The sequence below is a fragment of the Lactuca sativa genome, chromosome 2 (assembly GCF_002870075.4).
Source record: "Lactuca sativa cultivar Salinas chromosome 2, Lsat_Salinas_v11, whole genome shotgun sequence".
NCBI classification, from domain to species: domain Eukaryota; kingdom Viridiplantae; phylum Streptophyta; class Magnoliopsida; order Asterales; family Asteraceae; genus Lactuca; species Lactuca sativa.
In genome coordinates this window covers 3906881-3978969 of record NC_056624.2, presented here as the reverse complement: position 1 = coordinate 3978969, position 72089 = coordinate 3906881, and the positions used below count along the sequence as shown (strand labels likewise).

The following is a 72089-nucleotide window of genomic DNA, read 5'->3' as shown; positions in this document are numbered from 1 at the left end:
TTATCTATTTTATGTTGAGTTTATGCTATTGTAATTGCTATATGTTATGCGTAGGTACTTTTCTTGTGAGTTATGTACTTGCATTAGTTTTATTCGACTCGGGTGCGAGTCGGTCTTTCATATATATGACTTTTAGTCGGCACATTAGTATTCCGAGAGAGGCGTTGAGTCGACCTCTGCGGCTTTCCATAGCAGATGAGCGTGACGTATATGCTACCGAGGTGATACGTGGATGCGTGTTGGAGATCTTCGGGGTGGAGTTCCCGATTGATTTGATTCTGATTGCTATGGGGGATGTTTGTGTCATAGTAGGCATGGATTGGTTGAGCCGTTTTGGGGCTGTCATAGATTGCAAGCGTCAATTGGTGAAGATCCGAGATCCTAGTGGGGGAGCGTTGACGGTTTATGGCGAGGGGACTCGTGGTGGTTCTGTTTTCTGTTCGGCCGCTAGAGCGAGGCGAGTTTGCAGCAGGGCTGCAAGGGGTTTGTAGCCTATGTGATAGACGTACGAGAGGCCGCTGGGAGGCCAAGTTCAGTGGATGAGGTGCCGATAGTGCGTGAGTTTCCGGACGTGTTTCCCGAGGAGTTGCCGGGTGTGCCTCCCGAGAGGTAGGTGGAGTTTCGTATCGATTTGATTCCCGGGGCTGGGCCTATCGCTAAGGCGCCATATCGGCTAGCACCGCCAGAGATGCAGGAGTTATCCTCACAGCTGCAAGAGCTATTGGGGAAAGGGTTCATCCGTCCCAGTAGCTCTCCCTGGGGAGTGCCGATCCTTTTTGTCAAGAAAAAGGATGGTTCACACCGGATGTGCATTGATTACCGAGAGTTGAACAAGTTGACGGTCAAGAACCGTTATCCGTTACCGAGGATTGATGATCTATTCGATCAGTTGCAGGGGGCGTCTTGGTTCTCCAAGATTGACTTGAGGTCGGGATATCACCAGATGAGAGTTTGGGATGAGGATATCCAGAAGACGGCGTTTACGACTCGTTACGGGCATTACGAGTTTGTGAGGATGCCATTCGGGCTCACCAATGCACCAGCGGCGTTCATGGATCTCATGAACAGGGTGTGTAGGCTGATGTTGGATCGTTCGGTAATTGTGTTCATTGATGACATCCTGGTGTATTCGAGGACCAGAGAGCAGCATGCGGAACATTTGAGGGAGCTCCTCAGAATTCTGAGATCGGAGAGGCTCTTCGCCGAATTCTCCAAGTGCGATTTTTGGTTACGGGAGGTCCAGTTCTTAGGGAATCTCGTTAACCAGAATGGGATATTGGTTGACCCAGCCAAGATTGAGGCTGTGATGAGTTGGGAGGTGCCGAGGTCACCTACAGAGATCAGAATCTTCTTAGGGCTGGCAGGCTACTATCGGAGATTTATCAGAGATTTCTCCAAGATCGCCATGCCACTTACCAAGTTGACCCGGAAAGGTGTTACTTTCTCATGGGGTCCAGAGCAGCAGACCTCGTTTGAGACCCTTTGTCAGAGATTGTGCGAAGCTCCCGTGCTCGCACTATCGGAAGAGATGGAGGATTTCGTGGTATACTGTGATGCATCAATATTGGGGATGGGAGTGGTGTTGATGCAGAGAGGGCATGTGATCGTGTATGCTTCGAGGTAGTTGAAGCCTCATGAGACGAGATATCCCACCCACGATCTGGAGTTGGGGGCTGTAGTGTTTGCCTTCAAGATCTGGCGTCACTATCTGTATGGGGTTCGGTGTATGATATACACTGACCATAAGAGCTTAAAGTACTTGATGGATCAGCCAAACCTGAATATGCGCCAGAGGAGATGGTTGGATGTGGTGAAGGATTATGATTATGAGATCCTATACCACCCGGGCAAGGCTAATGTCGTAGCCGACGCTTTGAGTCGTAGGTCGGAGAGCGCCCCGATCCGAGGCATTTGTATGAGGTTAACGGTGATGACTCCAGTATTGGACACCATCCAAGGGGCCCAGGCTGAGGCTGCGAGACCAGAGAACCGAAAGCAGGAGCGGGTTGTTGGGCAGGTGTCGGAGTTCGTTACCGATAGTCGGGGACTTATGACGTTTCAGGGTCGGATTTGGATACCGTTTATGGGCGGGATGCGTACCATTTTGATGGAGGAGGCACATCGATCGAATTTCTCGATCCATCCCTGGGCTACTAAGATGTATTTGGACTTAAAGAAGGAATATTGGTGGCCCTGTATGAAGAGGGATGTTGCTTGGTTCGTCGAGAGGTGCCTAACTTGTCGCCAAGTTAAGGTCGAGCACCAGCGTCCGCATGGTAAGCTGCAACCACTGGAGGTTCCCGAGTGGAAGTGGGAACAGATTACCATGGATTTTATCACCAAATTGCCAAGGACTGCGAGAGGAGTCGATGCAATTTGGGTGATTGTGGACAGATTGACGAAGAGCACTCATTTTCTTGCTATCAGTGAGAGCTCTTTTGCTGAGAGGTTGGCAGAGTTGTATGTGAGGGAGGTGGTATCGCGGCATGGGGTTCCGATGTCGATTGTTTTAGATCGAGACATGCGATTTACTTCCAAATTTTGGAAGAAGTTTCACGAGAAGTTAGGTACGAGGCTGCATTTCAGTACCGCATACCACCCACAGACGGACAGACAGAGCGAGCGGACGATTCAGATGCTTGAGGATATGCTCCGAGCATGTGTTTTGGATTTTGGAGGGAGTTGGGACACCTATTTACCCTTAGCAGAGTTTTTGTACAACAAAAGCCATCATTCGAGCATTGGTATGCCACCTTTTGAGCTGTTGTATGGGAGGAGGTGTCGCACCCCCATCTGCTGGGGAGAGGTGGGGCAACGGGTAATGGGTAGCACAGAGATTGTACTCCAGACGACCGAGCAGATACAGCAGGTCAGGCAGAGATTGTTGACCGCGCAGAGTCGCCAGAAGAGTTATGCGGACAGGCGTCGGTCCGAGCTCGAGTTTCAGGTTGGTGACCTTGTGCTCCTAAAGGTCTCTCCTTGGAAAAGAGTGATACGATTCAGGAAGAGGGGCAAGTTGGGACCCCGATATATTGGACCCTTCAGGGTAATTGCTAGGGTAGGCAGGGTAGCCTACCAGTTGGATCTACCTGCTGAGTTGGGACAAATCCACGACACCTTTCATGTCTCTCAATTGAGGAAATGCATTGCCGACGAGTCGACAGTGGTTCCATTAGATGATATTCAGGTGGATGCAGGCCTGAACTATGTGGAGAGGCCAGTGGCGATCAGGGATCGAAAGGTTAAGGTTCTGAGGAACAAAGAAGTACCCTTGGTACAAGTGCAGTGGCAACATCGGAAGGGGTCCGAGCAGACATGGGAGTCCGAGGCTGAGATGCGGGATCAGTATCCGGAGTTGTTTTCGGTATGAGACTTCAGGGACGAAGTCTAGTTCTAGTGGGGGAGAATTGTAACAGCCCGAAAACCAAGTACCCTTCTATTTAGCCCCATCATCTTTGCTATGTTGTCATTTAGGGTTCGCATGTTAGGCGAGTACGCTGGGTGTACAAGGAGTACGATGTGCGTACTCGTGCGCTTCATTTGGACGCGTTCACCCTCAGGTACGCTGGGCGTACCTAAGGTTACGCGGGGCGTAACCGGTCCATACCTAAAAACCCTAATTCATTTGGAGGGCTATAAAAGGAATGTGTGGCTCGACTTCTCAACCACCATTCCTTAGAAAGAAACCCTAAAGAGAGTGTGCATCCGTTCTTAGGCCATTTGTGAGTATTCTAAGCTTGGTGGTGTCATTTCAAGGTAGCAAAGGAGAAGAGGAGCTCATTGGGAAGGCTAGAAGTGGTACTCAAGTGTAGATCTAAGCTTTGCAAAGGTTGAAGCTTCATTATAAGGTAAAAAGCTCGGATCTTGTCCTATAGTTCTTGTAATATGCTTCATGTACCATTTTCTAGGGTTTTAGTCCCAAAGGTGGAGACTTTTGAGCAAATGGTCTCCATAAGCTTAGATCCTTCGTATTTCTGGTCTATTTGAGTTGTAGACTCATAAAAATGTAATCTTGGTCGTGAATATTGCACCATGCATGAGATCTAGGTCCTTGAGTTGGAATAGAATGATGTTAAGAAGTGTTGGAGCCTTTACAGCCATGCCAAGGCTTAAAGGTCTCGACTTTATGGGTATAGACGCATAAACAGAGCCGGATCTAGAAGTTGGAGTAATGGCTTAACCGATTAAGACCAGAAATGATGTATGTTAAAGTCTGATGGTTACGCTGGGCGTAACTTCCAGTACGCGCAGCGTACCGGGTAGAGACCCCAATCCATGGGTTGGCGATGTACGCCCCGCGTACATCAAGCAGTACGCCCCGCGTACTCATAGGGTTGACTTTTGTTGACTTTTAGGGTTTTGGTCAACATGAAGACTTTGGGTCAAGGAAGGGTAAAATGGTCTTTTACCCTCTGAGGAATGATGATAAGGGGTAAAGTTTAGTTGTGGAAGTCTTGATTATTAAATGATATTTTTTATGATTAGGCGAGGTAGAGTCGCCGTTGGGTTTTGGAGATAGCGAGTACGCGAGATCTTAGACTTTCCACGAGGTGAGTCTTCTCACTATACGTTACCTTGAGTGGTATTCTAAGTTGACCAGAGGGTCTTATGTGCTATGTATGAGATTATGTGTTATATTTGAGATTACATGTTATGTGTTATTTGTATGTTGTATGACTATATAGACCGGACCGGAGGGTCCAACGATTCAGACCGGGCCAGAGGGCCCAATGAGCTATGCCTGGACCGAAGGGTCCGACGAGCTGCGGGACTGGAGGGTCCCGCTGAGACATCTTGACCAACTCACTAAGCATTATGCTTACAGTTGTTGTGTTTGATGTCTCAGGTACCAGCGAGGACCGTGGGAAGGCGATGGCTTGACTCGTACACACTCACACCGATGGAGTTCACATTTGAGAGATCTTGGGAATTTGTTTTGAAAACACTGTTGTTTCGGATTTGAAATTATGATATGATATACATTTTGTGGTTTTAAAAATTAAAAATTTAATTGGAAATTTTACGTTGTTACAATCGGGGTGCCTGACCTACCCATGTCAAGCATATTTGGGTGCTCGACCTACCCTGCTAGACATATCTGGGTCCCTACCTACCCTCCGGTGTATTTCAACCGGTTATGGGGACTATTTCACCCCCTCCGGTGTATTAGGGTTTCAATTTTGCCGGGCCTACTCGTCGAGTTGATGCTCTCAACTCGTCGAGTAGACTTCATAACCCGCGTCCAAATCCATCTCTACTCAACGAGTTTGGGGTCTCCAACTCGCCGAGTTCCTATACAAAACTGAATAACTTATAACTTTAAATACATACTAGGAATTGGGTGTTACATAATCACAAATCTTTAAGCTCTAAGCACAACTCCAAGTGGTTCACTTCTTCTTCACCTTCACAATGCACCAAAAATCACACTTTAAGGCTCAAACTCTTAAGATCTCACTTAGGGTTCGACTTTCTGGACTCAAAGGGATGGAGGCTGCCTAAACATGACCTAGTAAGGTTATCACAAGGTTTAAATAGGGTGCAACACCCTAAAATTAAGGTTTCGCTTATCCACATGTACGGCCCGCGTATATGTCCGAAGGTGCGATCATGCATCGGGCTAGTACGTTAAACATACCAGCCTGTACGCCCCGTGTACTAGCCTTGAGGACCATTTTGCAAACTTTTCCAATTAGGGATTATTTATGAAACTTACCATTTTCCATGTGTTACAACTAGGTAAGTAATGAAACCGGTAAACCCGGAAAAAGTTGTCAAATCGTCATTTTTATCGGTAATTCATGTTTTTTCGTAAACAAATTTTAGTTTGGGACTTTTTCTTAAGTTATGGTAAAATATTAGGACTTTTCTAGAGATTTCCATTTTTGAAAAATATAATGATAACTATACGTTGAAAATAATATGCAATTATTAAAAAAATGTAGCATTTTTATTTTTATTTATTATATATCTGGCCGTTTTTTATGATGCTTCCAGCCCGATATTATGGGCTGCCGTAGTGCTTTTCCTTTTTGCAAATGTTGATGGTGAGATGTCCATTTTTTTTGTATATTTAAAGGATAAATAATTTTTTAATCAATGTATTTGGTTTGGTTTATTAGCCATGTACTATACTATATTTCCAAAAGTAAAAAAAAAAATTCAAAGTTGCCAATAATGTTCTAAAGTTGCCATCATACTTTTAAATGTATTTATTTTCATTTATACTTGTTAACTACAATGCTCTTTTATACATTTTTTTAAAGTACAATAATTAAAACGTTCAAACCAAATACACTGATTAGGCTACTAGGAGTCGGCAACGCCCACTCCCGTTACCACCCTTAATAACGCCTAAAAACACCGCCCCTCTCCACCGCTATTACGCGTTATAGGTATTCCCGTTGCTTCCCATTACCACCACAACATCCAGTAACGGCGTTTCCTTTTATTTCTACTAATAACGTCTGTGGGCTTTGCCCACTCCTAACACTCTTAAAAATGTTACTCACTAATTAATTTTATATACTCACTCTGTTGGAAACGTTTGCAGGAGCTCGCACTATGACTTATCTCTCTTCATTTCCTGTAATTGTAAGCATCCATCTCCTATATTCTTTCATTCATATTCTTATTTGACGTAAATTAATTGTACCAAAAAAATGCAATAATTTTATTTGAAATTTTTAAGTTAAATAAGACCTTTAATATGTTGGGTAATGCTAAACTATAACAAAGTAGTAGCAACATTAGTTTTGGCCCATAACATTCGTCTGCGTCAAAGCCACAAAGGAATTGGAATATCTGACTGAATGTAATGGAATTCAATAATCAAAATTGACTAACTTCTAAAAAATATACTATTTTCACTATTATATAATTGAGGATATTTTAGTCTTTTAACAAAAAAGGAAGGGCGGAATTAAATTCCTTCATTAAACATGGAATTTAAAGGAATTCTAAAAAATCGAATGGCATCCAAAAATGCCATGGAATTGGATTCTGAATTCCAATTCGAACAAATGAACCAAACACACCTTAGTAATGATACAATGACAAACTTTCCCACAAATTCCTACAAATTCTAAGATTAAAAAAAAAAAAAAAAAAAGCAATAGTGTAAAAAGTTATTATAAAATTGGGAATTGAAGAGGAATAACAAAGCATTAAAAGTTGTTAAAGATTTTGTTAGCGGTTGGAATATAGCTTCAAGCAATTGTAACTCAATGGCGGTTGAACTTCAAGAACGACAATCTGTGACACAAGGGATACCCGTTGTGGAACTCTCTAACAGACACTTCTGCTAATAACGTCTGTGGGCTTTGCCCACTCCTAGACTTATTATATATCTTATTCAACTCACCCTCTTTCAGGTACATATTCTTTCATATCCTTTTAATAACAACTTGCTTTCATTTTATCTTACAATATTATACTTTCAAAAATCTACCTAATCATACCAATTTCCACTCCTATAATTGGGTAGATTTTTAAGACTATATCGCCTTAATAAGAAAAAAGATTTAACTAAGTACCATGTTGTAATAGAAAGAAATGAAAGTAAGATGCTACATTTTATCAACAAAGAATATAACATCATACTTTGATTTCTTCATATTACGGTATTATACTTTGAAAAATCTACCGAAATTATACCCAAATACAAGTACGATGATATAATCGAGTAGCTTTATCAGCATACAATGACTTAGTAAAAAAAAGATTGGAAGTAAAATGTTGTAACTTGTAATAGAAAGAAGTGAAAGCATGATGCTATAACAAACAAATAAATGGAAATACGTTGCCATTTCTTGCATTTAGCCTTTTGCTTAAAGGGATAATGACTTGAAAGGGTAACAAACTTTCTACTTTGTTCACATTTAGTCACTAAACTTTTTTTCGTTATCTATTTAATACAGAACTATTGAAACTGTTCACATTTTACCCTTATGACCGGTTGTTACCGGTCATAAGGGTAAAATGTGAACAATTTCGATAGTTCAGTGGCAAATAGATAAAGAAAAAAATTTAGTGACTAAATGTGAACAAAATTGAAAGTTCGTTTCCCTCTAAAAAAGTTCAATGGCTAAATGTGAACAAACTTCCTATTGTATTATGTTTTAGCAAATTATTTATTTTTGTTAAATTCTAGCAACATTTGTTGATGAAGAAATCTATGAAATAAAAAAAAAAAAAAAAAAAAAAAAAAAAAAAAAAAAACCTCGAAAATATATTAAAAAAAACGAAAAACCGAAAACGAAATAAAAATCCAATGGGTTGGCATTTTCAAAAATAAAAAATTAAAATTTCCAAACTGATTTTGGTTTTCCAAAAAAAATGAACCATTCTTACTGATGTGAATTATGACAATTAGTTTGGCATGCGGAATTAAAGAACACGGTGATTTGGGTGTTTAAAAAATGAATTCGATTATGAAAGGTGTTTACAAAAAAGGATATAGATCTAAATCTACATAATTAACACACACTAACACTCTCAATGTTATATCTCTCAAGCACACCTCTATATGTGGTATGAACCCACCTTATATAGAGCTGTTTACATGTGTCTCTCTCTCTCTCTTTCTCTCTCTCATATCACAAGGGGGAGTTTTGGATAGAAAAATCCGAATTGAGAGCTTTCTCATTCTCTTTTTGGTTTTATAATCATTTTTCGATTATAAAAAGGGAGAGAGATTTAGATATGGAAATCCGAAAGCTGAATTTTTGTAAAACCAAAATTAGATTGGAAAATTGTGATTTTTTATTTTGGAAAATACCAAACCATTGGTTTTTTATTTCGGTTTTGGTTTTTTGTTTTTTTAATATATTTTTCGGGGTTTTGTTTTTTTTTTTTTTTAATTTCATAGATTTCTTCATCAACAAATGTTGCTACAATTTAGCAGAAATAAATAATTAGCTAAAACATAATATAAGAGGAATTTTGTTCACATTTAGTTATTGAACTTTTTTAGAAGGAAACGAACTTTCGATTTTGTTCACATTTAGTCACTAAACTTTTTTTGTTATCTATTTGCCACTGAACTATTGAAACTGTTCACATTTTATCCTTATGACCGGTTGACAAATAGATAATGAAAAAAAGTTTAGTGACTAAATGTGAACAAAATCGAAAGTTTGATTCCCTTTTAAGTCATTATCCCTTGCTTAAATGAAAAGGACAAAAGTTGCTAAAGTGAGACTGTTTCCTTAGTTTTGTTGCAAAAAAACCAATATGAAAGTTCTATATTGCTCACTCTAGCATACTTTATTATTATTTCTTTTAAAATAAAATCATGATTAATAAATGCAAATAAGTGATTTATTTGTTTTATTTATTTATTTGCAGAATTCATTTGAGTCAACACATTTCTTTTGGATATGGGTAATTATTTTTAATCATTCCAACACCTGTTCATTAAGTTTCCTTTTTTAATGCTACTTAAGATATCCTTTTATCTGATGCAGTATGAATTTGGCCTTGATAGTTGCTTTTACGAAAATCCTTTTCTTCAATATGGTAGAGTCATTATAGGGTAAGTTTGAAACCAATTTCTTAATTTGTTTCTTTAAATTAGATTATTAATTATTATAAAATTTGTGTTGATATTTCACTATTATTTTGACAAAGTTCTCGTGCAAGGCTTATGCGGTTACAACATACTTGCACTCTATGCCCTTATTACTCAGGTACTTGTTATATTCCATATGATACAAGTTTGAGGTTTAATCGTAGACTTATTATTCCATATGATAGAAATAGCATCATAATTTCATTTTTTTTATTAGAGCATCTAGGTTTCATTTCTTTCTATTACGACATTCTACCTTTGTTTTTTTTTTCTTATCAAGACATTTTACTTAGAAAAATTTATTTAATTATAACATTCTACTAAAAAAGATAATTTTCATCAAGATTTTGTACTTTCAAAAATCTCCCAAATTATATCAATAGAAATTAGATGAAATTGATATAATAAGGTAGATTTTTCAAAATACAAAATTTTGCAATAGGAAGAAAAAATGAAAGTACATTGTTATTTCTTTGATTTAAGCATCTAAACAAAATATGTTTATTATGACAAATTCAGATGGGTTCAACAACGAAGAGGTCTATATTCAATGATCACACATCGAAACATCTAATGAATTGGCATGAGCATATTAAAAAGGACAAAGGACACGGGAAATCAAAGAGTACAAGCGAACCACCTATAGATGCTCAAGTCAAAGTCAAACCAAGTGACATAGGAAAGTCAACAACTCCAAGACAATCTGCCAACATTGTTGCAAGTGTTGACATACCCGATGATAAAACCTGATAATTGTTACAAAAATGTTGGTAATTTATTTGTTTTACAAACACAAAATATGGCTTTTGAATTATGAAGGAGTTATATACAGGTTGTTTCAAGTCTTGTATTTTGCTTACGTAGTATATTTACATGTCATTAAGTACAATTAATATTGTAACGACTTTTATATTGTATAATAAAAGTGTATATCGTTTGAATTCGTCGTTCTGTAATATAAAATCTGTCTAACCTTCTATTTTGCTCGTGGATATTTATGGGTTTTTTAGTTTCTCTTGTTTTAGGTGACAATCTTTGGTGTTGATGGTGAAATATGTAATTTATAGCCAAGGGAATGATCGCCACGTCACCATTGTCTATTTATTCTAAGTTCAGAGTGGGTGAGACGATGAAGACAAAAAAGATATTGGATCTTATTCAAAAGGAGAGAGTAAGATGCGAAGTTGGTCCCAGTCGTTTCCAACTTAAAATGCATTTTGGTCTAGTCATGGGCATTATTATAGGTGAGCAAAAACCACACCGCAGCTAAAAGTAACCGAAAAACCCTATTATACCGCAACCGATAAACCGTAACCGCAATCAAAACCAATACTAAGGTTTTCTGTTTTTTCAAAAACCGCAAATTTGCGGTGCGGTGCGGTTATTAGTTTTCAAAAACCACAAAAAAACCGCACCGCACCGTATATATTATATATAATTTTTTATTACTTATTAATATATTAAATATCAAAAATAAGACAAGTTTCATAGATGAAATAATGATAAAATTCTAGAAGACAAAAGTGTTTTTTTATGTCTATCTTTAGAAAATGGTGAAATTTGACATTTTAAAGATATTTATTGTTAACTAGGTTATAACCCGTGTCCTACACGGGTGGTTGATAAAGTAAAACATATAAAAATCATAATCTATTAATAATGCATTCTCAAATCAAATGGTAACTATTAAGTGAATTATGATGGTTATTGCTTATTTTATGGTAAAATAAGTAAACTATTGTATCATAATTTTATTTATTTATGCTATAAAATCTTATATTTCAATTTTGGTCTTATGTATGATTATCTAAAATACATATTTGTTGGACCGGATCACCAATGGTCTATTTAAAATGTTAACAAACAAATTAATAGCTTTTTTTCTATAGTTTTACAGCATGTTAAATAAAAAATATGATGTAACATGCTATTACCGGGATATCAATGGTATAATAGAATAAAAATAAATTTGTTCAATTGAGCATAATTTTCATTGACCTAGGTAAATTTATGTTATTGGTTGCCATTTTAGATCATTTTGCTTATCTTTTATAGTTAATATTACTATTATAAAGTAGCTCGATCCATGCAGGCACAAACAAATTCTGATAAAATGACCATTTTACCCTCGTTTATTAAATTACCAACCATAAGAAAAGACTATGACCCAATCAAATAGTGGTTGGATCCTTGCCAATTGCCATCACACAAATCTAGAATTCAAACATAAAAAATGAGGAAAAATACAAATTTGGCACCTGATTCTTAACAAGAGAGATAACTCGCAGGCATCAACAAGCACATGGTGGTCGGAAATGGTGGTGGTTGTAGGCAGCATTATGAAACCGAAACCAGTCAGACTAATATACATACCACCACATTCGATGAAACATCCCCAAAATATGACACAAAAATTTTGTTTTCAGATCATTATTAAAATCATAAACTATCCAAAGTTATAAGAAAATTCATAAATCATGTAGCATAAAACATCATAGTATCTGTCTCAAATCAAAATCTCATAACAAAACATCAGAGTAAACTCCCAGGCTATGACTGTGGTGTGTGACATTCGATCATCCCGAGCGCTTCCCTTTGCTAGTGGAAGTACGTGAAACCAAAACTGAAAACTGTAAGCACGAAGCTTAGTGAGCTCCCCCAAACTACCACATACCATACAATGACACATATACCACATACTGGGCCTTGCCCACTGCATCCGGCCCCGCCCGGCATCGGACCGAAGTCTAGCATAAATTGGGCCCCGCCCGGCATCAGACCGAAGTCCGGAATAACTGAACATAACATAAACATGAACATATAACACATAGCATAAACATGCATGAATCACAAAGATATCAAGCATAAATAACTACTTCTCGGGACAACCCCGGCATCGGGCTTACCCCGGCATACTGCAACTACATAAACAGGCCAGCATTGGTGCCTTAGACGCGTTCCTACTGGAGGAAAAACTAACCTCTCAAACTGACTGTTGAATAACCCGTGCAAAGGTGACACCGTCGGCTGCTCCAACTACTCCCCGACTATAATGACCAAATAAACATTTAGTCAAAAAATGATGACTCTCCCATGGGTAAAATGACTATTTTACCCCTTTGATCTATTTTGGATCATGAGCTATGCCCAATCCTTTCTAGTCCTCACTAAGGCCCATTAAGTCCCCAAATGGCCCAATTTTCTAAATCGGGCCCAACTCTTCAAATGTGCTTTCCTACCAAGCCTACTAATCCTGAGGCCCTTAACTGACTCCTAAAGGCCCATCACAACCCATTACTACTATATCTAGGACTTGGTCCAAACCAAGGCCAAATAACAAAATTCCACTGTATGAGCGTATGTTGGGCGTACCTCTATACACGTTGGGCGTACTGCTGAAAAGGCTTGTACACTGCACGTACTGGCATGTACGCCAAGCGTACTCTCCTGTTAAGCACTTTTCTCCAAAAACGACTTAATCCCTTAAGACCCTATGTCCAAACTACAGATCTGAGTCCCATGCTTCGTCCTAACCCTTAAAGTTGATCACTTGGTAGCTTGCAACCCACCAAATGAGCCCAACACTAAGAATAACAATGAACTCCGATAAAAATGGCTAGATCTCTTTCATGGCTTCATAAAAGCCTCAAATCTTGCAACTTTATGACTAAAGGAACTCATTGAGCTTCAAGGGTGGCAACCCTAAGCTCAAAATCAAATTTGCAAGGTCAAGATCAAATCTTTGGACCTAAAAGGTCCAAATCTTCAAAACCCTAGATCTAGATTTTGAGGTGGAAATGTAGGAGCTTTATACCTCCTCTTGGTGCCAAATGGTGAGCTTGTTCCAGATCCTTGAGCTCAAGGTACTCTAGGGCTTCTTCTCCAACCTTTCCTTTCTTCTTCCACGTCCTTCTTTGCCAAAAATAAGCTCAAAATGTCAAACACACACACAAGGAAGAGTATAAACGAGTTATGGTTTCTCTGAGGGTGATGGACAGGTAAGGAGACCAAAAGGGGAGGCTATAATGATGTATTTATAGGTCCTTAAACCTAAAATTAGGGTTTAGCATCTGCCCGCGTACGCTGGGCGTACCTCTTGGTACGTCAGGTGTACGTACCTGCATCCCTCGATTCCAATGGCCATTACGCCCCACGCACGCCAGCTTACGCCCGACGTACGGTTATGGGCGGCCCATCTTCTCGGCCCACTTCCTAAGTCCACTCCAAATGAATCCATTGTCCAAGTGATAGTCCAAAACAATTATTAACTCAAAACAATTAAGTAATACCTCGAGGAACGGGTGTTACAATTCACCCCCACTTGAATCAGACTTCGTCCTCGAAGTCTGCTGTTGCTGCTACCGCATCCGGGAACAACTCCGGTTAATGCTCCCTCATCTCCTCCTCGGACTCCTACGTCCACTCCGAACCCTTGCAGTGCAGCCACTACACCTTCACTAGCATGACCCTTTTGTTCCTCAGCTCCTTAGTCTTGCGATCAAGAATCATCACCGGTCTCTCTATGTAATTCAGGCTGTCGTCAACCTGAATATCCTCAAATGGTACCACTGGTGAATCATCCACCAAGCACTTCCGCAGCTGGGAAATGTGGAAAGTGTTGTGGATTTGGCTAAGCTCTGCTGGAAGATCTAACCGATAAGCAACCCAAACCACCCGACCCAAAACCCTAAACGAACCAATGAACCTGGGGCCCCGCTTGCCTCGCTTCCGAAACCTGATAACACCCTTCCAGAGTGACACTTTCAGGAGGACCATATCGCCCACCTGAAACTCCAAGTTCGAACGCCGCTTGTCGGCGTAACTCTTCTGCCGGCTCTGAGCAGTCTGGAGCCTGCTCCGGACCTACTGAATCCGCTTTGTGGTCTTGAGTACTACCTTTGTACTCCCCATGACCCTCTAACTGACCTCACCCCAAAAAATTGGGGTCCTACACTTCCTCTCATAGAGCATCTCAAAGGGAGGTCGGTCGATGTTGTCATGGTAACTGTTGTTATACGAAAATTCCGCTAACGGAAGATATGTATCCCAACTGCCACCGAAATCTAACATGCATGTGCGAAGCATGTCCTCAAGAGTCTGAATCATCGTCTCGCTCTGACCGTCCGTCTGAGGATGGAAAGTGGTGCTGAAATGGAGACGAGTACCCATCTCATCGTGAAACCGCTTCTAAAACATGGAAGTAAAACGGACATCTCGGTCCGACACCACTAAGACAGGCACTCCATGACGTGCCACTATCTCTCGCACATAAATCTCGGCCAATTTCTCGGCCGAGATGCTCTCTTGGATCGGTATAAAATGAGTGCTCTTGGTCAACCGATCCACGATGACCCATATCGAATCGACCCTACGTGCGGTCGTAGGAAGCTTAGTAATGAAATCCATAGTGATATCCTCCCATTTCCACACAGGAATGTCTAACGGCTGCATCTTTCCGTGAGGCCTCTAGTGTTCTGCCTTGACCTTCCTACAGGTTAGGCATCTCTCCACGTACCAAGCTACGTCCCACTTTATGCTGGGCCACCAGTAATCGGGTCGAAGATCTCTGTACATCTTTGTCGTCCCTGGATGGATGGAGAACCGGGACGTGTGGGCCTCATCCATCGATAATTGTAATAATTAAACGAAGCTACTCGCCCCAGTACGATGCCCAGACCCTCCCATGCAGGTTTAACAATCCTTGGCTATCGTAATCAAACGAAGCTACTCGTCCCACAATCCTCTCGCACTTTTGGCACTCCTCCTTCAGGCCCTCAACCTGCGCCTCCTTAATCTACTCCAGCAGTGGAGTAATCAATGTCATCCGCACACAGATATCTTGTATTTGGGCCTCCACCGCCTTGCGGCTCAGGGCATCAACCACTATATTGGTCTTACCCGGGTGGTAAAGGATCTCATAATCGTAATACTTCACCCCGTCTATCCACCGACGCTGCCTCATGTTCAGATTCGGATGATCCATGAGGTACCTCAAACTCTAATGGTCCATGTAAATGGTACACCAGACCCCGTAGAGGTAATGCCGCCAAATCTTGAGGTCGAACACCATAGCCCCCAACTCCAAATCATGCATCAGATAGTTAGCCTCGTGAGGCTTCAGTTGCCTCGAAGCGTAAGCTATCACATGACCTCGCTGCATCAATACTGCTCACATACCTGTGATCGAAGCATCATAGTAGACTACAAAGTCATCTACTCCCTCTGGTAGGGTGAGAATCGGCGCCTCACACAATCGATGTTTGAGCGTCTCAAACGCTGCCTATTGCTCTGAACCCCAATGAAATACCACCGACATCTTGGTCAGTCGGGTCAACGGAACTGCTATCTTGGAGAAATCCTGGATAAACCTCCTGTAATACCCTGCCAGACCCAAGAAACTCCGAATCTCAGATGGAGACCTCGGAATCTCCCACTGCATCATGGCCTCTATCTTCGCCGGATTTACCAAAATACCCTTCTGGTTGACAAGGTGCCCAAGAAACTGCACCTCGCGCAACTAGAACTCACACTTAGAGAACTTCGCAAAAAGTCTTTCCCTCCTCAGTGTCTCTAGCACCTCCCTCAGGTGCTCCTCATGTTGCTCTTGATTCTTTGAGTAAACCAAGATGTCGTCAATGAATACTATTAAAGACCAATCCAACATCGGTCTACACACGTGGTTCATGAGGTCCAGGAACGCGGCTGGAGCATTGGTTAGCCCAAACGGCATCACCACAAACTCATAATGACCATAGCGGGTCCTAAAAGCGGTCTTCTACACGTCGTCATCTCCGCCTGCATCTGGTGATAACCGGACTGTAGATCAATCTTGGAGAACCAAGATGCTCCTTGAAGCTAGTCGAACAAATCGTCTATCCTCGGGAATGGGGAACGGTGCTTCACCATTACCTTGTTCAGCTCCCGGTAATCTATGCACATCCGGTGCGACCCGTCCTTCTTCTTTACAAACACTATCGGGGCTCCCCATGGTGAACTGCTCGGCCTGATAAAACCCTTGTCTAGCAGCTCCTGCAGCTGCGTTGACAACTCCTGCATCTCGGGAGGAGCCAACTGTCATAACTAGGAATTTTGATGCTTTGTAAGAACAACAATGATAACATTTGTCAACCAAGAATGTGAAAGCATGTAAGATGCTTATTCAATAACAACAAAACTTCCACTAAACACTTTATACAAGCACTGCAAATAGTCAACTAAGAATTGGAAACCCTAGAAACCCCGGTTTAAGTCCATTTTGGATTAGGATTTTCTTATTTGGGCCTAATGGACCAATAAGCTTCCAATTTGACTATTTTGGGCTTAGAACTCCTATATAGACTCTAATTGGACCCACTTTCATTTATTTTAACATTTTGGGCCATAATGGGCCTAGAATGAAATAAAATACCCTAATGGGCCATAACAAATCTAATTAACTTAAAACGGCCATAAGACTCATACTTTGATGTAAATTGGGCCCATATCTTGGACTTAAGCACTCAAGGCCCAAACTCTCTCCTCTCTTCTCTATCTCTCAGCCCAACTACAAAAATGGGGGGGGAAAGAGTTGACTTTTACATGCCACCTCATATTTATCCATTGGAAACCCATGCAAAATCCCATATTTCCATGCATGTCAACTCAATTATGTCTCTTCTCCCTCTCCTTTCTACTCTCGGCCGAAGACACCTAACACACACACCCATTTCATTCATCTTTTGCAAACAAAACTCTCTATAGAAAAGTTCTTTCTTCTTCATCAAAAATTTCGAGATCTATGAGCTTTCAAGTAGGATTCTCCCTAAGATTCATCATCTAAGGTAAGTTGATGCTTAAATCCATGATGTAGCTACTTCATTTCATCAAAAATCTCCTCTTAATCTATTAAAACTCGTGATCTTGCCTCTTAGAGCACATCTAAGCCAAAGATCCTCCAAGAAGCTTGCTAGGCCGAGAATAGCATCAAACTTCTTTCATTCTTCTTCAAAACCGAACCCACAAACTCAAGGTGAGTTCATACCCCTCTCTTTTCGGTTTTCATATGTTTTATGGGGGAGAATACAAGTAAAATGTGTAGATCTGTGTGTATATGTATGTTATGTGTGATTTCATGTGTTTTATGTGGTAAATGTGTAACAAAAAGAATAGAAACTCAAGATCTATGGCTCTAAGAGGAAGATAAACATGATCTAAGATGTAATACACTAAAACAAGTCAAGAAAAATTACCCTCTAAAATTAAAGTATACATATTGCAACATAAAACTCACTTTTGGGCTAAAATTGTCAAACAAACAAAAGTTGGGTTGAAAAATTGCTATTCACAGTTTTCTCAAGGATTAAAAGGGTCAAAACAGTAAAAATAATTGTTTTTATGAATATCATACTCTTTTGAAGGTTAGAAATGAAATTATGGCTTAATTGGCCAAATTTTGGGCTTTTCGGCACAATGAGCCAAAATTGCGAAAAACCAAACTTCAAAGGGACTAAATGATAAATTTCACAAAACAGGAGGTAAAAAGTGTAAAAAAAAACCAATTCAGGGGTTAAAATGCGTTTCTTTTCCAAAAAGGATCAAAAATGTAAAGTTTTTGGAAATTGGGCCAAAAATGTAAAAGTTGCGAAAAGATTGGGTTTTAACTGAAAATTCTGTATTGGAGGGGTGAAACTATCAAAGAGTAAATTTTGAGCTAAAAACATCACTTAAACAAATTTATGGATCAAAAAGGTGAAGAAAATGATTTAAGGGCCTAAAATGTCTTTTTTTTATATAAGGGACTAAAATTGTCATTTTTATTAAAGTAGGGCTGAAAAAGGGTCAAACCAACATTTTGAACCAATTATTTTATATTTTTTTAGATAATTGAATCAAAAATATGAAGAACTACAATCCATGAAAATAAAAAGGTGAATATACGTATAAATCCAAATATCGATATAAACAAATCAACCGGTCTCGTGTTGATACAAAAATAACAATCATTCAATCAAACCTTCCAACAATTATACAATAACTAAACAAGTAAACATTCAAAACTTTGGGCTTGAAAGTTACAATCATGCTTGTTGGGCCTTTGTGATCCATTAACATGATTTTTGGGCCTAAGGGATAATAATAATAAATGTTATTGGGCCTTCTATGACCCAATTTCATGTTTAAGGGACCCTCAATGGCTTTTAAGTGCTATTGGGCCTTAGTGGCCCATTAGCATTGCTAGTAAGGTCCAAGTAAATCAAATGCAAAATGGGCCAACGTGTCCTTCGTATACCCAACAGCCTATAATAACTCACGAAAGTAGCAGGACTTTGTATTCCTCTTCTCCTCGTTTGTTAGGATTATGTGTAATCAAAGTAAACAAATTCACGTCGTTAATCAATAGTAATCAATGTTGTTTGGATTAAGTGAGTAATAACGGGCGACACCTCTAAGGGTCGTTCGTAGTCTGTAGTTATAATCAAAGTCTCCTAGAACGAGAGCGAGAGTTTGTGTATAGATCTATACGGGGGTGACTCCCCCACACCTCAGCTGTTCGCTACAGTTAGACTCGGATAGTCTAGGGTGACAAAATTTTAAGATCAATCCCGGTGTACATTAGGATGCCAAGACAGACGAACTAGTCATTATTATGCATGGTTATAACGACTCACATAATTAATTAAATCCAATACCATCCGAGTAATCAAGGAGGAGTAATCAAAATCATTCGTTGTGGCGGTATATCAATTTGAAAACAATTATATTTTATGTTATCGGAAAACATCAGGTTTTTCGAGGAAATCAGCACCACTCACTTGTATCTTTCTATAACTATAATACAAAATTCCCTTTTATACACGTTTTGAAATCATTCATGCATCAACTTATGGATCTTCACACTTTGGTAAACAATTGTCTTTTCAGAAAATATCGGATTTTTTGGGTTTTATAAACTATACAAATCATTTTTATCACAACCCTGCTTATGAACTCACCAACATTTCATATGTTGACGTTTTTTTTTCAAAATAACTTCTATTCTCAGGTAACAGGTAAGCTGGAGGGTAATATCAAGTATGTTAGGAAGCTATGTTTTGCAAACTCTTAAACAATTTATGTTATGGATGTGTACTATTTAAAACAATGTACTGGATGTGAACAATATCAGTTGTAATGTATTGATGCATGGTGATGTTTATGTTATGATTCATGTATATTCATTGTGATGATATTTAATTTAAGTCACGCGAGCCCTAAGACGTTTCCTCCTTCTGGTTTCGGGGGTGTGACACCAACCGATATGGTGCCTTAGCTATAGGAGCCGCACCATGGACCAGGTCAATCCAGAACTCCATCTGTCTCTCCGGAGGTATCCCAGGCAAATCTTCCGGGTACTCTCGCACCACTGGTACATCATCGAATGTCGCTTTCCCCCTATCCTAGGTATCCATGACATAGGTGACGCATCCTGTGCAACCCTGCTGAAAATAGCGCCTCACCCTCGCCGATGAACAAAGAATTGGTTCGCGTTGTGGTCTCTCGCCCTGTATCACTAACTCTCCCCCACTAGGAGTACAAACCCTCACTAGCTGTTGTTCGCAGTTGATCACCACCCCATTGGGGCTCAAACCAATCCATACCCACGATAACCTTATTCTCTCGCAGGGGAATAGGAACCAAATCCACTGAGAACTGCTCATCAAATAACTGAAGTGTGCATCCTCTATGAACTCTCACGACCCTGACGGTCCTATCATCCACTATCTCTACGTCGAGTGGGCAATCCATCTCCCCCAGAGCTCTGCTATATCGCTTGCTAAGTGCAAGCGACACAAATGATCGGGTAGCCCCTAAATCAAACAATATCATAGCTGAAATGTCGTTCACTAGGAACGACCCTATAAACAAACACATAAACATGAGTAATAATCAAAAGTAATAAAGAGACGATGGAGAAAATACATACCAGTAACCATATTAGGAGTCGCCCGTGCCTCCTCTGCTATTAACTGGAAGGCTTTGCTCTTCGCCACTGGCGCCTCAGCCCGACCCTGACGGCCGTCTGTAATCCTCAATGTGGTAGGAGCGGGTGCCACCACCTGTCCTACTGATGCTAGACTCGGACACTGGGACTTCTTGTGTCCCCTTTGATTGCAATGGAAGCAAATTAGATCAGATGGTGTGGTGGTGGTAGTGGTAGTAGCTGTACAATCCCTATTCATATGCCCAGTCCGGCTGCACTTGAAGCAGCCGGAACTCCCCGCCTTGCACACCCCATCGTGCAACCTGCCACACTTGCCACAACGACTGTGGCTCTGCTAACCCCTAGACATGTGATCAGTCACCTTGGGCTTTTTTCCCGAATCCACTACACCAGACGCCACCTCTGGCTTTCTCTTTCTCTCCATCTTTAGATCAATCTCCCTCTCACGGGCCCTCGCAATCATGTCCTCCAGCGTCTTGCAACTGGAGCAGCTCACAAAATGGAGGATATCAATCCACAACATGTCATGATATCGGGCCTTTTTCATCTCCTCGTCCGCCACATACTACGGAACGAGAAGGGCCTTCTCCTTAAACATGGCGGTAATTTCCGCCACAGTCTCTGTCGTCTGCTGGAGGTCCAGAAACTCTCTAGCAAGCTGCTGCACCTCAATAACAGGTGCGAACTCAGCCCTAAACCTGGTCGTGAAATCACTCCAGATCATTGCATCCAATACTGTATCATCACCAATGGCTCTCCCAACCTCCTCCCACCAGTCATGTGCCCTGTCCTTCAGAATACAGGACACAAGCCTAACCTTGTCCCCCTCAGGACATCTGCTGGTGCGGAAAGCGATGGCAACATCCGCCAACTATCTGGTACTCGCAATGGGGTACTGAGCCCCATGGTAGTCGGGATCTCCACAAGCTCTGAACTCCCTGAAAGTTAATGTGCGTGATCCCATCATAGCCGCTATCTCAGTACGGAAAGAGCTCAGCTTCTCAACCAGAAGCTCTAAGATACCCTCCTTGACCGATCCAAAAATCACAGGAGTCTGGTCTAGTATGATGCACGTAATCTCCGAGGAGATGAACTCCTTGGTCTGCTCATCTAACTGCTCGGCTCCAGAGCCTGAGCCCGATCCCTCTCCGGCACCTGAACTACCAATTGCTGGTCGAGGGTGTAAAACCACCATTATGAAAACACATCATAATAAACGTCAGAATACTAATATAACTTGAGGGATCACATACACTACAAGTTTCCTGGTCTTATCTCAGCCTTCCTTGATTCGAGTACGAATCCTCTGCTTTCAGTAGTACGGGCCTATACTACCTTCCACATCTATCCGTACTTTCCTCAAGAACTGCCTCGACTCCACCAAGTCCCTTCTACTACTACTACTACTGCTGATCTCATACTAAACTCTTCCTAGGATTTCCCTAGGGTAATCACCAACCCACTCTCTGCTATCAGCTGTATAAGAAGTCCCCGCTACCTCCCCCTAACTAGCTTGTGAATACTATTACATATCACTAAGACTAGATAATTCTTCGAATGAGAGATCCTACCCTACAATGGTTGGACTCAAACAAGCGTTGCGCAATAGAGCTAGACCTAACCTTCTGAAATTATTTAATCCTCGCAATATGCAACATAACATATTCATTTACTGGTTAGTAAAAGATAAGTATGACTCCTAAAAGCACAAAGCAAGCAGCATTCGAGCATCGAGTACACATAATCAAGCATATACTACTCTGGCTATCATACTGACTAATCTGTACTAGCATGCAGTTCTCAAAAAGTTGATACATATAACATGCACATAAGGCATCCTTCCTAGATCCTTAGTCCTAATCTAGCATGTTGTTCTAATAAAGCTGATAATCATAACATAGCATAAACTTGTATTGATAATTTGGGAGTACTTACTTGAGCTCGGCTGATTGCATGCACCACACCCTTTTCTCTTTTCAAAGTTCTTTACTATTTTCAAAATCCTTTTTGTAAAATTGATTTTCTTATGAAAATTTCATACCACTTCCTTAGTTTGAGTTCACACACACCCAAAAGTGTGCCCGAATCCCTCAAACCAAGGCTCTGATACCAACTTGAAACATCCCAAAAATATGACCCAAAAATTTTGTTTTCAAAACATTATTAAAATCATAAACTATCCAAAGTTATAAGAAAAATCATAAATCATGTAGCATAAAACATCATAGTATCTGTCTCAAATCAAAATCTCATAACAAAACATCAGAGTCAACTCCCAGGTTGTGACTATGGTATGTGTCATGCGATCATCCCGAGCCCTTCCCTTTGCTAGTGGAAGTACGTGAAACCAAAACTGAAAACTGTAAGCACGAAGCTTAGTGAGCTCCCCCAAACTACCACATACCATACAATGACACATATACCACATACTGGGCCTTGCCCACTGCATCGGGCCCCGGTCGGCATCGGACCAAAGTCCGACATAAATTGGGCCCCGCCCACTACATCGGGCCCTGCTCGGCATCGGACCGAAGTCCGAAATAATTGAACATAACATAAACATGAACATATAACACATAGCATAAACATGCATGAATCACAAAGACATCAATCATAAATAACTACTTCTCGGGACCACCCCGGCATCAGGCTTACCCCGGCATACTGCAACTACATAAACAGGTCAGCATTGGTTCCTTAGACCCGTTCCTACTGGAGGAAAAACTAACCTCTCAAACTGACTGCTGAATAACCCGTGCAAAGGTGACACCGTCGGCTGCTCCAACTACTCCCCGACTATAATGACCAAATAAACATTTAGTCAAAAATTGATGACTCTCCCATGGGTAAAATGACTATTTTACCGCTCTGATCTATTTTGGGTCATGACTTAGGCCCAATCCTTTCTAGTCCTCACTAAGGCCCATTAAGTCCTCAAATGGCACAATTTTCTAAATTGGGCCCAACTCTTCAAATGGGCTTTCCTACCAAGCCCACTAATCCTGAGGCCCTTAACTGACTCCTAAAGGCCCATCGCAGCCCATTACTACTATATCCAGGACTTGGCCCAAACCAAGGCCCAATAACAAAAGTCCACTTTTTGAGTGTACGCTGGGCGTACCTCTATGTACGCTGCGCGTACTGCTGAAAAGGCTTGTACGTTGCGCATAGCGGCGTGTACGCCAAGCATACTCTCCTGTTAAGCACTTTTCTCCAAAACGACTTAATCCCTTAAGACCCTACGTCCAAACTACAGATCTGAGTCCCATGCTTCGTCCTAACCTTTAAAGTTGATCACTTGGTGGATTGCAACCCACCAAATGAGCCCAACACTAAGAATAACAATGAACTTCCATAAAAATGGTTAGGTCTCTTGTATGGCTTCATAAAAGCCTCAAAGCTTGCAACTTTATGACTAAAGGAACTCATTGAGCTTCAAGGGTGGCAACCCTAAGCTCAAAATCGAATTTCCAAGGTCAAGATCAAATCTTTGGACCTAAAAGTTCCAAATCTTTAAAACCCTAGATCTAGACTTTGAGGAGGAAAGGTAGGAACTTTATACCTCCTCTTGGTGCCAAATGGTGAGCTTGTTCCAGATCCTTGAGCTCAAGGTACTCAAGGGCTTCTTCTCCAACCTTTCCTTTCTTCTTCCAAGTCCTTCTTTGCCAAAAATAAGCTCAAAATTTCAAACACACACACACACAAGGAAGAGTATAAACAAGTTAGGGTTTCTCTGAGGGTGATGGACAGGTGAGGAGGCCAAAAGGGGAGGCTATAATGATGTATTTATAGGTCCTTAACCCTAAAATTAGGGTTTAGCATCTGCCCGTGTACGCTCGGCGTACCTCTTGGTACGCCGGTCGTACGTACCCGCGTCCCTCGAATCCAATGGCCATTACGCCCCGCATACGCCAGGTTATGCCCAGCGTACGGCTTATGGGCGGCCCATCTTCTTGGCCCACTTCCTAAGTCCACTCCAAATGAATCCATTGTCCAAGTGATAGTCCAAAACAATTAAGTAATACCTCGAGGAATGGGTGTTACAATTCACCCCCACTTGAATCAGACTTCGTCCTTGAAGTCTGCTACAATAACCGCATCAAACAGTTTTGAAAATGGATTAACCGCATTTACGGTTAGTGATGAGGTTTTGACCAATAACCGCACCGAACCGCACCACGTTAATCCCCTACCCGTTATCTAAAAAATTGGACTGGCGCGTTTTTATAAACCACAGGAACCATTTCTGCAATTTTTTTCTTAAATCAACTATAACACAATTGCCCCACCATTGGCGACGAGTCCACCACCGTTTACGTCTGCTTCTGCCGATCGGCGCACAGACAACCTTGTCCTCAACAACAATGAAAGAATCAGGGAAATACGATAGATAACAACAAAATCCTAACACTGGAGCCCGCATGCCACTCTGATTTCAGTAATTGTTTGAAAAAGAAACACTTCGTGTGTGCAATATCCCTTTTCGATTCCGCAGTTCCTTAAAACAGCAAACCATTAAAGGCAGTGGATCTTCTTTTGAAGCTCGTAAGGGGTCGGCGCCAGCAATAACCAACCCTCCAAGGATGTTTGATTTTCGAACTTCTGTAAACATTTATGCCATTGCTTGCAAAAATTTATCCGAACCATGTCCTAAAGTGGGTCCTATTAGCTGTTATATGGAGCTTCAGTTGGCGTTGGAAAATTGTATCTCAAAGCTCTCATATAAAGATGGAAATGTGAGATTTTTACTTCGTCTGATAGCGGCAGTGCTACAGAATATTTCAGCTGCTGCTACTGTGCTACAATATGCTTATTGTCGGATTTCCTAAATTTTCATTTCCATTCCAAACATAACTTATTACAAAAAGGTGTTCTCAAATGCTCTCTTTCACCAATTGATCGTAGCAATACCATATCAAGATCAGGAAACACGAGTTCTTGCACATCAGGTATTCTCCATTGTGCTTAAGCCATCATTAATTTAGCCTCCTTCAGGCAATAAAGCTGGCAAATATAAAATCCAAGACGAAAGGGGAATGGGTGACAATAAACTCCAACTGTATGACAAAATGATTCAACAGCAGAACTGCACCCCTACTGAAAAATCTCTTAATTTGGATACTTTTTGTGATGCTAGATAACCAAATTGACGAATATGAGTTCCTTCATACGCTGGAGGTTTTTGTAAAGAAAAGGGTATTTTGCCTGGTGTAAAATCCTTGAATTTGATTTTGGAAACCCATTGTAATTTGTAAGGGAGGTGGTGTGAACAAGACTGGGGGATTGATTGCAAAGATGGAAACCGAAAACAATGGAGTTTATAGCAAGAAGATAGAGTGGTGAAACAGATTATTGAGAAAATGTATGAGTTGTCAGTGAAGCTATTGCTGGTTGGAGCACCAAAGAAGTCAACGCTAAGCTAGCTTCCTTTTGGGAAAGCCAATGTGGAAGGTGGGGTTGAGTTGAAACTGGCAAGAATGTGTGGAATCAGATTTCCAATCACAGATAAGAATGGTGTCCCACTTGGTGGAAACTGGAAAGGAACTTCAGTTTTCATTGAAATCATTTGACATTGATGAGACACTCATAGTGACCAGCTGTACATATAGGTGATTTGAGAACATGATTGAAGTTGTACAACGAAAAGCAAATTGCAAGAGGCACAAAAGAGTGGTGAATCTTTTGGGATGAGGTATTGCTACACATCCATCTCAATCTCGCATGATTGGAAGGGAATATCAGCAAATAAAGAGCATCTTTGGTAGTGGAAGGGCAGTTTGGGTATTTTTAGCTTTTAATTCTGCTAGATAAGGGTAATCTAATAATTTTGTATCAAGTAGCAAAAAAGAGACTGTCCATGTCAAAAGCCTCACACGATAGGTCGGTTTTCGGTTCAGTTATATCCTCACTCCCTATTAAGAGTAAAAGAGGTGGTGTGGGGTGTGGGATCTTTTGTTATATTTTCTAAATGTAAAATATTAAAATTAAGTTTTAAAAAAAAATTATTAAATAAATTAAAGGGATATAATAGTCATTTTAAGTTTGATAGAGATTAAACCACAACAAATCCAAGTTGGAAACTTTTTTTACTTTTCCTATTAAAAATTATAAACCACAGGACCATTTTGCAGTTTGCTCTTTTCATAAATATCCCAATATTCAAGACTTTACTACACTACAGCTATCCCATTTGGATTTCCTGTTTTGAAATTTTAGACAATATTATAAACCACAAGGAACATATTTGCAGTTAACTTTTTTCATAAATATCCCAACATTTAAACCTTTACCAGATACAGCTGTCCCATTTAGATTTCCTGTTTTGAAATTTTAAAGAATAATTCTCAGTTGTTAGTCTATATATATAGTCTATAGCCACACATCTTTCTCTTATCTTCTGTCTCTTACTATCAGGTTTCCCTGGACCGAGTTAAAAACCCTTGAGGTAATTCTTATTATTAATTGTTAATATTTGTTAGTTTTAATTATCAATATCTGATATTTTTCATGGTTATTTCTATCTATTGTTATTTTATTAGTTTTAAGAGTTAAGTATTTGGGTTTTTTTTTTTTTTTTTTAATTATATGGAAACGCAGAGGCAAACACGAAAGATTATTTTTCTATTTAATTGTTATTTATTAGTTTTAAATTGTTAATTGGTTAATTTTAATTGCTAGTTTACATTTTATATTAACCGTGATTGTTAGTTTGATTGTTACTTGTTAATAACTTGATTATTTAACTAACTACAAAATGGAAAGATTTTTGAAGAAAACATATCAACATTTTATATTTTATTTTATATTTTATTTTATATTTATGTTGAGTATATTATGGACCCTGTTATACTTTTTTCTGTGGATTCGCCACGGCATATGTATGTTGATGGTTAGGAATTTTAGTGGTGAGCTGAGCTCATCTAAATATCTAATATTGTTAGGTCTGAAAGTGAACACCTGGTAAGCTATGAAACAATATCTGGTGTTGAGTAGAATGTGCATGAAAAGAGTCCATGTCAATTTCTACATGACAATTGATGTAAAGTTCTTTAATGTTGGTTGATATACGTAAGAAGTGTTGAATGCAATAAATAGCAACGCAGTATCATTCATGTATGTAATATAACATGCATCTTACTTTTATTTTTCTATATTACAAAGTTGTATTTTCAGTTTTCAATTTTCAATTTCCATATTAATGCATTGTACTTTAAGAAAATTTCATAATATTGCATTTTACTCTGACAAATGCATCCATTATAGCATTATAGTTTCATTTTTTATTTGTCAGGAGTTAGGACATTACTTTGCAAAATCTGCCCAACTAAAACTATGAAAATATTGTATCTGGATAACATTGCTGGTAGACTTAAACATGGAGATGGTCATTAACATGGGTCGTTTTCATTTTAACCTAGATGATGAGAGAGATGTTAAGTGCAAATTTCACCAATTTGGTTGTCCTTGTGGACTGAACTTATCACAACATCATATTTTTATTTTTTGTTTATCATTACATTTATATAATAACAATTAAATATTTTAATATTCATCTCCTTCTAATTATTCAAACTTCATATATGTTTTTGATTATTCTTTTTAAAACAGAAAAAATAATCCCTAAAAAGTTGACCATACTAAAAAGCCATTTTGTTGATTCTATTAATATCATTTTGTATAAAATTATCAAAGCTTTAGCTGTAGATTATGAGATCCACACTTTCTACCGGTTAAAAAATAAAATTATCAGTCTAGGATACATGTAATTGCTCGATTATAGATTTCCATCGAATTCCCGTTGCTAACACAACTGAGAATTGCCAGCAATGGAGATTGTTAGTGAAATAGTGAGAGGAGTTGTTCAGGTCCTCATTGTTCCAGTTAAAAAACAACTGGATTACCTAATTTCCTACAAAAAGTATGTTGGGGATATGCGCACCAGAAAGGCGGATCTGGATGCTGCAAGAGTTGGCATGGAATCCCAGAAGAAGCAAAACAGAGAAAGACGTCTTGAGGTTCCTGCCCAAGTCGACCCTTGGTTGATAGAAGCAGAACAGATGAATAAAAAGGTGGAAGAATTTCCAAGTGAAGTCCTCAGTTGTCTCGATCTCAAGAGTAGACACAAGCTTGGAAGGAAAGCCTTCAAGATATTTAAGGAGATCGAGGGTGTTCTGGGACGATGCCCTGAGATCCGGGGGACTGAATTGCAAATTCCTGTGGGGAGAATTGATTCCACCATTGCATGCACATCTACATCATCAAGTGATCGAAATGACTTCCAATCAAGAGAGCATACTTTTAGGGAAGCACTGGAATCACTCGGACCCAACAACAGCTCCCACATGGTAGCCTTATGTGGGATGGGTGGAGTGGGAAAGACGACAATGATGAAGAAGTTGAAAGAGGTTGTGGTTGAAAAGAAAATGTTTAATCATTATGTGGAGGCGGTTATAGGGGAGAAGACGGACCCCATTGCTATTCAGCAAGCCGTTGCAGAGTACCTTGGTATAATTCTAACAGAAACCACTAAGGCAGCAAGAACTGATAAGCTACGCGCATGGTTTTCTGACAATTCAGATGGAGGAAGAAAGAGGTTCCTGGTAATCCTGGATGATGTATGGCATCCAGTTGATATGGAAGATATTGGTTTAAGTCGTTTTCCAAATCAAGGTGTCGACTTCAAGGTCTTGATTACATCAAGGGACCAAGCTGTTTGCACTGAGATGGGAGTTCAAACTGATTCAGTTATCAAGGTGAGTGTCCTAGAGGAAGCTGAAGCACAAAGCTTATTCTGCCAACTTTGGGAACCTTCTGATGATGTCGATCCTGAGCTCCATAAGATTGGAGAAGAAATTGTAAGGAAGTGTTGTGGTTTACCCATTGCAATAAAAACCATGGCCTGCACCCTTAGAAGTAAAAGCAAGGATACTTGGAAGAATGCACTTTCTCGTTTACAACACCATGACATTAACACAGTCGCGCCTACTGTTTTTCAAACCAGCTATGACAATCTCCAAGACGAGGTGACTGGAGATACTTTTTTGCTCTGTGGTTTGTTTCCGGAGGACTTTGATATTCCTACTGAAGACTTACTGAAGTATGGATGGGGCTTAAAATTATTCAAGGGAGTGGATTCTGTAAGAGAAGCAAGATACCAGTTGAAGGCCTGCATTGAGCGGCTCGTGCATACCAATTTGTTGATTGAAAGTGATGTTGTTGGGTGCGTCAAGTTGCACGATCTGGTGCGTGCTTTTATTTTGGATATGTTTTGTAAAGTGGAGCATGCTTCGATTGTCAACCATGGTAGTAGTAAGCCTGGGTGGCCTGAAACTGAAAATGATGTGATCAGGACCTCCTGCAAAAGAATCTCATTAACATGCAAGGGTATGATTGAGTTTCCTAGTGACCTCAAGTTTCCAAATGTCTTGATTTTAAAACTTATGCATGGAGATAAGTCACTGAGGTTTCCTCGTAATTTTTATGAACAAATGGGAAACCTTCAGGTTATATCATATGATTATATGGAGCATCCATTGCTTTCCTCATCACTTGAATGCTGCACCAACCTTCGAGTGCTTTGTCTACAACATTGCTCATTGGCGTTTGATTTCTCTTCTATTGGAAACTTGTTGAATCTGGAAGTGCTCAACTTTTCTAAATCTAGAATTAAATCTCTACCTTCCACAATAGGAAATTTGAAGAAGTTAAGGGTACTGGATGTGACAGGTTGTGGCGGTCTTCGTATGGACAATGGTGTCTTTAAAAATTTAGTCAGACTTGAAGAGCTTTATGCATGCTCTTTAAGCTATCATGAAGAGACCATTAGCTTTACAGGTGATAACTGCAATGAAGTGGCAGAACGTTGGAAAAACCTTTCTGCATTGGAATTTGAGTTCTTTGAAAACAATGCTCAATGGAAGAATCTATCATTTAAGAATCTTGAACGATTCAAGATCTCAGTGGGACGCTCTTTAAAAGGAGAATATTTAATGGAGAGCAAACATTCATTCGAAAACACACTAAAGTTGGTAATGAAGAAAGGTGAAGTATCGGGATCTAGAATTAACGAGTTGGTTGAGAAAACGGTGGTGCTTTGTTTAAGTGTGGATGATATGAATGATCTTGAAAGTGTTGTGGTGAAGCCCTCACTTCATCCTCAGTCCTCTTCATTCCCTGATTTAAGAATCCTTGTTGTTTCAAGGTGTGCAGAGTTGAAATATCTTTTCACACTCAGTGTTGCAAAAGCTCTATCAAATCTTGAGCATCTTAAGGTTTCTTATTGCCCTGTTATGAAAGAACTAATACATAACGAGGATAGAAGAGAAGAGACAATTACACTTCGTCCTCAGTCATCTTCGTTCCGTGATTTAAAAATCCTTGTTGTTTTGAGGTGTGCAGATTTGAAATACCTTTTCACACTCAGTGTTGCAAAAGCTCTGTCAAATCTTGAATATCTCAAGGTTTGTGATTGCCCTGTTATGAAAGAACTCATACATAACGAGGATAGAGGCGAAGAGACAATTACATTTCCCAAGTTGAAGCTTCTATTGTTGAGTGGGCTACGGGAGCTATTGAGTTTGGGCCAGAATGTCAACGTAATTGCGCTACCACAACTTGTGGATTTAGAAATTGGAGGCATTCCAAATATCACAAGCATTTATTCCAAGAATAAACTGGCAATATCTTTCTTGTCAAACGAAGAGGTAAAGATGTTTTATGTTAATACTGTTCAACCAGTCTTTATGATTAAATGTTTCAAAAAAATGTTACATTCACATTGTGTTTGATGTTTAATAATCAGTGAAATACTGAAATATATGAAAAATTATTTGAAAGTTGACTGTATGATGTATAGTTTGTAAGGGGCTATAAACAGAACTTCATTATTTTTCAGGTTTTGATTCCTAAGCTGGAGCATCTGTGCATTTGGGGTATAAAGAATTTGAAGGAGATATGGCCTCGTGACTTTAGTACGAGTGAGGAAGTTAAGTTGAGAAAGATTGAAGTGCGCCATTGTGAGAATCTTGTGAGTATATTTCCTTGCAATCCCATCCCATTGTTACGTCATCTTGAACAACTTGAAGTCAGGGATTGTGGTTCCATTGAAGCATTATTCAACATTGACTTGGATTATGTTGATGAGACTGGAGAAGGCAGCAGCTTGAGAAGCATTGGAATATATCAATTAGAGAATCTAAGAGAGGTGTGGAGAATAAAAGGTGGTGAAAATAACTCTGGTCTCCCTATCCGTGGCTTTCAAGCTGTTGAAAGCATAAGTATTTATGAATGTAAGAGGTTTAGTTATTTGTTAACACCTACCACCACCAATTTTGATCTGGGGGCACTTACCTCTATGGTTATACTTAATTCGGGAGAAATTGGGAGAAAATATGGATTGGTGGAAAGTAGCCAAGGGCACGAGGTATGTATGGTTTAATGAATTTTGGTTTGTATTTAACTAACTACCATTGCTTATCAAAACTAATTACCAACTCCTACTCTCTTTTAAAATATTTCACATTTTCTTTAATAGATTCCCAAAAAAAATTTGTGGGTAGGAACTAATGCTGCTTTTCATGATTTATTATTCAAATAACAAAAAGTTCACTATTTTAAGGACAAAGGTAGGAATGTTCTTCACATTGTTGACTATTTCCATAGTTTCCAAATATTTCTTGAAAGAATACTTAAAATCAAAATAATCCTTCTCAAATATAATTTTTTTAAGAAAAGGACTTGTGAAGGGATATGCAGTTACAAATGGTTGAGGTAATTCGACTTTAGCTTAACTGTTACAGTTACTAATACATTTCTTGTTGTGATATATGTGCAGAATACTCTGTTCCCAGCCTATCTCATACATTCGATTCATAACCTCGGTAAACTTGAATTGGTGAAATATAAAGGAGTGGAGGTGATATTTGAGATCAAGAGTACTCCTAGAAATCAGGATAATCAACACCAAATACTTCCCTACCTTGAGAATTTGTATATAAATGATTTGGAGAGGCTGAGTCACGTGTGGAAGTGCAACTGGAACGAGTTCCTACTTCTTCACAGAAAACAGTCAGAATCCCCATTCCACAACCTCACAACCATAGAAATGAGAAATTGTCATAGTATCAAGTACTTGTTTTCACCTCTCATGGCAAAACTTCTTTCCAACCTAAAGAAAGTCAAGATAAAATGGTGTGATGGTATGCAAGAAGTTGTTTCTAACAGAGACGATGACGAAGAAGAAGAAAAAATAACTTCAAGCACCGCTCTGTTCCCTCTTCTTGATTCTCTCACTTTAAAAAGCCTGCAAAATCTCAAGTGTATTGGCGGTGGTGAGGCCAAGGCTGGGAACAATAAAATATCTTCCAACAGTACCACTACTACTACCTCCTTTCTTGATAATTCTAAGGTATGTTTTCAACATATTCAGCTACGTATTCAACTTCCTTTTAAAAATCCATTATTTCTTTGGAAATATTCTCCAATTACTAGTAATATTCTAGAAAATTCAACAAATCACTTACAAGTTATTGAAAAAGTTAGCTGCTATACAAATCCAATGATGAGATTAGGAGACATAAAAATTGCAAGAGAATGAAATTTTTACAGCTTGTAATTGGATTCCGAGTTATTCATGTATGTGTATATGTATTTCCAACAATATGAAACTCAAATTTCTATTATGCAACACATGTTAATATATTTCTTCAAATTAATTTATGGCTAACATTAGTGTTTTTTTTTTTAATTTATACATGATAGTCAACAACTAATGATATATATATATATATATATATATATATATATATATGACCCCTCCTATTATATATCTTATAAGAAAACATCTCATCATTAACCAAAGTATTACAAAATCATTGGCCAGGTCGTTCCTCATTTCTAGTAAAAAATATAAACTTCTAGTGTATTTTAACCTGGTTAATCTTGATCTTAACATATGCTCTCTTAACGTGGCTAATCTTGCATTTCAAAAATTTAGCCCCATATATAGCTTTTATGTTTCAACGTCGTGGGCATTGAGTCAATTCATTACAAAGAACCAAATGTTTAATTAAATTACATTTATAAACAAGTGCATGGGTGGGGAACAAAAAATTAAACTTTGTTAATAATCAAACAATAATTTACATCAACTTTTTGTCCTTTACTGCAGTTTTCTCAAGTGGATGGTAATTCTTGGAGCTTATGCCAATACCCTAGAGAGATAAGCATAAATAATTGCAATGCATTGTCAAGTGTGATTCCATGGTATGCAGCAGGACAGATGAAAAAGCTTCAAGTGCTGAAAGTAAAGTCATGCGACGGGATGAAGGAGGTGTTTGAAACTCAATGGATCAACAAAAGTCTTACTATGCTTGAACTGAAAAACCTCAAAAAATTGGAAATCTATAGCTGTGACCTTTTGGAACATATATTCACATTTTCCACACTTGAAAGCCTCGAGCAACTTGAAGAGTTAATGATAAAGAATTGCAAGGCAATGAAAGTGATTGTGGTGAAGGAGGAAGATGATGGAGAGCAAAAAACAAAGGCATCTTTTTCTAAGGCTGTGGTTTTTCCTCTTTTAAAGCTTATTGAACTAGTTGATCTACCAGAGCTGGTGGGTTTCTTTTTAGGGACGAATCATGAGTTCCAGTGGCCTTCATTGGACGATCTTGTGATTAAGGATTGCCCAGAGATGAAGGTGTTCACAGCTGGTGGGTCGACAGCTCCACAGCTCAAGCATGAGCAAACAAGCTCAGGCAAACAGCCAAACATAGTCCTGAATGCTGGTTTAACTAGCATGTAACAACCACTACTACTGGGAAGCTTCAGGAGGTATAATTGTTTATATAATTTTCATGTGCATATATCATTTGATTATTAAGAAAAATCATGATGCCAAGTAAAAGCATTATTAAGCACATTACAAGTTTACATAATCCATTTTTTCCATATCTAACTAAAACAAAAACCCGAATGGAACTTGTTTTAGTTACTGTTAGACGTATTATGGGGGTGTTTGGGATTTGCTTATTTAAAACAACCTATGTTTTTTTGTAAAAGTGCTTATTAACTGATAAGTTGATAAGTTGTTTATTAGTTTATAGCAGTTTGTGCTTATTTGTATAAAATGATCGAAAAGGACATGTAACATATTACAATGTATTTTACTCCTCCCAATCTTCTGGCTTTCCTTTAGACTATGGATAACCGACTGTATGTGTGAAATTACAGTTTGATCAGCTGATTGTTGTTGATATGTTTATGATTTTTTAAAGAAAACAATTCTATGAAATTTTTAGAAACGCTCAGTTTTCAAGTAAACTAAAACATGTACTCCATGCTCTGTTTAAATTAGATGTTATTATTATTATTATTAATGGGTTAAAGGTGTTATGATTTTATCAAAAGGGTTTATATGTAATCAATGTTTTGAGATGCAGGTGGTTTGATAGCTCACTGTAAGAGGAATGCATGTATATTACATGAGAGGAATCAATATATTATAAATACTAACCAACCAATAATTTATCCAATAATCAAGAATCAATATAATATTAATTTTTTACATTACTGTAGCACAAGGTTAGAATTACAAACATAAATTTGAAGAAAAGGAGGGTAACATTGTCTGTGATGTTCGTGAACGAAGAAAGTCACGAAAAAATAAAAAGTCGTCGATGTACAAGGAGTATTTTAAGGTAAATTAGGGGTAAATGAGTAATTAGGTATTATATCTTAATAATGAGTTTCAAATAACTAAGGAGAAACCAACTTATTAAAAACTTCTTATTTGATCAAATAAGTGCTTATAATTTGTACCTATCCAAACACTAAAATTTGCTTATTACCGGTACCAAAACGGTATAAGCAAATAAGAATCTTAAATAAGCAATCCCAAACACCCCCATATGTAATTGTTGTATTGTTTATATTGTTTGTTATTAGCCCACTTTATTATTTAGCCTTGTTACAACATTAGCACATGTAATTATTGGTAGTCCATTTCGTATCTTTGTGTACATATATTGTTGGAAAGGCTATATGTCTGTTATGGGAAATATACAATCAACATGGTATCAGGCTAATTTCTCCTAACCCTAGTCAACCGTGCTTCTTCTTCTCGACATTCTCATCTGTCAACCATATTTTCCATTTTTTTTTCTTCTTCACAATTATATCTTCTTCTATGGCCACCGCATTCATAAGATTTACGGGATTACCAACATTAAATCCTAAGTACCTCTTATTTTAGACATGATACAAGTTCAAGGTTAAATATTAGATGAACGAAATAGCAACATATTTCATTTCTTTTTGTTGCAATGTACCTGTTCTTATCAAGACATTGTAATTAGAAAAATCTATTTAATTATAACATTTTGCTTACAAAAATCAAGACATTACACTTGGAAAAATCTACCAAATTATAGAAATAGACATTGTATGACATTGTTATAACCGGGTAGATTTTCAAAATATAACTGTTGTAATAAGAAAATAAATGAAATTACATTGATATTTATTTGATTAACCATATAAGTAAAGTATCTTTAATGTGGAAAATTTAGATGGGTTTAATGATGAAGAAGTCTATTTTCGATGATCACACATAAAAAATTCTCAAGAATTGGTATAAACATATTAAAAGGACAGAGGAAACGATAAACGTGAGATCAGAAAGTTTAACCAATCAACTAATAGATGCTCAAGTCAAAGTCAAACCGAGTAACATAGGGAAGTCAACAACACAAAGACAATCTGCCAACATTGTTGCAAGTGTTGACATACCTAATGATAAGACTGCATAATTGTTACAAATGTTGGTCATATATTTTGTTTTATAAAAAGGTTGTTCTTAACGCACACAATGTAGGTTTTGAATAGGTTATTCAAGTCTTGCATTTTTAAAATAGTTTAGTTATATGTTGTTAAGTACAATCGATCATATTGTAGTGAATCTTATATTGTATAATAAAACTGTATATCGTTTGAATTGATCGTTTTTTACTATAAAATTTCTCCAAGCTTTTGTTTAACCTCATAGACATTTATGGGTTAATTTAATTTCTATTATTTCTTATCCCTTTGTTAAAACATCTAAATGCCAAAAAAAATTTTGTGGAGTAAAAATGTAACACCCGTTTCCCAAAACCGATTTGTTAAAGAATTATTAGAGCCTAAGCTATGGTTTTGGGGAAAACCATGCCACGACGTGGAGGATTGATGGCCACAACGTGGCATAACAACTTAATAAGGATCACATCTGGCTTGGTTACCACGAAGTGGCAAATAGATGGCCACAACGTAGCAGCTGTTGCAACCTAAGCCCATAATTTGTAGGGTTCCATTCATATTTAAAGGCTCTAACTCTTGGTTTAGGGCATATCCTCTAGCCTCCACCTCTCCATTACGAAACCCAGATTCCATGGAATATTAAGATCTTGTTTACTTGGTTTCAAGGTTGTTCTTCTTAATCTGGTGAGGCTTGTGAAGAAAGTAATTCCTTGGCACAAAGAAGCATACAGTAAGACTAGATCCACCATCTTCTTCAAGTTTATGGACCTTAAGAGGTAAAAAGCTTGCACCTTGATCTTGTTCTTTTCATACCCATGTTGTTGGTCATTATTGGTTGGTTTTGGTCCGATTCTTGGATGTTTTGGAGGTTGAGGAACTCCAAAGCTTAATATGACATTCTTAGTGTAACACTCGTGTTTCTAGCCTAGGAATTTATATTGAGTTGATAGTCTAGGTTAACCTTTGTAACTCATTTTGAAGAAATGAAAAGGAATTATGTGAATATTATGTGAATTATGTGTTTTATGCTTAATTATTAGGGCTTAATTAATTAAGAATAAAAATAAGCGTCAAAATTAAAGTGTGAGATAAGCCTGATATCTTTACATAAAGTTGTAGTGGTCGAAACAAGGATTTCGGGGATATAAAGAATACCAAAATCCGAGTTATAACGAAGAAGTTATGACCTGTCGAAGTTTCGCGACAAAACCGGCACGGTGCTGAATGTCGTAAAGAGTGAGTTTTTCATAAACTACTCTTTATCCTTAGTAATCTAAACGAAAGTCGTAGTATTCGTTAAACCGAGAAGTTCGATAAAAAGAACGCCCAAATCTGACTTCGTATGAGGAAGTTATGATTTTTCGAAGTTCCAGCTTAGCAGTAGACAACTAAAAACTCGAATTTTAGATCGAGCGATTTTTAGCCGACACAACCTAAACGAGAATCGAAGGTCTCGTCATTAGGAGCACAACGGTAAAAAGTCTGACAAAAACGGACGTCGGATGAAGAAGTTATGAATTTTTAACGGATTTCCTGTCCCGGTCTGTTAAAAATAATAATATAAAATTTAAAGTCAAAATTAGCTGACGAAGTCTAAACGGAAGTTGTAGAGCGTAATTTTAGCTACGCGTGAATATAAAGAACGTCAAAAACGGAGCTTGTATGCGAAAGTTATGGATTTTAGAAGTTTTGGCACGAAAATCGAGAAAATTCGCATAGTCACGAGTTGCCACGTCACCCTCGCTGAAAAAGTGCCACGTGTCCTGCTGAGTCACCAAGCTGCTGAGTCACCGAAGCTGCTGAGTCATACGGAGCCACGTGTCAGATCCTGATTCGACCGAGGAGGAGGCCCAATCCAAAGCAGCCAGCTCTCCGGCCGAAGCTTCGCCCTGTTGCCGCATGTTCCGAGCCTCGCATAGCCTAGCTCCGAGCCTCGCATGTGCACCAGTAGGCCATGGTCCAATCAGAAGCTGCCAACGAGCCCTCGTAGGTGCGACCCATGTGCGAGCCATGCGCAGCCTCGTGCGAGCCACCCCCCTGCGAAGCCTCTCAGCCGTCGGATCAGAAGACTCTTAGCCCTTGGATCAGAAGCTTCACCCTATAAATAGAAGGCTGCGACCCTTCTCGGATATTTTTAAGAAATTGCCATATTTAGCCCCTTTCTTCATATTTTCTTCACCTTAACCTTCCGCGAAGCCCTGGTATCGATTGTAAAGCCCGGAATACTCCACGAAGTGCTCGAGAAGCCCGGAAAATTTATATTTTCGGTTTAGAAGCCCGACTTTTACAGAGCCCGGTTTCTCAATAAAACTCCCGATTTTATTAGAAACGATCGTTTTAGGAAACGAATTGCTGCCCGATTTTCATCGAAACATGTGAGTGTGTAGTTACTTTCAATTTACACATAGATATGAAGTATTTACCTTGAAATACGTGTTATGTGTAAATATGTTCATTGTTTATTCGAGGTGACTATTGAATTGATGTTTTATACAAGTTTTAAATTGTATATGCTTTTATCTACAAAATATGTTGGGTAGAACATGGGTAGATGAAATAGTTGATGTGTGTTAAAAAAGGTGAGAGGCCTCGATGTTGTTGTTGTTGTTGTAGTCATCTAGCGGAGTATAGATGACGACCACGGACTTTCTAGACAGTCCAATGGAACACTAGCAGGTTCGCAACTTGTAGGTGTTGATGAATTAAATGTTCATTAGCGTACTCCATCCCCCTCATGGTTGCCTTAAGGACATGTATGGCTGAGGAAACCCCTTAGCAGTAGTGTCCATCCCGATGATATTCCTTAGGCTAGGTCCCTTGTGATAGGTGTTTAGGGACGTAAAGTGAGGACAACGGAAATGGGTAATCAGGGTTATTGTTGATTGGTGAACTTAATAAGTATATTATTAATGTGGGTTGAAAACCCTATATGCTCACCAGGCTCCCAAGCCTGAACCACTCAGTTTTATGATTACAGGTAGTGGACCCCGAGCATAGTTGGAGGACGATGAGAGATTTTTGGATTATAGGCCAGTAGTTGTAAATAACTGTTGAAAGGCTTATAATGTCTTGTTTATGCTTTTGATCTGTATCGGAACATGACATCCCGAGGTTTTGATATGAAATGAAACTATACATTTCTTAAAGAAGGTTTTGATAAACTTTTATCATGTTTTGTTTTGGGAACAAATTCCGCAACATCTTTTAAAAAGATTTCTCTGATTTTATTTTAAAAAGCATAAATTAAATCGGTCTTTTCTGGCCGAGAAATTAGGGGATGTCACACTTATGATATTTTTATAATTTCTTGGATGTTTTGGAGTTTGAGGAACTACAAATGTTTTGGAGTTTGAGGAACTACAAATATCTTGGACCATTAAAGGAAAAATATAACTAAAAATGTTAAAATATAACTAAAATTGTTACCTCAAACTCCAAGACATTCTTATGATATTTTTTCTTATAGGTTTTTCTAATACAATGTTTTAAACTTTGCTTATAATTTTTTTAAACTTTTTTTTTTATAATTTCATATAATTTTAATACAAGTGTTTTTAAACCAAATATTTTATAAATGTTTTGAAATTTTCTTATAATTTTTAACTTTTTTTTTTTACATTTTCATACAATTTTTTTATAACTTTCATACATTTATTTCTAAACTTTCTTTTACAATATTTTTAAAGTGTTTCACGAATTTTATATGACAATTTAATATATTTTTTATAACATTTTAAAATATTTTCGTTATATACTAGTTTAAAACGTTCTATTAAAAAAATTAAAATTTTATAAACTTCTAATTAAAAATTATTAAAAGTTGGAATAATTTTAAAACATTTATGTTATATAGATTTTTTTGTTTTTTATTTGCTAAGTAATATTTTCTTTTATTTTTTTTAAAAATCCTCCATACTTATTATAACATATTTAATTTTATTGTTAAATACTATTTATTTTAAAAATATTGTATATGGTTAAAAACAAAAGAAAAAAAATTATAAGAGGCTATATAAAATATTTCACAAAACAAAAACATATTTATTAATTAAAAGGTAAAATTTAAAATTGATCAATATTTAGGAAATTATAGATATTTTAAAAATAACGTTTGAAAAAAAATAATACAAACAAACATGAAAAATAAATCGCTATTAAAAATGGGAAAAATAACTTATGAGAGTAATTAGTTTTTCGTTTTGTTCACATTTAGAATTTTTTTTTACATATTTTAACTATTTAACTTGTTAATTTAGACAATCGAACAAATATAACAAATTAAATGGTCAAATATATATATAAAAAATAAATTATAAAAATATTTCAAATGATTTCCCCGCAAGTAATTTTCTCGCAGGTAGTAAAATCCAATTCGTTTTCCACACTCAACTTCACTTTATCCTTTTAAAAATGCTTCAAAATTGGAGGGATTATGATGTGAATTTGGTACAAGTAAAGTGGATAGCCTTACACGATTTGGGTTCTTGTCTTTTTAACGTGGCCATGGCTTCTTTGCAGAAAATAACTTTTCAAAGTCCTCTGATTTCCTCGAAACCCATAAATGAACCTCACGAATTTCATCAAAATCAAGCATTTTTTCCGTTACCCATTTCAAGAAGATCTGCAATTTTGATATCTGTTCTTCCATTTGCCCTAATTTCTAACCCTCTAGAATCTGCGGCTAGAGAAAGGCGCAACAGAAAGGTCATCCCTCTTGAAGATTACCTCACCAGCTGTTAGTAAATTACTACTCTCGTATATATTATTGTTAATGAAACTCCATGAGTGGCTGGTTTTTGTGTAATGAAACTCCATTTGGCAATGTAAGATGAAAGGAATGTGATGTATGCTAATGGAATTCATTTGGACTTTCATAGTCAAAATCGTCTTCTTTGGAATAAAAAATTGACATGATTTGATTCTTATCACATAAAATTCTAATCTTGTTACTGTTAAAAACTTTTTCTGTAATGTGAAATTATGTCATGTATTCCCTCTTAAAGTGAACAATATCAGATCAATTATGTTGCATTCCCTCTTAAAGTGAATATTTGAAGAGAAATGTCTAACGAAAAGCTATAGCTGTTTAGATTTTTTGAAATCTAATAATTGTTGCATTGTACTTTTTTTTCCTTTTAGTATATAATAATTTGAAAAATCTTTCCAATTATAGCAATGAATTTTGCTTTATATTTGAATCACATTGCTATAATTGGGTATTTATTTCTTGCATTAAACTTTAAAAACAAGAAGGAAATTCTTGTATTGAAAGTTTTCTTGAATTTGAAGCAGCTGATGGACTGAAATACTATGATATTGCTGAAGGAAAGGGCCCCACTGCTGAAAAGGGATCATTCGTTCAAGTTCACTTTGATTGTGTTTATAACAAAATCACAGCAGTTTCAAGCAGAGAGTCTAAAATTTTAGCTGGAAATCGTACAATTGCACAGGTTTGTTTCTACAGTTTGTGTTTATTCATGCAACAAAGCTATTACCTTTTACCAATTTATGAAGTGAAGTGGATTTTCTTTTACCAATTTAAGCATCTGTGTTTCAATTTTCTTATCAACTTTCTATCAATTAATATGCAGCTATGTTTCAGTTAGTTCCCAATTCTTATTTCTACAAATTCATTCAACAAAGAGGATTTCTTACTAATTTATGCAGTCATGTTAATATTAGTTAATAATTGATTACATTAATGATGCATAAATTCGTAAAAAGAAAATTGAAACATGACTGCATAACTTGGTAACAAATCGACTTTGTGCATAATTTGGTAAAGGGTTAAATGCAAAAACTAGCAACACACTTTCATTTCTTCATATTAAAACGTTGTACTTTAAAATATCTACCCAATTATACCATTGTCAATTTTTCATCCCACATACAAAGCAGTTTTCGTGCTATAATTGCGTAGAATTTTCAAAATATAATGTGCTAATAATAAACAAAAGGGTAGACTTTTGATTTTTCAAAGTACAATGTGTTAAAAAAAAAGAACGGAAGTACAATGCTATCATAGAAAGAATGGATAGTAAGATGCTATAATACATTAACACACCAATAAATAAAATAAAACTTTGTTGCTAAATCTTGCATTTAGCCCATTGGTAAAATAAGGTATAACTTGGCTGGAAAGTAAGTGTTTTACATTTTTACCCCTTTTAAAGGATCGAAATTTTTATCCTTTTGACATATTCCTTTGATGGCCTTAAGTAGCCTTACGAGTTCAAGGTTGGAGCTCCTCCGGGAAGGGAAAGAAAGCGCGATTTTGTGGACAATCCCAACGGTTTATTTTCTGCACAAGCGGCACCAAAACCTCCCCCCGCCATGTACACCGTGGTTGAGGGGATGAAAGTTGGTGGAAAGGTGGTCACTTAAATTTACCATCATTTTTTGGGTCACAGATTCCAACGGAATTGGAATTCAGAATTCCATTCCATGGCGTGTGTGGTTGCCAAATGAACGGAATTCAAATTCCGTTGGAATCTCTCAAATTTTTCGGTGGAAAGAATCATTTCCATTTGTATATCTTAAATACATAAAATAAAAAAATTCAGTTACATATATGATATATCGATAAACAAAAAGTATTTATATATAAATAAATTTTCAAAAATTATTAATTTTTTTTTTATTGAGATCATCCCGTTTCTTGCCAATCAAACACGCCTCCTAAATAACATTCTTCCGTATTCCAAATACGTTTTACAGCTTCCATTCATTCTAATACCATTCTACAAACAAAATGCCTTATAAATAATTTCCTGTATTTAAATCCTTTTTTTTATTATTATTTTGTTACAGAGGAGAGTGATTGTTCCCCCGGAGGCTGGGTATGGAAAAAGGGGCATGAATGAAATTCCGGTGAGCATTTCGTTTGATTTTTTATAATCTTTGTTTTCAAACCATATTTTGTTGCTTAAAAGTGGAAAAGGTTGTGATTTTTAAAGTTGCTATTAGTTTTTCTCAAAATCTAATAATTTCATGTGATTTGTAGGTTGAAAATTAGACAAGGATAGTGAAAACTAAAATTTCAACCTAATTGTTTCATCCTAATACGAATAATTACAAAACAATTGCAATATAAAAATATATATATTTTAGATTTTTGTACAATTCGAATATCTGAAAATTTAGTAAAATATGATCCTAATCTGTATCTAAAAATTTTATGGTTTGGTTGTGAAGCCTGGAGCGACCTTTGAGATGAATCTTGAGCTATTGCAAGTGATTCGACCTGAAGGGAAGTAGTTTGTTTCCAGGGACTGTGGGTATCTTAATCTTGTTTATTAGCAGGATCTGAATGAGTTTGCAGGGGTAGTTTGGGTATAAAGAGCAAATTTTACTACCATGCCATTTTATGAGATATGTATAAAGCTTTGTAATATGAAGTTGTACATGACATTGCATGACAAAAAACTCTTTGTAACACTGTATTTATATACCAACTCCTTTTATCATTTTGGAATAATTCACATGAAAAGCACAATCTACGTTTTTGGAACATATAAAAGATAAAATTACTAATTTGCCCATCAAGCATTGTGATGATAAGGATTTGGGCTCATAAAAAAATTCACAGAAATATCTGACATAATAATACATGGTTTATAGTAAATTGTTTAATCTTTATATTTTTGAATGTTGGGTCACCAAGGTTGAGTCTTGTGAATTTCGACTTGGAACAACTCCATTTGAAGTGTTTAATTCCCAAGTGATTATAATCGAAGGGTTTTTTTCCCCCATTAAGTATTGTATGGTAAAGTAGTCAAATATTTAATGATGTCCGATAAAGAATTGTATATATAATCTTTATTTATTTCTAGATTGAATAAACCACATGAAGGAGACTAAGTTAACATTTGCTTACACTAGAAACAATTTTCAAAATATTAATCAATTTTAATGTGACAATACTTGGGTAGAAAAAATAACCAATGTAAATGGTTGGTGTCTTAATACATCATGCCACATTTTTTGGTATAACTCACTAAGGGGTTGTTCCATAAAACTAAATCATTTAATGCCGAATGATTATATTTTTGTGGTTCAAAGAAGGCCGTGTTCCTTAACTGTTCAAAGGATTTGGATGCATTTAGAAGCTGAATCAAAGATACTAATGCCAATCGATTTAGATGTGACATTTGAATGTCAGCAGGGGCGTCCCGTTGATTTTGAGGGCCCTGTTCGGAAAATAAAATTGGGCCCTTAAACATAATTTTTTTTATATAAGCAAAATTCGTTAATACTATGATAAGTCGATTATTATTAGAAAAAAAAGAATGATAACATACTATACAATCTTACATAGTTACATTAATTACAATGTTCTAATAGCATTCTTAGAATCGAATGTGTTCACCAACTTGTCATAATAAATACTCTCCAAAATACTGTTCTCGATATCTACAAAATATATTGTTTCAAAATCTATCATTTTCAAGTCATTAAGTATTTCTTGTGAAATTGTTGACAGTAGAAATTTAACAACTTCAATTTTGAGAAGTTTGTTTTTACAGACGCAACAATTAATAGAAAAGTCAGCAAAAGTATATATGCATCAGGAAAACAGTTGACTTCTTCATATATTTTAAAACATCGGTGGGTTAGTGGTTTCACTTGGTAAGAACTTGTCAACCAGATATAACTCCAGATTAAGTTCATTGACGTCAACATCTGATTGCTTGCTATATTTAAGTGCAACTTCAAGACGGATACAACACAAGTTGATATATTTGTCATCAAATTCCTTCAAGCAAAATCATAATTCTTTCATATTTATTTTATTGTTCAAATCTTGTTTTAAAAGATGTCATCGACTGAAATTAAAACAATCAAACACAAAAGAAACAACATAAGTAGGTCGATTCTAATTTTGAAGCACAACAAGTGAGCATCAAATTTATAAGAAAATCAATTATAATTTTTGAAATTGAAACAATAAATTAATCACAAATATGAAATTGAGCGATCTTATTGGATCTTGAAACTTACAAATTTGACTTCCGAATAAGATGACGCTCACTGATTTTGAAACAATCAGTTAATCAACAATCAAACAAACACACCCTCAATGACTTAATTAGTGGGTTCAAGAGAAGGAGTAACGTCATAGGGACTTCCGACTTAGATTTGCGAGAATCAGAAGGTGAACTGACTTTCTCCTGGTGACGATACCCTTGAATCAATTTTGTTTCCGAACTTGGATTACTAGTCTACTATTATGAATCCTATGTAAAAATTGGGGCCCCTCCATGATGTGGGCTATGTACGGTCGCCCACCTCGTATATCCTCAAAGACGTCCATGAATGTCAGATGTAGATGTTATCAAACAATCCTGATTTTGTTGGAAATTAGGTAAGAAAGAAAAAAAATCATATATGGTAGTAGTCCATATTATATCTTTAGCCCATTAAACTCCAAGCCACCCTAAGGATGGTAGATTTGTTTAGTTATTAGTCAAGGTTTTAAGTTTTAACTTGAAAATAAAGAAAATATGTGCATAAAGAACTATTATTTTATAAATTATAAGTATATGGTTGCTCAAATATTTTTTTATAGAATTATTTGTTACTTTAAGTTTTTTTTTTTTGAGGGATAAAATATTATTTTAAAATAAATTAACAATCTAAAGTCTAAAAAGATAAAATAAAGGAGATCTCTAAAATAAGACAACTAAATTTATTGCACAAAGTCCCAAACTTCCAATTTATGCTCCGTTGGCTTTCTATCCACAAGAGGGACAAAATTGCTTACGCCTGAAGTACAGTATATATAAGAATCTCCGCCATAGCTAGGGTTTTAGTTTTACCAACAGCTTCTGATAATCGACCTCGCAGAAATGGATACTTCCTTAAGATACGGTGGAGAATCACGCGCTCTCAGGATCGCCACAAACAAGAATCCTCCTACGGTGAAATACGCCGGAGATGTAAGTGCTCTCAAAATCCACGCTAAGCAGAAGCTCCAAATCGATTCCAACACGCTACTTCAGGTTCCAAATTCACACCATTTGTTTCAAACTATATCTTTTGCTTATCGTTATTGGCAGCAATTTTGAACTGTCTTTATTTGATTTTGATTTTGTTGATCATAAGGAGTTCCGGATTTCTGTTTGGGTTTTATCTGTGTATCAATGACGTTACTGAAAGAAATCAGCTCCTGATTCTGTTGCATTTTGATTAATTTGATAAGAAGATTAACTCCGGTTCAAATTAGGGATTTCAAAAACTTGTGCTTTACGTTGACATCTAATTCTCCAATATTGCAGCTTAGCGGAGAGCTTGATACAGGAACTGGGCTTCCAACTTTCTTGTGTGCACTTGTTAGACACTCCTATCCTACTGTATGTTACAATTTCTACCCTTAAGTTATGAATCTTTTAGCAAACTAGGCTTAAATTAACAATCTTTAACACATCTACTTACTTGATATAGCTTTCAGCTAGCCTTGGAGCTGGATTGCATTATGATAAAAATGAAAATCTCCATTGCACCTTGCGTGGGAAAAAAGCATATCCAGTTTCATTCAATCGTGATGTGAACTTTGTTCTTAAAGGGCGTTGCAATATTGACCAAGAGTTGACTCAGGTGTGTGGAAATTTTATTTTCTTGATATTATAATAGCAGGTTAAGTAATGGGTCAAAAGAAATTGGGTTGGCCTGCCAATGTTGTTTTGCCTATCCTTTCAAATTCATATATAATTTTTATATTAAAGTGCTAAATGCAAGAAATATGCTTTGTATTTGTATGACATTGTTATAATTGGGTAGAAAATTCAAAGTAACAATGCTGTAAAAAGAAGACATGAAGGTCTATGATATAAAAACAAATCAATGGAAGTACATTACTGTTTCTAGCATATAACAAATACCGTGGTCTAAACTATTATCAAAGTAATGATCCTTTTTTTTTTAACTCAAGCAATTTAAGAGGTTATAAACTATTGAATATAATCCAAGTTTTGTCCTTTTTCACAGAAATGACATAAAGCAAACACTTGAAAACTTCAAATCAAGATTCATTTGCCATAAATAAAAAATGTTACTTTCTTAATTAGCTAGTGTTCAAGGTATGAATATATTTGTGTAATATCTAAAAAGTTATTTTCTTTTTTGCTTATCTCTTAAACAGCCAACACCACAGGGAGCTCTTGAGTTGGTATGGAACATGCTAGATTTTCAGAAAGACCAAGATGTAAGACTCAAACTTGGCATGGAAATCGTTGACAAGGTATTTTCCATATTTAATGTGTCTTTTTGAAAATAATTATTGAAACTTTGAAGAATCATGATTCAGATAATCATCCAATGAAAGATAGGGACAGTTATGTAAATTTATATAAACCTTCAAAATCAGCTTTCTTGCAGCTACTCCTTACCCATGATAATAATGTACTTCCCTTTTTAACAGATAATAGCAATATGTAACCTATAATAGCAACATACTTATATTCTTTACATATAGATTGCAATGTATCTACAATATCTTGCAAATAATAGAAACTTGGAGTTTTTAAATGATAATAGCAATATGTAACAAATATAAATACATTGGTATTATTTGTAAAAAAAGGATAAAGTGGCGTTGTTTTAGATAAAAAAAAAACATAAGTAAATAGGTATTATGAGTTAAAAATATAAGTAGGTTGCTATGATGGATACAAATTAAGTAGATTGTCCATATTGGTAGAGAGAATAAAGTGCATTGGTATTATGTAATTTGGCATTTTGTAACTTATCAACATGTAAAATTGTAATTAGTTGCTTTCTCTAATAATAATAGTATCTTTTTTGTTTGTTAATTTTATTGGTAATGTTTGTAATCTCATGTGTCTTTTTGTTGCAGATTCCGTATGTACAAGTCAGGGAAAACAATTGGACATTTAATGTTGATATTAATGGAAGATGGAATGTGAGATACCACCTATGAGATGGACAATTCATTATGTTGTTGTTTTCTAACAAGTCTCAATTGCAAAGAAAAAAAAAAGAACTAATGTGTAGCTCTGTAGAATTAGCCCAAAACTACTAAATTAAGATTTTTGATACATGCTTGTTATTATTCACAATCAGTCATCTTGTTAATGCCAAATAGTGTATTTTTGTCTCATGTTAATCCATTGGGCTAAAACATATTATACTCGTATTTCCCCAATTCTAAGACTTTTTAAGGTTTTTAAACAACCATATACTATCTATTAAACAATTATATACTCTCTAGTAATGTGCTTTCTGTTTTGTGCCTAAAATAAAACTAAAGGAGTATCCCACATTGAATTTTTTGAAGCTTAGGCGTAGAGGAGAAATATCAATAGGAGAAAGTGAATTTACATGATCTTTGAGAAATTGAGATTTTTTGTTTATCGAAACACCTTATTTTCGAACCGTTGTAACATTTGGCGTGTTTAACTGCTATTGAGATGAATGCTAATGGATAAAATTCCAACTTTTCCCAAAATATAATCAAAGGTCAAAAGATTTTCTTGTCGTTAGCTTTTGAAAAGAAAATGGAAAAGAGATATAAATGATTATTCTTGAGTCTCGACTACTGTTTCTGTTATAGTAAAATTTGAATGTTAAGTTCCAACTTCTACCACATGTAACATCTTATTTATTAGAGTTAATTACACGAATGGTCCCTATGGATTGGGATAATTTGTGCGTTTGGTCTCTAACTAATTTTTTTAACTCGGAAGGTCCATACTATTTGTTTTTGTTACGCATTTGGTCCATGTCTTACCTAAAAAGACTATTATTTAAATAGGGAAAAATGATGGGTAATATAATTGTAATGTAAAGTGATGAGGATAAGGTTGGGGGTGTCTTTATTTAAATAAATTAAAAAAATCAAGGGTAAAGTAGTCTTTTTAGATAAGACAGAGACCAAACGGGTAGCAAAAACAAATAGTATGGACCTTCCGAGTTAAAAAAATAGTTAAAGACCAAATACACAAATTACCCTAAACCATAAGGACCATTTGTGTAATTTACTCTATTTATTAAATGTTTATTTTTTTTATGTTTTTTTATTTTTTTATTTTTTTATTTTTTTTTCCATGTTCTGATGTTCTTCTAGAAACGTTTCAAAAGAAGTCTATTTACCAACGTAAACAAAATCTTCAAGAACTCGATTTTTTGTTAAATGTCACTTAAAGAAGTAAAGAACTTATTAAGATGTTATTAAATTGCAAAATTCAATGAGACCACCTTAATGAATAAAGAGAAAACTGCCCAAATTAATTTTACCTTTATTTGGTCAAACCTTCGTCAATATAAAATTGTATTTTACCCTCCATCTCATGCAGAAAAAAAAACATGGCTTCTTCAAGATTTGTTCTTTTCCTACTACTATCACTTGCTTCATTTTCATATTCACATCAAATCCAAGAAACCTTTTTGCAATGTCTTTCCGACATCCTAGTCCCCAACACTTTCCTCACCCCTGACTACGCCGACTTCACCCCACTTCTCACCTCCAGAGCCATAAATCTTCGCTTCACAACCCCATCAACTCCCAAACCCGAAGCTATTTTCACTCCTTTGAATGAAACCCAGATCCAAACCGCAGTTATTTGTGCCAAAAAGCTCGGGATTCAAGTTCGGGTTAGAAGTGGAGGGCATGATTACGAAGGGTTGTCATACACATCAGTTATGAATTCTAGTTTTGTCGTAATTGACTTGTCAAAGATGCGTGGTATTAACGTCGATACTACTGAAAATTCTGTTTGGGTGGAGGCCGGAGCCACCATTGGCGAGCTTTACTATCGAGTGGCGGAGAGAAGCAAAACCCTAGGATTTCCAGCTGGGATTTGCACGAGTTTGGGTGTCGGTGGACATGTCACCGGAGGTGGGTATGGAACGATGATGAGGAAATATGGTCTTGCAGCGGATAATGTGTTAGATGCAAGAATCATAAACGCAAATGGAGATATTCTTGATCGGAAATTGATGGGGGAGGATGTTTTTTGGGCTATACGTGGTGGTGGCGGGGGTAGTTTTGGAATCATTGTTTCGTGGAAACTTGAACTCGTCAATGTCCCTGAAACTGTGACTGTGTTCGCTGTTACCAAAACATTAGAACAAGACGCCACCAAGATTCTTTACAAATGGCAAGAAGTGGGTTCGGTTTTTAACGAAGATCTCTTTATCAAAGTCACTTTGGCTGGATCGAATGTATCGGGTACAACTAATAAAACAGTAAGTACAACTTACCAAGCATTGTTTCTTGGTGGAATAGATAGACTCATGCAGATCATGAACGTGAATTTTCCCGAGCTGGGTCTACAGAAAGAGGATTGTATTGAAATGAGTTGGATAGAATCTGTAATGTTCTTCGCTGGATACCCAAGAAACGTGCCACCTTCTGTCCTCCTTGAAGGAAAACCATCTTTCTTGAACTATTTTAAAGCAAAATCAGATTTTGTGAGACAAGTAATTCCGGAATCAGGGTTAGATGAAATCTGGAAGATAATGAATGAAGAAGGAAGTCCATTGATGATATGGAATCCATATGGAGGAATGATGAACGAGATTTTAGAGTCATCGACCCCGTTTCCTCACAGAAAAGGGGTACTTTTCAAGATTCAGTATGTAGCATCATGGATGGATCCTGTAATGGAGGAGAAGCATGTTGGTGTGCTTCGGAAGCTCTACGAATGCATGACCCAATATGTTTCAAATTCTCCAAGAGAAGCCTATGCAAACTTCAGAGATCTTGATCTTGGAAGGAATGATAAACATGAATTCATTTACGATATAGATGATAAGAGACTTTCTTGGGGAAAGATGTACTTCAAAGATAACTTCGAGAGGCTGGTGGCAATCAAGGCTGATTTCGACCCTGATTACTTCTTCATCCATGAACAGAGCATTCCGAGATTGTCGAGAGGGACTAGCTAGTAGAATCAATAATGAATAATGCATTAATTTTGTTTGTCATATTCATGCCTTTGTATGGCTACGCCTTAATTATATCTCATAAATGTGGATTTGCATCACTAATGAAAACCAAAATGTGGTTAATTATTAACTAGGACTAATATTATAAAAGCCCTAAATTTTTAACGCGTAATTGGAAAACGCCCCTGATGAAATTTATTGTGTTTTGACCCTCAGGCACTTAATTGAACACAAACATGCCTGTAATCATTCTCATAACTTGATCAGCCGGTGTAAGTTAATTCCCATAAAGATGTTGGCTTCGTTTGGAGGGCAGTGCAAGGTCGTATACCTTGTGCTTCGGCACTCATCAGTAGAAACATTCTTATTGATTTCGTATTTTGTGGTCTATGTGTAAATCAGCAGGAAGATGCATATCATATACTTATCAACTGTTTGTTTGCGAGTATGGTTCGAAGAAAAATTCTAAGCTGGTGCGAGATTGATGATATGACAGTCACCACAGTAAGTGAGTTCATTGATCTTACTTCTAAATGGGGAAACCGTGTAAAATGTAGGAAAAGACTCATCGCTATTTGTTATGGAATGTTATGGGTGCTTTGGAAGTCAAGGAACAACAGACTATTTCAAAGGTCTGTTTGTTTCCCTACTCAAGCAGTCGAGGATACTAAGTCATTAGTTTATCTATGGATCAAATGTAGGGGTAGAAAATAAATTTGTAGTTGGGAGAGTTGGAAAGTTTCCCCCTTTTCTATTTCTTGATATGTAATCGACTGTAACTCCTTGGCCCTCGTCTAGTTTCTTGCTAGCGTGGGTTTATCTATAAAATTCTCGGCCGTTTCCAAGAAAAAAATTTGAAAAATGCCCTAATATTTTTTTATTATTGTTATGACCACAATTTTCTCGTAAAATTATCGCTCTAGCCCACTTAACGAGTTTCATGGTTAACTTGGTTATTTTTTTATCAAAATCATTCCTAAAAAGTTCAAATTTGGTCCTTAAGGTATGCAAAAAATTACACCACATGATTTTTTAACTTTATTTTTTGTTTTTTGTATACTTTATTTAATTTCGAGTTTTTATTTTTATTTTTTATAATAAATGTACATACATTTTTTATTTTCTTTTTTTATATATACGTTATTTATTTTCATTTCTTTAACTTTTCAACAATTTGATTTCTTTTTACTTGTTTCTATTTTCTAGTGTATATAACTATATATAGAGTATATTAGAGTTTGTTTTCTGTCTTTTTTTTTTGTTTTTTTCATTTTTTTTTCGTATTATATTTTTAGTTTTTTCTTCTTTTTATTTATTTTTTTCTTATTTTGTTTTCCAATTATTTTTTTTCAGTATTTTTAACTTTTTATTGATCTTTTTCAAAAAATATAAAATGTATTAATATATTAGTATATTATAATTTTGATAATTTATAGTTTTTGTAACTTTTTTATTTTTATTCAAGTAAATAAAATATTTATGTATATATTTGTAATTTCGGTCCAACTTATTTTCTTTTTATTCTTTTTTTCTTTAGTGCTATTATATTTATGTTACGAAAAAGTGAAAATTAAAAAAATTAGATTGTTTATTGAGAATTAGTGTTTCAATATGTTATATAACTTGCAAATTAAATCATATTTCTATATGTGATATCAATAGTTTAAATTCAATATAATATTTTTCAATTTGATAATAAACTAAAAGAAAGAACAAAAAATATAATAATAGTCAGTCTCTATAAAAAAAAACTTGTTATAGTAATTTAAATTGAATTCAAATTCATTTACTTGAATCAAAATAAATAAAAATATTAGAAAAACCAGAATAGAAAAAAAAATAGAAAACAAAAGGTATAAAAACAAATTGTTGAAAAAATAAATAAATAATGTATATATATTTATGAAAAAACAAAAATAAATAAAGTTTACAAAAAACGAAAAAATTAAGTTGAAAAACCATGTGGTGTAATTTTTTACAAACCTCAAGGACCAAATTTAAACCTTTTATGATTGATTTTGCAAAAAAAATTATCCAAGTTAATCATGAAACTCGTTAAGTGGGCTAGAGTGATAATTTTACGAGAAAGTTGTGGTTATAACAATAATAAAAAAAATATTAGGCTTTTTCCAATTACACGTTAAAAATTTAGGGCTTTTATAATATTAGTCATATTAATTATTATGCACAATACCAACCAATTTTCTCCATCATGCCTCCATAGTTCATCAAATTCAAGGGTAAATTACATAGTTGTATGAAACTTGAAGTTATTATATTTGGTAGTTTGAACATATATGCACGCATATAAGGGCATTGCATCTTTAACATTATACTATACAAGATTGTTCCTACTGTAGATTTAAAGGTTGTTAATTGCAGTTCCTTTTTACATGCGGGATAGACTTATAGAGCTTGCTTCCATAGAAGGTATAGGTATTTCAAGACTTCTCATTGGTATGCTTTTCAACGTATTTTTTTAATCGTTAAGCTAATATATCTTATTACGATGACTTTGATTGTTCATCATTGATTTATATTTAATTTTTCAACCTAAAATCTACATTAAATGATATGCTTAAAAGCAAGAAATGGAAATATAACTTGTATTGATGCTTTGATGACAAATAACCAACAAACTTTAAACTGTTATAAAATATGATCAAATAATAAGATAAATTATAGAGTAAAGAAAGACATGAGAGTAGAGAGAACTTTATTCCAATATTTGTGATGAAATCATCAAACTTTATAATACATAATATTCACTATTTATACTAGAGAAAGAAGATGAAAGGTCATGTATGATATGAATGCACATTATGGTGGTGCATAACTACACTCATAAAACTCATAATAATGTTTGCTATAATGCTCACTAATTATGGAGAGTAATGAGGGAATATGGAGAATCCAATAGTCATTCACTAAATAATAATTCATAACACTCCCCCTTGAATGACGATTGTATCATGCCTCGTTAAAACCTTAATCGGTAAAACCTCATGGGAAAAACCCTTTATTAAGGAAAAAGAGTACATGATTAATAATAGATATTGGAAACAATTGTCTCGTTAAAAACCTTGCTAAGAAAACCCGGTGGGAAATACATAGCTAAGGAAAAGAGTACAATATGTTTCTAACTCCCCCTGATTAGCACATCACTTGATTTTCTTGAAGCACCGCATAGCAATGTTTCGTACCATCGTTTCAAATTTCGATGTAGGAAGTGCTTTAGTAAGCCAGTCAGGAAAGTTGTTACTGAATTGAATTTTCTAGATGTTGATGGCACGCTCTTTTTGAAGATCATGAGTGGAAAAAAACATTGGTGATATATGTTTGGTTCTGTCTCCTTTGATAAATCTTTCTTTGAATGGAGCTATACAAGTTGTATTATCTTCATATAGTATGGTTGGAACATCTGTAACAGCCCGGATTCCCAGGTATTATTCATTTATTTATTTTGATGATTTGTGAGGGGACTCGGCGACTTGGAGCCTAGACTCGCCGAGTATGATCGCGGATCTGGACGCGGGTTCGCGCCTGGACTCGGCGAGTCCAAGGAATGAACTCGGCGAGTCCGCGTTGTTTAATGAAACCCTAATTTCTCGGGTTTGGGGTCTATTTAAAGGGCCTTATGGCCGTCATTTGTGCTCACCAGCCCCCAGAGCAAAACCCTAGCGCATTTGAGCGTGTGGAGTGAGAGAAGAAGCCATTATCAACCATTGGAGGTGTTATTTAGCAAGGGAAAGGAAGTTTTAGACAAGAGGATCAACTTCCTGAAGATTTGAGGTCCAGAACATCACGTTTGAGGTACTATTTTCGAGCCATTCTCTGTTATGTTGGTGTTCATGATGATTTAGGGTTTGTTGAGCCCTTTTGTGGCTAGATCTAGTGCCCAATTGGTCCCATAAACGAGTTAGATTCTGGATCTGGACCCTTGGAGGTCCAGAGTGTCCCTTTGTCCAAGCTTTTTATGAATCCACGGGGGGTTTTGGATTGGGGTCCTTGTGCTTGAGGTCAAAACACCATTTATGAGTCATGGGGTGTGTTATGAGCGCCAAGACATGAACTTTACGTGATGAATGTGTTTGGGAGGGCCAGATCTATAAGTTGTTGGAGCGGATCTGACCTCAGAAGTGAGATTGAGTTGGTGCATGGCACGGACTCGCCGAGTCCGAAGAACAGACTCGGCGAGTAGCATGAAGTTTGTCCTTAACCACTCAGCGAGTGGTCTTGCCGAGTTAAGGGTCGACTCAGTGAGTCAGGGAGAGTTAGAGAGGGTTGACAGGTGGACTGAGTCGAGCTGGAACTCGCCGAGTTGTTCCCGAGACTCGGCGAGTTGAGTCGTGGTGGCCCCGCGATTCATGCCAGGTGGAACTCGTCAAGTCAGGGGAGTACTCGACGAGTCAAAAGAGAATCGTAGAGAGTTGGTGAACACGTATAGACTCGCCGAGTCGCTCTAGTGCACTCGCCGAGTCCGGTCAAGTTGACCGTTGACCAGAGTTGACCAGTGTTGACTTGATGGGGGTAGTCAACCCTAGTTGAGAAAGTGTTAATTAGAGGTATATTATGTTATAAGAGGATTATAGCTCGGAGGATCGAGCGCGAGTGACTTCCGGGATTTGCGAGTTATCGAGATACGCGAGGTGAGTCTTCTCACTATACTTTACCTTGAGTAGGTAATCAGAGTTATGTGTCAGAGTATGTGTATGCTATGTGTTGTACTGCATGATGTCTATGTGATTTATGTTGTGCATGTTTATAGAGTTGGAACCGGAAGGTTCCCAGAGTTAGAACCTGAGGGTTCACGGAGTTTGGGTGCACGGACCCATAGAGTTATTGTCACACCCCCAAACCAGAACGACGGAATCGTTCGGGGGCGGAGGACGTCATATTCAGTATCATAACAGTTCATAGAAAGGAAAGTACACACCACCATAATATAAATATATTTGAAAAGTTTACCTGATTGTAGATGTTACATGTTTGCAAAAGAAATCAAATATAAAATGGTGATCCAAAATATGTTACTAACGCCAGTGCGTTAGTCTTCAGAAGTAGTTGCTACCTGGCTAGCGGTTTCCTGTGAATACAAGTTATTTCAAAGAAAAAGTGTCAACATTTAAGTTGGTGAGTTCATAAGTGGTGTTTTGAGAAGATGTATGCCATTCGAAAGTGTTTGCATGTTTTCCAGAAAAACCCTTATTTTCCTATAAAAGTATGAAATGCATATGAATGTTCGTGATGTAAATTACAACTAATTGTACCGAGAAAATCCCTTATTTTCCTATTAGTTGTTTGGTTTGTATACAGGAAAAACCCTTATTTTCCTGACATAACTGTCAGTCTCTAAGACCGAAAATCGCAAGCAAGCGACGTGCTTGTAAGTCGTGTCATAGTTTTACATAGTAAAGCTATACGAAGATCGCACTTATTAGATGAAGAATAGTTTTAATGACTACTTGATCATAAAAGCATAATACCATAATAATTGTATATCCGATGAGTTTTATAACCATACTAAACATAATATGCCTGTAGCGACGTTCTTCAGGCGTCGTAGCGTTATGACAACTGTCACCCCAAAAGACGGACTGTAGCTAACAGTCAGGGCGCGGGATCATGACTTCCCGTATAGATCTATACACATTTGACACGTTCTCCGAACGGGAGACTCTGGTTATAGACAGGACTTGTAGCATTATTTTCTAATAAAGAAAGTAACGTTTGAAGATATACACGACTCATGGATTCTCAACTAAGTCTGTAATAAGGTAGTAGTTTGTGTGCAAAGTTTAACCTCTTTCACAATGTTTGACAAAGCATAAATCATAAGTTCTTTGAATGCATAAAATGACTTAGTAAAGAATGTTACCCTTGATATGATGTGTTTGTATGTAAACGTATAAATAAAACATATTTCTATTTATAAACATATTATATCCCAAGAGGGTAAAGCTGTGTTGTGAGGGGTTTTGTATCATAATAACTTCACAAGATAGTTAAAACAACAGTATGAAAAGTATATCAAAAGGTTAATGTTTCACACGATTTTAGTCATGTGTTTACTTGTATTCCTCCCCAAAAAGAGTATAAAACATTTAAAATGTATTTAAAGAGTGTTCGAAGGGGATATGAACTCACTTGACAGTTTGAAGGTAGCGAGATGGAAAACCGGGCAGAGTTTCGTCTCGGGAAACTGATTTTTTTCTCGGGATTCTCGGGAATCTCGGGAGTAGAATCGACCCTCGTGTTTTGAGCAAAAAGACCAGAGCTTCGGGTTTGAGCGGACACGTAAAACGAGGCAAGGCTGTGAGAGAGAGAGAAGAAATGAGCCCTTTTCTTGGAAACCCTCGCATCCTATTTATAGCAAGGCTGGTCTGCCTCGGTACGCGGGGCGTACGCTCGTATGCAGCGCGTACGCGTACGTCATGCATGACCGAAGCCTCGACTGCCTCGGTTCGGATGGGACGGGTTGCTGGGTACGCGGGTCGGATGGGACGGCGGGTCGGATGGGACGGCGGGTCGGACGGGTCGGAGCCTCGGACGGGTCGGACGGGTCGGCTTCCTCGGATAGTGCGACGTGGCCGATCAGAGGCCAATCCTCTCGGTTACGCGGGGCGTACAGGGGTACGCAGCGCGTACCTCGGATGAGGACGCTGACTCCCCTTCGGATAATATCCGAATTTTGATTTAAATAAATAATTTATTTATTTAATAAACTTCAAAAATTCATATCTTCTTCATACGAACTCCGTTTTCGATGGTCTTTATATCCACGCGTAGGTGAGACTACGATCTACAACTTTCGTTTAGACTCCATTGGCAAATTCCAAAATTATTTTTATTATTTATTTTATAACTAATCGTTTTTAAGGAATTTCTTTGAAAAATCATAACTTCCTCATGCGAAGTCAGATTTGGACGTTCTTTTTGTGTACGCTCACGGTTTAATGTTATCTATGACTTTCATCTAGATACCTAAGGCTAAATGTTATCGTATTGAAACTTTGCATTTTCCGTTTGATCGGTGTTGTCGGTTTTGACAGAAATCTTAGAATGGTCATAGCTTCTTCGCCATAACTCAGATTTTAGTGTTCTTTATATATTTGGAACCTTTAAGACGATATCTACTACATAGCGTACTCCAAATCAGAGCTTTTGAATAATTCATTTATCGCTGATATTCCCATTACATTCAAAAGGGGTTACAAGACTCGGTTTATAATGCCCGGAAATAACGGGTTGTTACAGTTATAGCCTCGAGTGGCTAATATGTGTTTATGTGGTATTTTGGGGAACTCACTAAGTTTCGTGCTTACAGTGTTTTGTGTTATGTGTTTCAGGTTTCTCTCAGGATCACGGGACGGCACCGGCTCGATTGTACACACCAAAGAAAGAGTCATGTTTTGAGGATCCTGGTTTATTACGCAAGTGAAAATGGAATTATGTTTTGTAATTCGATTATGAATGAGATTTTAAGGAAAGTGTTTTTTTTAAGAATTAAACAATTATTTTTAAATGAAAAATTGTTCGAAATTTTCGGTGTTACAAGTTGGTATCAGAGCCTTGGTTTGAGGGATTCGGATGCGCCTTCGGGTAATTCTGGACTCAAACTGAGGAAGTAAGAAAAGTTTTCAAAGAAATAATTTTCTAAAGCGAATGAGAGTTCAAAGAGAAAGCGAGAAAGAGCAGTGTGTACAATCAGCCAGAGCCCGAACGATGATTTCCCAAAATACCCTTACTTTTGTGCTATGACCTATTTATGATGCACTTTATGAGATATTATCGCATGCTAGAGACGGGCTAGGTATTCCATATCTTAGGACTAGAGTGGCCTGATTTGTGATGCCTTAGCCTAGGAATTGCTGTTATATGCGATGTGCTTTTGAGTATGTGATGAGTGAGAATATTTAGTTGGAATCCTTTAGGGGATTTGAGTAGAGGAGTAATCTAGGGGAGATACCTAGATGAGTACCGTGGTACTTAGCGAAAGAATAGTTAGAACCCGCGAGGGGAAGAGTTGCAGAGTTCGGTGGTACTTTCGAGGGTGAGCAGAGCAAGCAGAGTTATCACCCAGAGTGAGTCTTATGTATTCTTCGATGCTCGAATGCTTCTTGCTTTGTGCTTTGTGGAACTCTCGATGATGGGAGTCGGCTACCAAACGAATATGACGATATTCAGGAGGTAGATGGCTGGCATCATTAGGAGCTCTTCAGCAGCTGATGGCAGAGAAGTGTTGGAATCTAGGAAGAGCCTAGGGAGTAACCTTAGCCAGATGAGTGCGCTGGTAGAGTAGAGAATTTCGCTGGGGAGCGAGCACGTGCGACGGAAATTGGTGAACGAGAAGGTCGAGCAGCTACTTAGAAGCTCCGGGATAGTCCGTGTGGAAAGTATGGGTAGATGTGGAAGGTAGTATGGGCCCATACTACTGGAAGAAGAGGACCCATACTTGATGCAGGGAGTATTCTGAAGGTTCTAACGAGCGTATTGAGGAGTGATGTTATGGTTCGAGTACCATGCATCGGAGCAGATTGAGGAATGATGTTATGGTTCGAGTACCATACATCGGAGCAGATTGAGGGGTGATGTTATGGTTCGAGTACCATACATCGGAGTGGATTGAGGAATGATATTATGGTTCGAGTACCATACATTGGAGCAGATTGAGGGGTGGTGTTATGGTCCGAGTACCATACATCGGAGCGGATCGAGGAGTGATGTTATGGTTCGAGTACCATACATCGAAACAGATGGAGGAGTAATGCTATGGTTCGGGTACCATACACCGGGGCATATTGAGAAGAGATGTCATGGGATGAGTACCATGGTTCGTAGTGAATGATGCTTGTGATTCTCCGGTTATCCGATCACGATTGATGAGGTAGAGATTGGACGCTATGGGTTTTAGGCATGTAGGCCATGATTGAGTTTGAAAAGGTGTCCCTCGAGAGGGAGATCGAGAGCCTATCAGAGTATTTTGGTAAGGAGTTAGAGGGAGGGGAGAATTTCGGTCTGAGTTGAGCAATCAGTCGATAGAGGAGATGTCACCTTCTATGACCTGAGTGGTGCTATTTATGTTCATGTGCGAAACATGGGAGGCCTGATGTTTAAGTTTCAGGTTTGGGGGTAAAACCCTGCAGGTTGTCATTGATGATGATTTTCCATCAGAGTATCAGGTAGCATGTGTGCTGCGAGATAGTGATTTACCATGAGCAGATAGTCAGTTGGGACTGAGATAGTCAAGGACCACGTTACACCTATTTGAGTATAGTAGGGCGTATTGTAGAGGTATCAGTGGGGAGTCCGGTCGAGTTAATCAATGCAGTGATTTTTCTATCCATGTTGGGTATTAAATATGGGAGTGGGTCCCTGTTCTTGGGATGATCCATGTGTTGGAACGTTGGTTGATGAGTCGAAGTGGGGAATATGATGATTTCGTGGTCCAGTCTATGAGTCAGTGATGTTATTGGATAGTTGAGTTGTTGGTATTGGATTGGTACGAGACTTGGAACGACTAGAGGCAGTCGTGACGAGAAGTTCTTGAGGATTTCATTTGAGGTTCAGAGTTATGAGATCGATTGATTTCCTTAAAGGGGATTATCGGGCGTTGCGTAGCACTTTCCAGGGGCAGGTGCGTTATTGCTGGTGGAAATAGTTCGTGAGGTTGTTGATGTGTCAGATAGTGATGGTTCGAACCCTAAGTGGGGGAGAACTGTGTGGTTTATTGAGAGAACCAGAGATTTGTGCAAGAGCGGTTAGGGGTTGGATGTAGAACCTGCGGCTTGAATTCATGAGATCAGGGGCATTGGTGGTCAAGGAAAGGTGTAGGGCGAGGTAATGCATGGGGTGTATGCCTGAGAGAAGGATGAGTGTCTCCACGGCGGGTGGTCAATGGTCAGGAATCTGGTGGTGGTCAGAGTCGTTTCAAGTGGAAGACTCGTAATGATGGTTTGGGCAGTTGAGAACTTCTAGGTTCAAATATGGGTAGAAGATTATCGAGTAGCCAACTCCCGGGTTGGGATGTGTATTCTTGCTTGAATTTTGAGCAGTAGTGGAAAGGGTTTCGGAGGATCATCAGTGTGTTCTGAAGGGTTAGCGCCTTCCTTGTATTCTAATTGAGTGTTTGGATGCTCTGAAGTTGCGCATCGAGTGATATAAGAAATTATTATGGGATTCGGAGGAAATGTATTGTTGTGTGTGTATGGTGTTGGGAGTGACGGAATCAGTGGTAGAGGCAGGACATTGTGATGCTCTGTTAGGGTGTTCTGTGGTTTCCGCGTATAGCATCCCAATTTCAGAGTTATTTAGAGTCTTGGGTTAAGATGACTATTGATGTATCATGTATCCACGGTTCCAGTGGAAGCCCTTCGTGTATTGTCATCAAGAGGGATTATTTAAGGAAGTGGATCTCCGCAAAGGTAGGTTCGTGTTATGGCGGTTGCCGCCAGAGTCTGTAATGCATTTCGGGACAAGTGTGCGTGTAACTATCTATGATAGTCTTCGGTGCATGAGTTAGTGAGCATAATGTGGCGTTGTAATGAGAATGAGAGTATAGGGTGATGCTACGGGGAGCCGTAGTATTTGCCAGTCAGAGGGTGTTGTGATGCTACGGGGAGCCATAGTACTCACAAGTTATAGAGAGAGAGAGAGTCGTGATGCTACGAGGAGCCGTAGTATTCACCAGTCAGAGGGTGTTGTGATGCTACGGGGAGCCGTAGTACTCACAAGTCAGAGAGAGAGAGAGAGAGTCGTGATGCTACGAGGAGCCGTAGTATTTGCCAGTCAGAGGGTGTTGTGATGCTACGGGGAGCCGTAGTACTCACAAGTCAGAGGGAAGGAGTCGTGGTGCTACGGGGAGCCGTAGTACTCACTAGTTAGTTGGCATTGTGATACTATGGGGAGCCATAGTACTCACTTTTCAGAGGCTGTTGTAATGTTGTGGGAAGCCATAGTACCCACTAGACGGCAAGAGAGTGTGATGTTGGAATGTTCTCCGATAAGTGCATGATGCAGAAGAGTTTTAGGCTTGAGGAGCCCTAGTGTTGAGTTTTTGGAGCCTAGTGGTTAAACCGGGGCGAGACTGGGGTCTCCGTCTCTGTCAGGAGGGTCAGCAAGGCGCGCGGGAGAATACGCGCAGCAGACGCCAGAGGTTAAGCGCTGAGTCGATCTTCGATTGGATTGTATTTTTATGAGAGAAAGGGAATTTCGTGACTTGCGTGTCACTGGGCCGTGATAGTGGTCACGGGGAGGAAGTTAGTGAGATATTTTGGATCATGTTATGTGTGACCTTTGGGGGTTCAGCTGTGGGGCCAAAAGCTGACCTGGTGCTCGGTATCGAAGGTGAATATGAGAAATGAGCTAGAGATTACCATGGTGATGTCTGTGGACACTTCTGAGTGAGAGAGCGATTCGGACGCTCGAAGGCATGCTTCGGGCATGTGTATTAGATTTCGGAGGGAGTTGTGACACGTATTTACCCTTGGTTGAGTTTTCCCTTATCGACAGCCATCATTCGAGCATTGGTATGCCACCTTTTGAGCTGTTATATGGGAGGAGGTGTCGTACCCCCATTTGCTGGGGAGAGGTCGGGCGGTGTGTTATGGGTAGCACGGAGATTTGGGCTGCAGACGACTGTGCAGATTCAGCAGGTTAAGCGGAGGTTATTGACCACTCAGAGTCGTCAGAAGAGTTATGTGGACAGGCGTCGGTCCGAGTTTGAGTTTCAGGGCGGAGACTTTGTGCTCCTGAAGGTCTCTCCTTGGAAAGGAGTGACTCGATTTAGGAAGAGGGGCAAGTTAGGGCCCGATATATTGGTCCATTCTGAGTGATCGTGAGGGTAGGCCGGGTAGCCTATCGTTAGGATTTGCCAGCAGAGTTGGGGCAGATTCACGACACTTTTCATGTGTCGCAGCTGAGGAAGGGTATAGCCGATGAGTCAGCAGTGGTTCCATTGGAGGATATTCAGGTGGATGCGAGCCTGAATTATGCTGAGAGACAAGTGGCCATCAGAGATCGGAAAATCAAGGTTCTGAGAAACAAGGAGGTACCCCTGGTTTTGGTTCAGTGGCAGCATCGGAAGGGGTCCGAGATGACTTGGGAACCGGAGCGTGGGATGCATGAGCAGCATCCAGAGTTATTTGCAGAGCGAGACTTCGAGGGCGAAGTCTAGTTCTAGTGGGGGAGAATTGTAACAGCCCGGATTCCCAGGTATTATTCATTTATTTATTTTTATGATTTGTGAGGGGACTCGGCAAGTTGGAGCCTAGAATCGTCGAGTATGATCGCGGATCTGGACGCGGGTTCGCGCCTGGACTCGGCGAGTCCAAGGAATAAACTCGGCGAGTCCGTGCTGTTTAATGAAACCCTAATTTCTCGGGTTTGGGGTCTATTTAAAGGGCCTTATGGCCGTCATTTGTGCTCACCAGCCCCCAGAGCAAAACCCTAGCGCATTTGAGCGTGTGGAGTGAGAGAAGGAGCCATTATCAACCATTGGAGGTGTTATTTAGAAAAGGAAAGGAAGTTTTAGACAAGAGGATCAACTTCCTGAAGATTTGAGGTCCAGAACATCACGTTTGAGGTACTATTTTCGAGCCATTCTCTGTTATGTTGGTGTTCATGATGATTTAGGGTTTGTTGAGCCCTTTTGTGGCTAGATCTAGTGCCCAATTGGTCCCATAAACGAGTTAGATTTTGGATCTGGACCCTTGGAGGTCCAGAGTGTCCCTTTGTCCAAGATTTTTATGAATCCATGGGGGGTTTTGGATTGGGGTCCTTGTGCTTGAGGTCAAAACACCATTTATGAGTCATGGGGTGTGTTATGAGCGCCAAGACATGAACTTTACGTGATGAATGTGTTTGGGAGGGCCAGATCTATGAGTTGTTGGAGCGGATCTGACCTCAGAAGTGAGATTGAGTTGGTGCATGGCACGGACTCGCCGAGTCCGAAGAACAGACTCGGCGAGTAGCATGAAGTTTGTCCTTAACCACTCAGCGAGTGGTCTTGCCGAGTTAAGGGTCGACTCAGTGAGTCAGGGAGAGTTAGAGAGGGTTGACAGGTGGACTGAGTCGAGCTGGAACTCGCTGAGTTATTCCCGAGACTCGGCGAGTTGAGTTGTGGTGGCCCCGCGATTCATGCCAGGTGGAACTCGTCGAGTCAGGGGAGTACTCGACGAGTCAAAAGAGAATCCTAGAGAGTTGGGGAACACATATAGACTCGCCGAGTCGCTCTAGTGCACTCGCCGAGTCCGGTCAAGTTGACCGTTGACCAGAGTTAACAAGTGTTGACTTGATGGGGGCAGTCAAACCTAGTTGAGAAAGTGTTAATTAGAGGTCTATTGTGTTATAGGAGGATTATAACTCGGAGGATCGAGCGCGAGTGACTTCCGGGATTTGCGAGTTATCGAGATACGCGAGGTGAGTCTTCTCACTATACTTTACCTTGAGTAGGTAATCAGAGTTATGTGTCAGAGTATGTGTATGCTATGTGTTGTACTGCATGATGTCTATGTGATTTATGTTGTGCATGTTTATAGAGTTGGAACCGGAAGGTTCCCAGAGTTAGAACCTGAGGGTTCACGGAGTTTGGGTGCACGGACCCATAGAGCTATAGCCTCGAGTGGATAATATGTGTTTATGTGGTATTTTGGGGAACTCACTAAGCTTCGTGCTTACAGTGTTTTGTGTTATGTGTTTCAGGTTTCTCTCAGGATCACGGGACGGCACCGGATCAATTGTACACACCAGAGAGAGAGTCATGTTTTGAGGATCCTGGTTTATTATGCAAGTGAAAATGGAATTATGTTTTGTAATTCGATTATGAATGAGATTTTAAGGAAAGTGTTTTTTTTAAGAGTTAAACGATTATTTTTAAATGAAAAATTGTTCGAAATTTTCGGTGTTACAACATCCCTGTTAGAAGTTAGACCACAATTCTTGCAAATGTGTTGAGTTAAATTTCTTAACCAAATACATTCATGACTTGCCTTATAAATTGTTATAATCTCTGCATGGTTAGAATAAGAAGCAACTAAATTTTGTTTAACAAAATGACAAGAAATTACGTTACCTCCACAAGTGAATAAATAACATGTTTGGGATCGAGCTTTGTGTGGATCAGATAAATATCCCGCATCTGCATAACTAATTAACTTTGCATTTTATAAATTTGATTACTATAAATTCATATCTATTGTACCCCGAAGATATCAAAGAATGTGTTTGACTCTATTCCAGTATCTTCTTGCTGGACAAGAACTATATCTTGCTAATAAGTTTACGACAAAAGATTTATCAGGTCTTGTATTAATAGTAAGATATATTAGTGCATCAATAGCACTAGGATATAGTTCTTCGGGAACAAGAAGATTTTCATGTTTTTTATGATGCTAAAGTTGGTCCTTATTTGGCATCTAATTGCCTTACCACCTTCGGGTTACTCATGGATGTGAGTTATTCATATAAAACCCTTTTAGCACCTTTTCTAGATATTAACGTACAAAAACTTCATTTTTGTGTGCTTAATTTGAAGACCCAAATAGAATTTCATTTTACCAAGATCATTCATTTCAAAAATTTCTTTCAAACAAGAAGTGACCTTTTCCAATTCCCTAGGAGTTCCAATTATGTTCAAATCATCTACAATAATATCAATTATAATAAATTCTTATCTGGATGTTTTTATGAATACACATAGGCTTAATGGATCATTTTTATAGCACTCTTTTAACAGAAATGTACTAAAACAATTGAAGCTTATACGACCAGATTGTTTCAATCTATACAAAGATTTATTTAATTTTACCAAATATACTTCATGAGAATTAGAAGTTTGTGTTTCTGGCACCTTAAACCCTTCTGGGATTTTCATATAATAATCATTTTGAAGTGAACCATATAAATAGGCGGTAAATATATCCATTAGACACATCTCCAGTTTTGCATATATTATTATACTTATAAAATAACTGAATGTAATTGCATTAACTATTGGATAATACTTTTCTTCATAATCAATTTCGGGCCTTTGGGTAAAACCTTGTGCAACAAGTATTGTTTTATATCTCACAACTTCATTTTTCTCATTTCTTTTGCGCACAAATACCCATTCGTGTCCCACTGTTCATACTCTGTTTGGTGTATGGACTACAGGTCCAATAATTTTTCGTTGAGTAAGAGAATTAAGCTCTTTATTTATTTCATCTTTCCATTTTGGTCAATATTTTCTATTCATACATTTCTCAATAGATTTAGGTTCAAGATCCTCATTTTCTTTATAATCACATGCGGAACATGATATGAAAAATTATCGTCGACTTCTGTCTTATGTTGGTTCCGTCTTATTTCTGTCATGACATAATTTATTGAGATCTCATCATTTTCATTTTTTTCAGGTACCTTATATTCTTTTGTTATGTCATTGGCTCTTCTAGAGCTTCATTAATCTTTTCAAGAGATATTGTTTTCTCTTTTTGACCATTAATTATATTTTTTCCCATTCCTTTTCAAGGATTTTTATCTTTAGAACAGGTTGTTCTTTCACGCTTCAGGCGTGGCTTAGATTCATTTGTAGTTGTATTTTTCCTTCTGGGATATCAATTCTAACTGGATCATTATAGCTAGTACATGAGATTTCATTTTCCAACTTCTTTATTTCTTCCCCTAATGTTGGAAAATATGATTCATCAAAATAATAATCATCAAATATAGCTATAAATAAATCTCCGGTTGATGATTTTAAATATTTTACTATAGATGGAGATTCATATCCAACATAAATTCTCATTCTTCTTCGAGGTAGAGAAATGAGTACATTAATTGCACATCTAAACGTCCTTAGATGGAAATATTTGGTTCCTGGCCACAAACCATTTGAATAGGAGATAACTAATGATAACTGGTTGGCTTGATGTGTATAAGTGATGTTGCATATAAAATTGCATGCTCCATGTCAATGTAGGAAGTTTAGAATGCATTAGTAATGGTCTTGCAATTAATTAAAGGTGTTTCATTAACGACTCAGCTAAACCATTTTGTGTATGAACATATACAACATGATGTTCAATAGTTATCTTAATCAACATGCAATAATCATTAAAAGCTTATGATGTAAATTCTCCAACATTATCAAGTCAAATTTTCATAATTGGGTAATCGGGAAAATGTTCCCTTAGGCTGATTATTTATGAAAGTAATCTTGCAAAAACCAAATTACAACTAGACAACAAGCACACATGTGACCATCTAGTTGACTCATCAATTAAAACCATAAAATATCTAAATGGTCCACATGGTGGTTGAATTGGTCTACATATATCCCTTTGAAATCTTTCTTAAAACTATGACTTTCATACCCAATTTTGTTCAATGATGGATGAGAAATTAATTTTCCTTAAGAGCATGCAGCACAAGAGAATTCATTAGCTTGAAAAATCTTCTGGTTTTTCAAGGAATGATCACTTGAAGTTTCAATTATTTTGCGCATAATAATTTATCCGGGATGGCCCAATCGGTCATGTCAAACTTTGAAGGTATTATCATACCTTTTTTATTTCCAATAGCATGAATCATTGTAATATTTGTATAGTACAATCCGGAGGACAATACATATAATTTTTCCAAAAAACTTTTCTTACCCGGTATCATTTTTGTAATGTTGAGATAATTTGTATTACCATCGTTAGTTGTTTCAATATGATATCCGTTAGACCGAATATCCTTAAAACTTAATAAATTTCTTGGTGATTTTAATGAAAATAATGCATCATCAATTGTAATTATTTTCCCTTGTTGTAATATTATATTCGCTCTTTCGGAGCCTTCAATCATTTTTGCATTACATATTATTATATTAACGTTTGCTTCTCTAATTGATAAGTAAGCAAAATACTTTTCATTATTAAAAATATTATGTGTTATTACATTGTCTGTAAGAAATATATCTTCCTTATTTCTGTTGCGAATATCCATATTTCTTTTCAATAAATAAATAAAACACAAGAAACATTCGACTTAGAGAAATAAAGTCATATTTTATTAATTTGGGAAGATTGTGACGACATCATTTCTCATGAAACGAATATGACATAAAAACATAATAAATGTCATAAAACAAAACTATTATATATTATTTTTTCATCACCATCAATAGCACCACTTGTCCCTTCTGGGTAGACAAGATAATTCGCAATATTTATATTTTAGAGAATCTTGATAAAGATCAACATAATGCTTTGGTAAGCGGCATGTACAAGACCAATGATCGATCATTCCACATTAGTGACAAACATTTTCAACTTTTTTTTTGCCTTGACCACTTTTATCATTAGGATGTGGATTTTTGTTATTTTCCAACTTCTGGTGGTTACTTGTAATCTTGTTATTTTTATGATAATAACCTCCACGACCTCGATTATACCCATGACTATTATGATTATATGATATTGCATTCACTTCAGGGAATGCACTAGAACCGGTCGGGATTGATTGGTGATTTTTCATCAATAACTCATTGTTTTGTTTAGCCACAAGAAGACATGAGATTAATTCATATTTATTTTAAACCTTTCTCATGATATTGCTACTACAGGAGCATGTTAGTAGCATGAAAAGTAGAGAATGTTTTCTCTAGCATGGTCTTCCATAATAAAAATAATAATCAAATAAAGACTTGTATGTTAAGGAATTGTTAGTTCAGAAATTCCATAAAATAAGTTGTAAGCATTGTACATGTAAACTTATAAAAAATACATACCTGAAAATAATAAGAGCTCTCTATGGTAGAATCGTGCTGATAACGTGTTATAAAATATGATCAAATAATAAGATAAGTTATAGAGTAAAGAAAGACATGAGAGTAGAGAGAACTTTATTCCAATATTTGTGATGAAATCATCAAACTATATAATACATAATATTCACTATTTATACTAGACAAAGAAGATGAAAGGTCATGTATGATATGAATGCACATTATGGTGGTGCATAACTACACTCATAAAACTCATATTAATGTTTGCTATAATGCTCACTAATTATGGAGAGTAAGGAGGGAATATGGAGAATCCAATAGTCATTCACTAAATAATAATTCATAACATAAACCTATTATTGATCACTTCAGGAAGATGAGTCTTTATGTTTATTTTTTATAAGATTAACAAATTAAACAACATTGTTTGTTAAATTTTCTTTGTGGTAGGTCTCATCAGATGAAGAGAAAAGGTCCATAATATGATAGTTTTAGGGAGGCATGATTAAGATGGGAATGTGGTGAATCAGGTACTGGTTTCAGAAGATTAGATTCCATTACATCATAACGACATTATCAGTGTAATCATCTTCTTAGAAGGTTACCATTTCTGCTATTTAGCGAGCAATGGTACCATTTTCAAGCAGTTATAATAATTTTTACACTTTAATCCGTTACATTCACTTATTTCCTTAACATCATATTGTAGTCATTCTATTAAACCAAAAAAAATGTGCTTGTAGTTTTGATTCAACCTTTTTGTCATCATCATTATTGGAAACAAACTTACATTTCAGTCACCCTTGTACCTCTTTGTGGATCTATTCAAGATTGTAAAACCGTTTTAAATGGTGAAGGTGAAGGTTACTTTTGTCCAAAATTATATATTCAAATTTTGGAAATCAAACAAGGCATCAAAGTTTGGGTCGGACTCTTGAATTCCCATTCGGTCACAAAGGCAAACTAAACATGACATTATTGTTTGTTTCCTTGGCTTTTTCTTTTTTACGAATGTCTTGTACGATGTTTTTCTTAAATTGGAGTTCTTCCTATGTTCTCTTTTTGGATAGTATGGTTGGATGCTATTATCCTTCGTCTAATGTTCAATATTAATAAGTTCAACCATTTGTATGTATATCCTACAGGAAGAAGCTGAGCTTATCTCATCCATTATCACATTTTTAAACCGAAGAGGGATAAATGCAAAAGATGTTAGCTTCAAGATATAAAGTAGAAGTGTCGTATCTTTTTGTTCATAGTACTTGAAAACTTATGTCCCTCCTTTGCTTGTACATGCTAGAAACTAAAGTCCCATGTTTTTGGCACTAAATTGGAAAATGATTTTAATTTTTCGTTGACTGTGGACACGATATTTTCGTGCAATTATCACTTAAGAGCTAATACCTGGTGACAAGCAGGTTACATGTATTATCCGGTCACCACTAACATATTCCCTAGCCATCACCTTTTACGAACCGTCACTGATAAAAGGTTTCATGCATTCGAGAAGGGTTTGATGCTGAGAAAGGTTGCACGATCCCCAATTTTGCATTTTGAAGCTCCAAAATCGTTGGTGAAGTAAGGTGGAGTAGAAAGGTACGTGTACGGAAACAAGAAATTGATGCTTCTAAGGGTGGTTATCTTCGTCTATGGAGTTCCAAGTTTGAACTAACAAATTTTTTATTTTTTATTTTTTATTGAAACAAATGCCTTCTACTTTTGGAACTAAGAAGCCTAAAGGGCCTAAGGTCCCTGAGAAGACATTCCTTCAAGACTCTGACTTCGATGATGATGCATTTGACTATGGCTTTTTGGATTTTTCTGAAGAAACTTTCAAATCCCCCTCAAAACTATGTGATGATATTTTTCTTAACTTATTGTGTGATGAAAACATATTAAGGAGGAGTATTGATGGAATGGTAGCTGATGGAGACAATCTTGGTGGCTAACAAAATGAGCATGTCCACTTAGATGAGGATGATGAAGATGTTGGCATCGAGTATACGGTGCATGATCCCAATGTTGACTGGAAAGAGATGAGGCCCCAATTAGGAGACTGTTATGAATCCCCTGCTCAACTCAGGTTTGCTTTACCAAACTATGCAGCCCATGGAGGATACTAGCTTGATTTTGAAAAAGTGATAGAGTAAGGGTTATAGCTAAGTGTGGTAGTGAAAAAGTGACAATAAAAAAAATGCAGTATACATTTACGGTTGCAACTGGATGGAAGTATAATGAAATGACATTCCAGATTAACTTATGTAATGAAATTCATCCGTGTGCTAGGAATTATCACTTTGGTTCCTTAGTGACAAGCAATTGGTTAGCTAAACACTACTTGGAAGATGTAATCATGAAGCCCAAGATGACATTACTAGAGATGCAAGCGGATGTGCTACAAAAATTTTCAGTGAGTGTATCTGTAAAAATACATATTCTATTAAAATACATATATCCTTCTATAAAAATACATATGCTATGAAAATAACTGAGAATTTGTGAATTTTTTTAATCAATTATGATTCTTATTTTGTGTTTCGAATCAATTACAACATGAAAAAAATGACATTTTCATAATAATGACCGGTAAAATTTCAGAAAACACATAACATTGTATGAGAATATAAGCATTACATAATCTGATTCTTCTTAAATTAAATTTATTCAAACAATGTTACATATCTCGATTTATTCTTTAAGAATATGTAGCATTTTTTAAACAAATTAATAGAGATTATATAAGAATGGAAGAAGTATAAGACATTCTTGAAGAATGACAACATTCTTGCATCACCATTTGAAGAATAAAAGCATATGATTATAAACAATGCTTTCTTTTTTGTAGATCGACAACCATTATTCATCTCCATCCCACACTCAATGTAAAACAATTCATTCTTGCAATAAATCTTGTTGGCAGGGCCGATCCAAACATATTTGGGGTCCAGGGCGAAAAGAAAAAAAGGGCCCTTTACAGACAAATATAATAAAGATTCAAAAAAAAATATTATTTATTCTTCACTATAAACACGTTCAATTAACAATAACAAACAAGCTAAATTGTTTATCTTTTGAGCTAGTTTGCGTTTGAACCAACTTTAAGC

General features: G+C 37.3%; 4 protein-coding genes across 6 annotated transcripts; all 4 read left to right on the top strand.

Moving 5' to 3' along the window:
• Positions 1–26595: 26595 nt before the first annotated feature.
• On the top strand, positions 26596–35819 carry LOC111898994 (disease resistance protein RPS2). Of its 2 annotated transcripts, XM_042898908.2 has the most exons (5): positions 26596–26976; positions 28356–31234; positions 31426–31953; positions 32365–32937; positions 33700–35819. In XM_042898908.2, exons 2-5 carry the CDS (start codon positions 28358–28360, stop codon positions 34333–34335), a joined length of 4614 nt encoding a protein of 1537 aa, XP_042754842.1. In that variant the 5' UTR covers positions 26596–26976; positions 28356–28357; the 3' UTR covers positions 34336–35819. The 2 variants fall into 2 exon arrangements, with proteins under 2 accessions (XP_042754842.1, XP_023750641.1); XM_023894873.3 differs by lacking the exon at positions 26596–26976 and having other exon boundaries at positions 27025–31234.
• Positions 35820–40767: 4948 nt separating this feature from the next.
• On the top strand, positions 40768–43792 carry LOC111898995 (peptidyl-prolyl cis-trans isomerase FKBP18, chloroplastic). 2 transcript variants are annotated; one of them, XM_023894874.3, is made up of 5 exons: positions 40768–41061; positions 41616–41776; positions 42549–42698; positions 43137–43196; positions 43521–43792. In XM_023894874.3, the coding sequence occupies exons 1-5, from the start codon at positions 40830–40832 to the stop codon at positions 43581–43583; spliced, it is 666 nt and encodes a 221-aa protein (XP_023750642.1). In that variant the 5' UTR covers positions 40768–40829; the 3' UTR covers positions 43584–43792. The 2 variants fall into 2 exon arrangements, with proteins under 2 accessions (XP_023750642.1, XP_023750643.1); XM_023894875.3 differs by having other exon boundaries at positions 40771–41061; positions 41619–41776.
• A 2238-nt stretch (positions 43793–46030) lies between these two features.
• On the top strand, positions 46031–48444 carry LOC111898997 (outer envelope pore protein 21B, chloroplastic). The gene is made up of 5 exons (XM_023894876.3): positions 46031–46327; positions 46604–46678; positions 46770–46922; positions 47467–47565; positions 48181–48444. The coding sequence occupies exons 1-5, from the start codon at positions 46175–46177 to the stop codon at positions 48262–48264; spliced, it is 564 nt and encodes a 187-aa protein (XP_023750644.1). The 5' UTR covers positions 46031–46174; the 3' UTR covers positions 48265–48444.
• Positions 48445–49269: 825 nt separating this feature from the next.
• On the top strand, positions 49270–51233 carry LOC111899001 (berberine bridge enzyme-like 13). Its single transcript, XM_023894877.3, has one exon. It carries the CDS (start codon positions 49650–49652, stop codon positions 51231–51233), a length of 1584 nt encoding a protein of 527 aa, XP_023750645.1. The 5' UTR covers positions 49270–49649.
• The last annotated feature ends 20856 nt before the right edge of the window (positions 51234–72089 follow it).

What these genes read in the sequence shown, in the direction of transcription:
- LOC111898997 (XM_023894876.3), top strand. Translation starts at nt 46,175, where the DNA reads ATGGATACTTCCTTAAGATACGGTGGAGAATCACGCGCTCTCAGGATC. An exon ending in ATTCCAACACGCTACTTCAG is followed by an intron (nt 46,328 to 46,603) that starts GTTCCAAATTCA and finishes CCAATATTGCAG; the next exon opens with CTTAGCGGAGAGCTTGATAC. An exon ending in GCATGGAAATCGTTGACAAG is followed by an intron (nt 47,566 to 48,180) that starts GTATTTTCCATA and finishes TTTTTGTTGCAG; the next exon opens with ATTCCGTATGTACAAGTCAG.
- LOC111899001 (XM_023894877.3), top strand. Translation starts at nt 49,650, where the DNA reads ATGGCTTCTTCAAGATTTGTTCTTTTCCTACTACTATCACTTGCTTCA.
- LOC111898995 (XM_023894874.3), top strand. Translation starts at nt 40,830, where the DNA reads ATGGCTTCTTTGCAGAAAATAACTTTTCAAAGTCCTCTGATTTCCTCG. An exon ending in GGATGAAAGTTGGTGGAAAG is followed by an intron (nt 42,699 to 43,136) that starts GTGGTCACTTAA and finishes ATTTTGTTACAG; the next exon opens with AGGAGAGTGATTGTTCCCCC. An exon ending in GGGGCATGAATGAAATTCCG is followed by an intron (nt 43,197 to 43,520) that starts GTGAGCATTTCG and finishes TTGGTTGTGAAG; the next exon opens with CCTGGAGCGACCTTTGAGAT.
- LOC111898994 (XM_042898908.2), top strand. Translation starts at nt 28,358, where the DNA reads ATGGAGATTGTTAGTGAAATAGTGAGAGGAGTTGTTCAGGTCCTCATT. An exon ending in CTTTCTTGTCAAACGAAGAG is followed by an intron (nt 31,235 to 31,425) that starts GTAAAGATGTTT and finishes ATTATTTTTCAG; the next exon opens with GTTTTGATTCCTAAGCTGGA. An exon ending in AAAGTAGCCAAGGGCACGAG is followed by an intron (nt 31,954 to 32,364) that starts GTATGTATGGTT and finishes ATATATGTGCAG; the next exon opens with AATACTCTGTTCCCAGCCTA.